The 53,366-nt window shown below is 44.5% G+C and overlaps 3 protein-coding genes across 3 annotated transcripts; 2 read left to right on the top strand and 1 right to left on the bottom strand.

Moving 5' to 3' along the window:
• The first annotated feature begins 5,931 nt into the window (after positions 1–5,931).
• Positions 5,932–6,879, top strand: LOC125622616 (olfactory receptor 5AP2-like). The gene has a single exon (XM_048820740.1). It carries the CDS (start codon positions 5,932–5,934, stop codon positions 6,877–6,879), a length of 948 nt encoding a protein of 315 aa, XP_048676697.1.
• Positions 6,880–21,059: 14,180 nt separating this feature from the next.
• On the top strand, positions 21,060–26,628 carry LOC142068833 (uncharacterized). Its single transcript, XM_075118886.1, has 2 exons — positions 21,060–24,827; positions 26,211–26,628. The coding sequence occupies exons 1-2, from the start codon at positions 21,518–21,520 to the stop codon at positions 26,246–26,248; spliced, it is 3,348 nt and encodes a 1,115-aa protein (XP_074974987.1). The 5' UTR covers positions 21,060–21,517; the 3' UTR covers positions 26,249–26,628.
• An 8,344-nt stretch (positions 26,629–34,972) lies between these two features.
• On the bottom strand, positions 34,973–35,917 carry LOC125622499 (olfactory receptor 10A7-like). Its single transcript, XM_048820593.1, has one exon. The coding sequence runs from the start codon at positions 35,915–35,917 to the stop codon at positions 34,973–34,975; it is 945 nt and encodes a 314-aa protein (XP_048676550.1).
• Between the last annotated feature and the right edge of the window lie 17,449 nt (positions 35,918–53,366).

The raw sequence follows: 53,366 nt of genomic DNA, 5'->3' as shown, positions 1-53,366 counted from the left end.
TTGCTATCTGGTCACCCTACACCACTGTCACACAGAAATTTACATTGTGCAGAATGATAATATTACAGCTGCCTGGCACACAAATGTGTCTGCAAGATTTCTCTGTGGGTTCTCCTAGTTTAGAAGAGGAATGGAAGTAAGAAAGGAATTTTGTGCCAAGCTGTGATCCATGATCTATCCACCTAGGGAGGTGGTAGAATCTCCTTCCTTAGAGGTTTTTAAGGTCAGGCTTGACAAAGCCCTGGCTGGGATGATTTAACTGGGAATTGGTCCTGCTTCGAGGAGGGGGTTGGACTAGATGACATTCTGGGGTCCCTTCCAACCCTGATATTCTATGATTCTATGATTCTATGAAACAGTCTCATTAACACCCCTGGTAAATGTGGAGTAACTTTACTAAAGCTGATGATGTTACTCTCCATTTACATGGAGGCTAGAATCTGGCCTGTTATTTATAACGGTGCATTTTTTATTGCTTGTTAATTTCCAAATCATTTTTTCTTTCGCTGTGTGTGACAATAACATTTTACAACACTCTTTCCTTCTGTGTGATGAATATTAAATAAATAAACGATAATGTCCCATCATTTTTCACCTTGTCTGCCTCAGTGCTAGAAATAGCCCGGCTTTCTTCCACCACCGGCTGATTGTTCCACAGTAAGTGAGTGCGCAAGGGACTAAAGTCACAAAGGGACGCAGGATATGTCCGCACTTAAAATGCTACGGCGGCACAGCTGTAATGCTTCAGTGAGGACACGCACTGCAGTGATGGGTGGGGTTCTGTAGGTAATTTATCCCCTCCCCAACTCACACACAGAGGCAGTAGCTAGGTCGCTGGAGAAATGCTTCTGTCAAGCTGGCTAGATTGTCGGGCTCAACGGGTAGTGATCAATGGCTCCGTGTCTAGTTGGCAGCCGGTATCAAGTGGAGTGCCCCAAGGGTCGGTCCTGGGGCCGGTTTTGTTCAATATCTTCATAAATGATCTGGAGGATGGTGTGGATTGCACTCTCAGCAAATTTGCGGATGATACTAAACTGGGAGGAGTGGTAGATACGCTGGAGGGGAGGGATAGGATACAGAAGGACCTAGACAAATTGGAGGATTGGGCCAAAAGAAATCTGATGAGGTTCAATAAGGATAAGTGCAGGGTCCTGCACTTAGGATGGAAGAATCCAATGCACCGCTACAGACTAGGGACCGAATGGCTAGGCAGCAGTTCTGCGGAAAAGGACCTAGGGGTGACAGTGGACGAGAAGCTGGATATGAGTCAGCAGTGTGCCCTTGTTGCCAAGAAGGCCAATGGCATTTTGGGATGTATAAGTAGGGGCATAGCGAGCAGATCGAGGGACGTGATCGTTCCCCTCTATTCGACATTGGTGAGGCCTCATCTGGAGTACTGTGTCCAGTTTTGGGCCCCACACTTCAAGAAGGATGTGGATAAATTGGAGAGAGTCCAGCGAAGGGCAACAAAAATGATTAGGGGTCTGGAACACATGAGTTATGAGGAGAGGCTGAGGGAGCTGGGATTGTTTAGCCTGCAGAAGAGAAGAGTGAGGGGGGATTTGATAGCTGCTTTCAACTACCTGAAAGGGAGTTCCAAAGAGGATGGTTCTAGACTGTTCTCAATGGTATCAGATGACAGAACGAGGAGTAATGGTCTCAAGCTGCAGTGGGGGAGGTTTAGATTGGATATTAGGAAAAACTTTTTCACTAAGAGGGTGGTGAAACACTGGAATGCGTTACCTACGGAGGTGGTAGAATCTCCTTCCTTAGAGGTTTTTAAGGTCAGGCTTGACAAAGCCCTGGCTGGGATGATTTAACTGGGAATTGGTCCTGCTTCGAGCAGGGGGTTGGACTAGATGACCTTCTGGGGTCCCTTCCAACCCTTATATTCTATGATTCTATGATTCTATGAACCTAGTGCTGTCTGCACCAGGGGTTAGCTCGGCCTGGCTACATCTGAGAGTCGTAGCGCTGCCGATGTCAGTTTTCAGTGCAGCCCACCCCTTCGGCGCTGAGCGTCACCACTCCTAACTCTTAGGTGCTTAGAAAATCACTGGGATCCACAAAGCCTGCGTGAGGTGCCCAGGTCTCTGTGCAATGAATGAGGAGGGACAGACACCTAAGAATGGGATCCATAAAAGCCAGCCCTTGCCGGGAGGTGACCAAGCTAGCCCACGGGAGATGCCAAGGAGAGGGCTGTGTGCTAAGCCCTGCCCCTCTTGCCTCTTTGTGAGAAAAAAATTACTTGCCTGAGTAAGGGCTAGATTCAGATTCTCTTGCTCACACTGAGTTGTACTTTACACCGTAAGTCATTCCAATGGCACTATTCGTGGAGCACCATGCTACTCAATGACAGCAAGGGGATCAGAAGTCTGCTGGAACTGTAACAAAGAAACAAGTATCCAGCGCTCGCGCGGCTGTGGAAAGAGATGGACACGAGAGAAAACAGGGCTCAGCTGTGGTTAATAATTATATCCTAGGTTAGTCACCTGCTACGCAGGGTTTAACCCCGCCACAAAGACTATGGTTCTTGTGGGCTGCAGTGATCACCACACAGAGGATTTTCCAAGAATGCAAGAGTAGGCTAGTGCCCAGAATAGAGCCGTGATATTTACACCTGTCTGAGTTAATAGCCACAGAAAGAATAACCTATTGCCATAGAAAGCAATGACATGCATTTGAAGAAATTTGGGCCTCCAGACATATTTAGTTAAAAACATTGAGATGGCTCAAAGAATGCCAGACCTCCCTTCCACCTACCCCCTCCTCTTTTTCCCTTCCCCCGTCCCAGGTCAACTCCTTTCCTCCTTTCTCTATTCATGTGTGTCTTCTCCTCTTTTATTACTGTCCCTCTGCCCTCCAGGTATGCTATGTCTATGTAGCATTGTCTGCCTTTGTATTGTCTCACCTGGCTGCTTTGAAAAGTTGTAAAATTGTGTCATCCCATAGTTCTACTGGAGTAGAGCCCTGTGCCTGACCCAGTCCTAATGGGACGCAACTACAGGCACTGGGTTCGGGATGCGGTGGGTACAGGACCCAATGACAAGTGTCAGGTTTGGGTCGGAGATGAACAGTCACACCCATGAGACAGGGCAGCCCAGACCCTGCACCTCCTCCAGTCCTGCTCAATGATGGGGAGAGGAGGTGCCTGGAGGTGGGGTCTGGAGCGGGGTTGGGTGGCGAAAAGGTGGCCGGGCAAAGCCATGTCATTTTGGGCACGGTTAAGAGGGCTGTTTCTCCTCCAGGGAAAGAGGTGTTACTGGTTGTGTAAAAGCAGCTGCAGACCCAGGCGTCAGGGAGCCAGGCAGGCAGCTGTTTTGGGTGAGCAGGGTGGGGGTGCAGCTTCCCTGACCACACTGCTCCTTCAGCCTATCATGTGTCTCTGAGGCTAAGGTGGGGGGTCTTCCCCCTCACCTCCTCCACATCCACTGCCCGAGCCCCTCTGCTCCCTAGACTCCTCGGCGCACACCCACAGCCCCAAACCTCAGTGCGCCATTCAAGGCAACCTGAACCCAGCAGTGTCTGACAACAAATACTGGGCTTGGGTCAGGTCAGGTCTGAAAACAACTTGACACTCATGGACTGAGGTCCGGTTTGGATTGACTGTGCTCTGACCAAGTTCTAGCAGGGCTTTAGAAATAGGTTTGAGCAAGCTTCTGTATTGGAGACCCCATGTAACATGCAGAATTTGGAAATATATACAATTTGTAAATCATATTTACCCTTTTGTACTTTCATTGACTGTTTCTTTATGGAAAGAAAAAAAGAAAGACTGGAATCTCTCTTGAGCCTTTTCATCATTAAAGCTTTACCAGATTAATAACTCGCTTGAGATTCACATGTTAATGTTGCTTACGCAACAGATATTTCAAAATGGTAGCTGAGGGAGTTGTTATGCCCTTTCACTTAGGGAGTCAAAGCAATGCACAAAAGGGTCAGGAAGAAAATAATAGCAATGATGTAATCTTTACTGAATGGGAAAAAGGCATATAATTAGATAGCAACACCAGCTAAAAGGTGTTGTAAGTCAACAACCAGGTCCCAGCTCCTCAACATTTGGTTGACTGTGAGGGACATGGGAGAAGCCTGTACTATCTTATGAATACTATATGCTCGATATGTTTATTGTGTGGCTTGCTTTAGGGTTGCTAGGAAGTTAATTTCAGCAGGCACAGAAAGCAGGTAGGCTGGAAAGCAGACAGTAATATCTGGTACTATAAGGACAGTACTGGTGTCAGTGCCTTTTAAGTTTTACCACCACCAGGCTGGTGACTGCGGATGGGAGGGCCGACAGGTGGGAAACTGAAACAAAGAGCTTTGGGAGTGATTAGAAATCCAAGATGCTGGACTCAAAGGCTGCAGGGATAGAGCCTGTTCCCCCCAAAGCCAGAAGTGGGATCTCTGGATAAGTTAAACCTACCACAACTTCAGGTAAGGCAGCTGAATATTGGCTGTTTATTTTGGGAACAAAACCCTATTGTTGTGTTATGCTTTGATTCCTGCTGTTGAGATTAAACGATACTTGGTTTCAAAAAGGCTGGTTTTGGGACACTATGTTCACCCCGGTCACAGATCCCCATGGGAAATTTTGCAAGAACAGTTGAACCTGGTTGATCCTGCTGGTAAACAGGGATACAACCTGGGGACTGGTCTAAGGACGGGGAGAAGTTACCTAAATAAAGGGAGTTGCAGTGCCTCCTGGGAGGTGTAGTTTGTGCCAAGTGTCCCCATTCTCATCTACAGGCTGGGCTTCCTCATCCATCCCTCAAAATGCATCATGGTCTCCCATCTTAGTGAGGGGTAGCTGTGCAATATGGAGTCCTTGTTCCTGCTGCGTTATGGACGATGTAGTCCAGATGGGGGAATCCAAGCTTCTTGATAATGGAGACACGAGGTGCAAACTACATATCCCAGAAGGCACTGCAAATTCAATTTTTGGCCAAAATCTCTCTTTTCAAGTTTTTTGGCTAAAAACTTAAAAATTTCCATGGAAAAAATGTTTTGGACCAGTTCCAATAAGACCTCAGTATGCCAATACAATGGGAGTGGAGTGAGAATATTACCCATATGTGCTATGTATGTTGCTGAAGAAATTATAGATAGTCACTATGGGCTTGGCTGACTCACGCTTCTCTTATTATTTTTTTTTTTTACAGAGGTAACAAAAAGTGCCCTTCTGTGAAGTTCTGTGGTCATTTTAGCAGATATACTGTAGTGTTGTAACAACTGTCATATTTCATCAGGTCAGGTGAAAAAGCATTATACACTAAGGGCCAGATTTTCAAAGGTATTTAGGTGCCTAAAGATGCAGAGAAGTTCCTAGCTGGATTTACTAATGCTCTTAAACAGGTTATGAGCCAGAAGTTTGAAGGTATTTAGAGCCTAGTGGGACTTTCAAAAGCATCTTGTCACATAATATCTGTTGAAATCAATGAATTTTAGGTACTGAGGTGTTGTAAAATCCCACTAGGTGCCTAACTAAGGCTATGTCTATGCCGCACACCTTACAACGGAACGGTAGTGCAGCGGCAGTCACACCATTGTAAGGTAAGCTGTGTAGCCGCTCTTTGTTACCGAGAAAGCTCTGTCTTGGTGACAAACTAACCCCCCACCCTCCACCAGGGGCAGTAGTGTCATTGACAAGAGAGTGGCTCCCACTGACAAAGCACTGTCCACACCGGTGCTTTTCATCATTAAAACTTTTGTCGTTCAGGGGGCTATTTTTTCCACACCCCTGTGCGACAAAAGTTTTAACGACGAAAGTGCAGTGTAGAGAAAGCCTCAACCTTTTGAAAATCTGTTCTTAAATAAATACTGAATAAAGTTAAAAGGTATGGTAGGACATATCTGAAGATCTGGGGAGAGAAGATCTTTCTTTCTTTCTTTCTTTCTTTCTTTTTCTTTCTTTCTTTCCTTTCCAGAGAACACATGGGACACATGCAATGGAAAAATCAAACATCCATCACCAAGTTCATCCTGCTGGGATTCAGGAACTTGAATGAAGTTCAGATTCTGCTTTTTGTGCTGTTTCTAGTGATCTACATTGTGACCCTGGCTGGGAACCTTCTCATGGTTATGCTAGTTGTGGCTGATCGGCAGCTTCACACCCCCATGTACTTCTTCCTGGGGAACTTGTCTTTCCTGGACACCTGCTACACCTCAGTCATTGCCCCCAGGTTGCTGTCTGGATTCTTGGCAGAGGACAGGACAATGTCCTTCGGGGACTGCATCACACAGTTGTTCTTCTTCAGTGCTTTGGCTTGCATTGAGTGTTTCCTACTTGCAGTCATGGCTTATGACCGTTATCTAGCCGTATGCAAACCATTCAGCTATAATGTTATAATGAACCTCAGGTTCTGCCTTCAGTTGGTATCTGCCTCCTGGATAACTGGTTTCTCAGTCAGTGCATTAGCAGTGGGGATGGTTCCCCAGCTAAGCTTCTGCGGTCCTAATGAAATTAATAATTTCTTCTGTGACATGGAGGAGCTACTCAAATTGTCCTGCAAAAAAAACCCCTTGGCGGAAATGATCATTCTGGTCTCCTGCTCCCTGGTGTCCCTGGTCCCTTTCCTCTTCATCGTTATGTCTTACATTCTTATCCTCTCGGCCACCCTGCAAATTGCCTCCTCTGCTGGGAGGCAGAAGGCCTTTTCCACCTGTGCCTCTCACCTGCTAGTGGTGAGTCTGTATTATGGGACCATCGTTATCATGTATGTGTCACCATCTGCTGAGCAGTCCCCAGCCTTCCATAAAGCCTTGTCTATCATGTACACAGTCGTCACCCCGATGTTCAACCCCATCATTTACAGTCTGAGGAACAAAGAGGTGAAGAGGGCCTTCAGGAAAGTCATGCTGCAGAACTTAGGTATGATTTAGCCTGTCATTTTCAGAATGGCCTATGGAAGTTTGGCACCCAACTCCCATTGGCAGATTACTGCTTAATTCCTTTAGGCTACTTTGAATAACCTAGCACAGATCTCAACAGAACTTGGTTATGCAAGTCACTTAGATACTGTGATACAAACCCACACTATCCAGGAAGAGGATAATGAGCTGCTGTGGGCTCAGTCACCTCTGTCCCGCTCCATTGTGACTATTTAAATCCATGGTATGCCCACACCTTGAATACTGTGTGCAATTCTATTCATTTCAATTCAAAAAAGATATATTAAAATTGGAAAAGGTACAGAGAAGGGCAGCAAAAACAATTAGGGGCCTGGAACAGCTTCCATGTGAGGAGAGATAACAAAGACTGGGTCGTTCATCTTGGAACAGAGGTGATTAAAAGAAGATATGATAGAGGTCTATAAAAGCATGACTGGTGTGGAGAAAGTGAAAAAGGAATTGTTACTTACCCCTTCACATAACACAAGAATTAGGGGTCACATGATGAAATTAATAGGCAGGAGGTTTAAAACAAAGAAACAAAAGCATCTCTTCACACAATACACAGTCTACCTGTGGACCTCATTGCCAGGGATGTTGTGAAGGCCAAAAGTATAACTTGACTAAAAAAAATAGATCAGTTGGGGGATGATAATGGAAAACAAGTGTTACTGCTTTTTGAAACCTTTACCACCATTAACTGTTGTCATTAATATAAAGGGAAGGGTAACCACCTTTCTGTATAAAATGCTATAAAATTCCTCCTGGCCAGAGGCAAAACCCTTCCACCTGTAAAGGGTTAAGAAGCTAAGATAACCTCGCTGGCACCTCACCAAAATGACCAATGAGGAGACAAGATACTGTCAAATCTGGAGGGGGGAACAAAGGGTCTGTGTCTGTCTGTGTGATGCTTCTGCCGGGAACAGATCAGGAAAGCAGCTCAGAACTCCTGTAAAAAGTTAGTAAGTAATCTAGCTAGAAATGCGTTAGATTTCCTTTTGTTTAATGGCTGGTAAAATAGGCTGTGCTGAATGGAATGTATATTCCTGCTTTTGTGTCTTTTTGTAACTTAAGGTTTTGCCTAGAGGGATTCTCTATGTTTTGAATCTGATTACCTTGTAAGGTATTTACCATCCTGATTTTACAGAGGTGATTCTTTTACCTTTTCTTTAATTAAAATTCTTCTTTTAAGAACCTGATTGTTTTTTCATTGTTCTTAAGATCCAAGGGTTTGGGTCTGTGTTCACCTGTAAAAATTGGTGAGGATTTTTATCAAGCCTTCCCCAGGAAAGGGGGTGTAGGGGTTGGGGGGATATTTTGGGGGAAGACGTCTCCAAGTGGGCTCTTTCCCTGTTCTTTGTTTAACATGCTTGGTGGTGGCAGCATAGGGTTCAAGGACAAGGCAAAGTTTGAACCTTGAGGAAGCTTTTAACCTAAGCTGGTAAGAATAAACTTAGGGGGTCTTTCATGCAGGTCCCCATATCATACCCTAGAGTTCAGGGTGGGGAAGGAACCTTGACAACTGTAAGTGTGCAAGTCACGTAGACAGCCAGTTGGGGCAAAACAATTAACAAATTTGTAGAAAAATAGCAAAAATAAGTAAAGCAGGAGGTCATGACATGGAATTCAGCCGCAAGTGGTAACCACAATGTTGGCACATATCCAAAATCTTAACTATAAAGATAAACAAGAGCCAGGAAAACAAAGCGAGAGAGAGAAGACACTGATTGAAAACTTCTAGCAAGAGCCGGGGTCACAAACCATTCTCCCCTGATGACCTGCAGATGACTGGCCATCGGAAGCGGGAAGCTGCCCATTCAGCATCACCTCTGATTGTACGTCACCACGGTTCGAGGTGCTTCTAGCTTACTGCGATAGGGATTTTTGTGTTAATAAAAGGCTTTGTGTGTTTGAACTGCTTGTGTCAGTCACTTATTGGACAAAGGTGTCGTGTCCTCAGGGAATTCCTGAGACCACCCCAGTACAGTGAAACCCTTGGAAGGGTAACAGAGGATGGGGTCCATCAATGGCTATTAGCCAGGATGGTCAGGGAGGCAACCCCAAGCTCCAGGTGTCCCTAGACCTCTGACTGCCAGAAGACTGGATGACAGGGGATGGATCACTCAGTGATTGCCTGTTCTGTTCATTCCCTCTGAAGCACCAGACAATGGACGCTGTTGGAAGACAGGATACTGGGCTAGGTGGACCATCAGTCTGACCCAGTATGGTCATTCTTATGCTCCTATGCCCCATTACTGGAGGGAGGGGCTAACAGGGAAAAGGCCAGCTCATTTGGGGTCTGGTAGGGAGCGGGGACTGATCTCCAGCTCTGACTCTATGAGATAGGACAGGCTGGGAGCAGGAACCGACCAGAGATGGGTGCTGGCCAGTCCCTCCTTGAGGGAAGGTGGATGTGATATGGGACTATTGTTTTAATTTGCTCCCGCAGTAGAAAGAGAAAACCTGAGACATAAGGCCTGGTATAAGGGGCCTGGTATGAGGACTAAGGCCTGAACTAAAGTAATCAGGCCCTGCTGATATAAAGCAAAGTTAGCAAGAGTTAGGCTATAGGCCCTGATACAAAACATGCCTGCTTGCAAGTTCACAGAACTTGGCAAGAACAGGGCTGGTATTGCAAAACCAGACACATTGCTGAGAAGTGCTAGGTACAGGACACGCAGGCAAACACATTCCAGAACACCCCAATACCAAAGATGGTAGGAACACACTCTCCAAAGATAAAAGGGACACATTGACCCCCCTTAAATGTAAGCGGGGGAATAGTCCCACTCTTGTGGGGAACTTTCCTGACTTCTGCACTATCCCGGTGAAGTGGGCTAGCAAAAGGATCTGAGTCCTCACTCCCACTTCCTTTACCCAGTGGCCTCCCTGCCCTTGAGGACTCCCCTTCCACTCCCCTGTCTGGCAGAGTCCTCGTACGCCCAACAAGGCTGGGCCCAGGATTCCCGGGGGGCTCGACCCCCAACCCTGCTGTGGTCACCTAGGACAGGGGATAGGGTGTCCCCACTCCGGGGTACTCTCTCTGCACTGGGCACTTCTCTGACCCACTGACCATTACATACAGTTTAAAGCAAATGCAAGTTATTTAATCAACAATTAATTTTAAAAAAGAATAAGGGAAAATGGGAAAGGTTAAAGGAAACACATCAGCCCGCTCTGTGGCAGGGAACATCAAAAACAGTGTCTCTGGAACATCAGGGCAGTTCACAGTCTGTTCCTTGTAAGTCCCAGGCCTTCTTCTCAGGCCCTGGTTATGCTGCAGGGATGCTGTGGGTTGGACACTTGCTCTGGTGGTGGCCACACGCTCTTGGGCTCTAAGGGTTAGGACCCTTCTTCCTATTGTCGCCCGCGCCCTGTCGGGGTTACAATCTAAGCCTGGCCTGCAGAGCCTCTTGGCTGAGGCGACTCCCTGTGCTGGGCCCGCTGCCCAGGGTCCCCCTCGCTCTCCCCAGCTGCTCACCGCACCCAGCTCCGGACTGCTCCAGCCCCAGCTGCACCACTCGGTCTCTGCACTGCTGCTCTGCCTCCAGCTCCTGGGCTGCTTCTTTGGCCCCTCTGCCTCTGGGTGCTGCAGCTCTGCTCCCAGGACAGGTCTGCTCTGCAGGCTGCTTCTGTGACTCTGCTCCCAGCACTGACCTGCTTTGTGGGCTGATTTTCTGGTCTCTCTGGCTCTGGTTGCTGAAGCTCTGCTCCCAGGGCAAGTCTGCTCTCTCTGGGCTGTGCCTCTGGCTTTGGGCTGCAGCTCTGCTCCCAGGACAGGGTCTGCTCTCTCTGGATCTGGCCCAGCTCTGCTCCCCAGCTCAGCTTGCACCCCTGCTTTCCTTTAGCTCAGCCCCACTCTGTCTGACCCAGGCAATTCCAGCTCACAGGGAGGATGGGACCTCCCTGGCCTCCTGACTCCCTGATTAGCCTGTCCGCCCTGACCTGGAGGCTGACCTGGAGCATTGGCCTCTCCCCATTGTTCCTGGGGACTATCAGTCTCAGGGTCCTGATTTCCCATAGACCCTTCCCCTTTTAGTACTGGGAGCTAGCCAACCAAAACACCCCCACTGAATGTTAGTAAGGGGGCAACCATCCCCTTACATAAAGATATGGTCAGTATGACAGTGTGATGATAGAGATGTTTTGATGGAACCAATAAGTACAAGGTAAAGGGTGGTAACTCACCACATCAGAGGGGCAATATGTAACTTGTTTGTATGAGTGCATCAAAAGGGGTCGCAGAAGGGTTGTCTTGGTCCAGCCGAGGGGGGGGGGGGGAGTAGAAAATCACACTTCTCACTGAGCTGAGTCCATTGTAACGAACATAGACGTGCTTATGTACCTGTGGCATGTATAGGGTGCTAGGGCCATGCTTCATTGACAATAAACCTGGCTGAGTGCCTTCACCACTGGCTGAGTGTGACATACTACCCTGGGGTGTAATGTGGAACTGGGGTACAGCTGAGCCTTCTGTCTCACCAGCCGGGATTCCCTGACTTACTGTGACGCTGTGAAAAGTTGCAGACCTCTCCCGGTCCTGCACTCACACAAGCATTTACACAGGCAGGGACATACCCAGCTGCAGCTACATGAATGCAGTTGCCAGTCACTCAACAATATAGAAGCTTCAGCCCCCTCCCTAGGAACCCTTGTACCGTCTTGCCCTTGTCAAAACCCTGACCAGGGTATGTTTATTATCCAGTCCACCCCCCCTCAATGTAGAGAGGACAATGCACCAGCCCCTGTTCCTGAGCAGATTTCCCTTTGCACTTCAATCAAGACACTGTTTTAGGTAAAAAATATAAAACAGATTTATTAACTACAGAAAGAGAGATTATAAGTAATAGCATACAGATCAAAATAGATCACCTAAGAAATAAAACAAAATTGCAATTTAAGTTCTATAAACTAGACAGGATTTGCATTGAGCAGTGTCTCACCCTGATGGTACAAACAGTCCACCAATCTTCCACACACAGGCTAGAAATCCCTTCAGCCTGGCCCACATTCCCAGTTCAGTCTTTTTTTCCCCAAGGTGTTTCTGGGTGTTGAGTTGTAGGGGGAGTGAGGCCCAGTGATGATGTCACTTCCCCCTTTTATAGCTTCTGCCATGTGGAGAGAACTTCTTTGTTCCAAGCAAAGTTCCTGGCACAGTTTGTGGAAAAGTACATGCACAAGATGGAGTCCAGAATCACATGATCTAGTCACATGCCCGTGCATGCTTTGATGAGTCATAGCATCCATTACATATATACTGGCTGAAGCATCTGCAGGAAAGCCCTTCAGGTAAGGATAAGCTTATCCCATGACCCATTGTTTTTGCCAATGGGCCATTACCTTGAATAGTCCACTCACAATGTGCTGGCTAGACTGAATGTAAACTAGCTTGTGGGTGTCACCTAGCAGTAAGCACATTTGAAATACAGATGCACAGTCAATATTCATAACTAGATATACAAAAATGATACATGCATACAAATAAGATAATCATATTCAGCAAACCACAACTTCCATTGACACCTCACATGACATTTTGTACAAGATGCATCATAATAATACCATAATCATATCACTCTGGTGAATATGGGGTACAGCGTGTCATACCGAGTCTGTGGTCTTCTTGAGCAGTTCGACTGAGGTCTGCTGAAATAGTGACCTGTGCAGAGCTGGTACGGCACACAGACAGAACACACAAACGCAGCCGACAATTGACGACAGCTCCCAGTGTCTTGCCTGTGGCTGCTGAGTGAAATGGCCAAAGGGGGCACCTCAACTGCAGCAGGCAATGCTAAATAAAACCCTTCTGTCGTTTGCACATGATCGAGGACCACTGAAGTAGCCCAGCCTTCGTTTATGGAGATTATTTACTGATGTACATTGTCATGGTTTATATTTTAAAAAATGTTATTTACTTAATTTCCATCACTAAATAACTATCGTCTCTGTGATACAACTTACAGAAAGATTTAAGTAATTTTAGTGATTGTTGTTGTTGCCTGAACGCCTTGCAGAGTAAGAAAAAAGCCTGTAAAAATAGTTTACAGGAATGTGAATTGTGAAGAAATAAGTCCCTGGGGAATAGCAATGTTTGACAAAACCCTCATGCAAAGCAGAACTTTACAATACTATATCAAAATGTAGAAAGACCGGTTAGAGCTTTCAAACTGATTAAAGGAGTTCTTTAAAAAAATAGTGTTACTTTGTTTTTTTTTTAAATTTTGCCTAAACAAATTGCCCAGAATACAAAAAGATAACCCAACAAAACTGCTCTGCCTGAAATTGGTAAGAAAGTTTAAAAATCCAGGGTACAATTACAAACCCCACAATTGAGGGTTTTTACAATAAAAACGTGTATTTTTTTCAAGAGACAAAAGCAACAGCTCAAGTGACACTCAAGTGACCTCAGACTAACACTGCTGTGAAGGGTATGTCTGCACTGCAATCATGGGGTGTGTCAAGGTTCCTCCCCCACTCTGAACTCTAGGGTACAGATGTGGGGACCTGCATGAAAAACCTCCTAAGCTTATCTTTACCAGCTTAGGTCAAAACTTCCCCAAGGTACAAAATATTCCACCCATTGTCCTTGGACTGGCCGCTACCACCACCAAACTAATACTGGTTACTGGGGAAGAGCTGTTTGGACGCGTCCTTCCCCCCAAAATACTTCCCAAAACCTTGCACCCCACTTCCTGAACAAGGTTTGGTAAAAAGCCTCACCAATTTGCCTAGGTGACTACAGACCCAGACCCTCGGATCTTAAGAACAATGAACAATCCTCCCAACACTTGCACCCCCCCTTTCCTGGGAAATGTTGGATAAAAAGCCTCACCAATTTGCATAGGTGACCACAGACCCAAACCCTTGGATCTGAGAACAATGAAAAAGCATTCAGTTTTTTACAAGAAGACTTTTAATAAAAATAGAAGTAAATAGAAATGAAGAAATCCCCCCTGTAAAATCAGGATGGTAGATATCTTACAGGGTAATTAGATTCAAAAACATAGAGAACCCCTCTAGGCAAAACCTTAAGTTACAAAAAAGATACACAGACAGAAATAGTTATTCTATTCAGCACATTTAAAGAAATCATAATCTAACACATACCTAGCTAGATTACTTACTAAAAGTTCTAAGACTCCATTCCTGGTCTATCCCCGACAAAGACCAGCATATAGATAGACACACAGACCCTTTGTTTCTCTCCCTCCTCCCAGCTTTTGAAAGTATCTTGTCTCCTCATTGGTCATTTTGGTCAGGTGCTAGCGAGGTTACCTTTAGCTTCTTAACCCTTTACAGGTGAGAGGAGCTTTCCCCTGGCCAGGAGGGATTTCAAAGGGGTTTACCCTTCCCTTTATATTTATGACAGGGTGTGACTGCAGCATGTGTAGACACACCTGAGTCAGCTTTAATCTAGCTCGCTCAGGTACCGGACCAATGGCGCTGCAGCACTGTCTGCTTCAGCCTAGGCTGGAGGAGCCCACCCGGAGCCCTACGACCTTCCTTGCACGGCAAGTCTGTGCTGAAGCGTGCACTACCGTGGCTTTAATGCTCCAGCACTTGGTAGTTAGAGTAAAGTGCGCTAGGGACTGTCCGCACCAGCTGCAATCACACCCCGTGTTCGCAGGGGAAACTGGCCCAAAGGCAAGCCCATAAATTCAACCCCATGTATGGAAACTTAATGAGACAGGTCTGAAAAAAAGGATGAGAGTGGCTTAAAAATGATGAGATATAAACAAAACAAAACAAAAGATACACTGTTGGGTGGAGGGTTATTCATCTTCTGGCTCCTGAGCATGCAGGGGTCACCTTTCCAAGTTTCCTCTCCAACCACGAGGGCTAGAATGCTACTTCAGCTCCCCAGCTGGATTAAATCATTGTCTTCTTTGGAGTCAATTGGCCAAATCCCCCATCTGGTGTAAATCAGTCTCACTCCAGTGGAGGCCAATGGATGATCCAATGTGGAGTGTAGATGGCATGAGAATGACTATCTCGCCTGGTGGTTAGAGCACTTCGCCAATATCCCGCCCCCCTTGACCTTTTGTTATTCAGCCCCCGTGGAACAGCTTCAGTAGGAGCAACTGAGGATGCTCCATGTCTGAATACGTCACAGCCCAGTGGTTCTGGCAGCCACCTGCGAGATGGCCGATCCCTGCTCAAATACCTTCTGCCTCGCAGGCAGAGGGGAGCTGGTCCTTTGTTTTCTCGCTGAGCCCAGAACCTGGCCTCTTATTTGTAATGGGGTCCTCTTATTTTGCTAGTTAATTTCTGTATCACTAGCCCTGGGAGGTTTGTAATAACATAGCACAACCTTCTTTTGTGCTGCCAATTGAACAGTCAATAGATAAAGCCTACAATGCATTAGAAATCTCCTCGGTAGGTCTCATAGTTCACAGTAAATTTGAACAAAACGGGATGGATTTTCAACCCCCCACTCCACTCTCACTGACCACTGTAGACGCCTTATTGCAGTCGACCCCTAAGTTTTGGCAGTAAGAGTTCCCTAGGTGACCGTGGGCATGCGCACGGCTGCCCTGCTATAGGCATACAGATGTCTAAGCCCCACAGCAATGCACAAACTGGAGGAAGAAAGAGGTTCATCCGCATAGCTCACCTGTGGGGCCCACCACTGCAGGCTGTAAGCCTGGGGACTAGAGCCCGGATCTGTGAACTCAGAGCGGAGTGCTGCAGCCATCAACTTTGCTCTCTCTCTATCTGGCCAAATTTCTCTTTAATCAGCAGTGGAACAGCTTCAACATGGGGATTGAAGCTGCCATCCCCGCCCCCTCGCCCCTGCACCATGACACTATCCCACTGCCCAGTGATGAGGGCCCTCACCTCAGAGGTAGCAGATGTCTCTTCTAATCCCTTCTCCCGCTGAGGCAGTGAGGGGACTTGACCTGGAGTCTCCTCAGGTAAGTACACTGACAACTGGGCTAACAGTTCTGAGGGAAGCCATCTTCCTCCTTCTTGCACCACGGCTCAGGCCCCATAGGTGAGGTAGTCAGAGGAACACCTGTCTTTCCCGGGTTGAGAATCACTCTGGGGCTTAAGCTTCTGGACATCAAGATGGCGACTGCAGTGCACATGCCCCGAGGCTGAAACATAGACACCCAGGGAAACGTCACTGCAACAACTTAAATGCCAAGGGAGTTTAGGCACTACAGGGTTCTGCCACAGCTGAGCAAGAGTTTAGTGAATTCCAGGGGTGTGTAAATCTGTGACTCAGACACCTACAGGGGCAGATAGGTGCCTAAATCCCTGTGTGAATCTTATCCAGGAAAACTAACTCCTCCCTGCTGTACTTAGGTTCTACATGGTCACAGTGAAAAGCCTTGCTGGAAATGTGCAAGTCAGAGCCAGGCACAGATTTTCTGCCCTTCATGAGCATGAGCCAAACAGAGATGTAGTTTTAAAACTCCTTGGTGGAGGAGGACACAATCTGCTGGATCTCATTCAAAATCTTCTCCTTGTTGTTGGACACATTCATCTTTGCTCTTTTGAGGAGTTCTTTGACATCGTCCTCTGGGTAGGATGAAATACAGGTGGTAAACCTGTCTCTGAAGTGCTCTATTTCATCTAGAAAGAAAAAGGGTGGGTAAGTGCCAAATAGAGGGAAATAGTGGTTCTGCTTTCACAGTTTTACTGCTCACAGAACCACAGTACCTAGAGAGGCAGGGGAACAACATGGACAACTCCTGAGGTTTTCACAGAATCACAGAAATGTCAGGCTGAAAGGGACCTTGAGAGGTCAGCACCTCCAGCTTCCTGTGTTGAGGCAAGACCACGTGAACCTATACCATCCCTGACAGGTGTTTGTCCAAGCTGTTTCTAAAATCTTCAGATGGGGATTCCACTACATCCCTTGGAAGCCTATTCCAGAGTGTAACTACCCTTAGAGTTAGAAAGTTTTTCCTAGTTTTTTTCCCCACACAAAACAACATGTGACTGGACAACTAGTGACATCATCATAGACATTAAAGGGGAAGGAAAGCAGATCTTCATAAGTAAAGAACACATCATGGATTTCCTGACCAATTTGAATGAATTGAAATCAGCAGGGCTGGATGCTATTCCCTGAGGGTACTGAAGGAATTAGCTGAAGAAATCTCAGAACCACTGGCAATTATATTTTCAACTAACGGATGACAAGAGAGGTCCCGGAAGACTGGAGAAGGGCTAACATAGTGCTCATCTTTAAAAATAGGAAAAATGACAAGCTGGGAAACTATGGACCAATCAGGCTGATTTCAACATCTGGGAAACTTCTAAAGCAATGTATAAAAGATTTAATATGCAAATACCTGGAGAAAGAAGGGATAATCACTAGAAGCCAGTCTGGATTTACCTAGAACAAATCATGCCAAACCAGCTTGATTTCCTTCTTTGACAGGGCAACTGATTTGGTGGATAGGGGGAATTCAGTGGACATAGTATACCTGGACTTCAGCACGGGTTTTGACACTGTCCCATATGACATTCTGATAAGTAAGCTGGAGAAATGCAGGTTCAATAGAACTACCATTAAGTGTATCCATAATTGGTTAAACAACTGCAAAGAAAGAGTAGCTATAAATGGAGTGATGTTGGATTGGAAGGAGGTCTCGGGTGGGGTTCCTCAGGGATCTGTTCTGGGTCTGGTGTTGTTCAACAGCTTTATTAAAGACCTGCATGTATGGATAGAGAGCATCCTTATCAAATCTGAAGATGACACAAAGCTAGAGGACTTTGTAGGAGAGAGGTATGATTCAGAGGGAACTGGGCTATAGAGAACAAAATGAAATTCAACAAAGACAAATGTAAGGTGCTACACTTAGGGAATCAAAACCAAATGCACAAATACAGAATTGGGGAAAACTGGCTTGGCACCTGCACTGCTGAGAAGGACCTGGGCAAAAAAAGCAAATACAATTTTTGGTTGCATAAACAGAGGTATAGCATGCAAGCCAGAGGAGGTGATAGTACCGCTCTACTCAGCGCTGGTTAGGCCTCAGCTGGAGCACTGTGTCCAGGTTTGGTCACTAATGTACAGAAAGGATGGAGAGAAGCTGGAAAGGATCCAGAGGCCAGTGACAAAGATAATCAGAAGGATAAATTGCAGCCATATGAGCAAAGGCTGAAGGAACTGGGTATGTTTAGTTTGGAAAAGCGGAGGTTCAGGGGACACACAACAGCTGTCTTAAAAGGCTGCCGTAGAGAAGATGGAGAAAAGTTGTTCTCTCTTGTCACAGAGGGCAGGACAAGTGGCGATGGGTTCAAACTACAGCACAGCAGATTTAGATTAAATCTCAGGGAAAACTCCCTAATTGTAAGAACAGTTGGACAAGGGAACAGACGCCAAGGGAAGTTGTGGAAGCTTCTTCACTGGAGGTTTTCAAAAGGCGACTGGAGCCATCTGTCTGGGATGGTTTAGACACAACAAGTCCTGCATCTTGGCAGGGGGCTAGACTAGATGATCCTTGAGTCCCTTCTAATCCTATGATTTGAATAACTAACCTAAATCTTCCTTGCTGTAGATTAAGCCCTTTACTTCTCCTATCTTCAATGGACACCGAGAACAGTTGATCCTATTCTCTTTATAACAGCCCTTAACATATTTGAAGACTCTTATCAGGTCCCCCTTCAGTTTGTTTGTGAGTCTCACAATATTTCTTTTTCTTTTTCTTGAAGCTCCAGATCCTGCAGACAGAGGATTAGGTGAGGATCGTAGCTGTTATTTATATTTTCAAAAGTAAGTTTCCAGTCCTTAGGTTTCAGAGAATAACCTGAAAATGTGACACTAATGTACTGTAAAGGTGCAGAAACCAGCAAACAAACACAAATAAGAGGCACTTATTGTTTTGTTAACAATGTCATGCTTTTAAGCCCATCTCATGCTTTTAAGGGAGCTTATCTATCTATCTGTCTACTACCTACCTACACTGGTGGTATCTGAGTGCTTGTATCTGAGTGTTTGTTGTGAGGACAGTTTGACCGTGTGCTTGATTGGTTGTTTGAAAAGGGCGGGAACTGGGAGTGCTTTGTTCCAGGTGAGCCTTAAGTGGGCCTGACTGTATAAAAAGCCAGTCAGCTGCGAACGAGCTGAGCAGTGAACAGAAGGAGTTTGCCTGTGAGTTCATCCGGGGAGAGCCCACTGAGGCTTACATCTTGCCGGATTCTCTGTGTAATTACTACAACTCCTGAGGAAGCTCGTAGAAGGAAGGTAATATGGATGGGGGGTGTTCAGCTGTTATGACCTGCACTGGATGTGCCATGTTTGTCTTTCTTCCAGAGGACAGAAGCGACTTTGTGTGTACAAAGTGCAAGCTGGTCTCCATATTGGAAGAGAAGGTTCAAGGTCTGGAGCAACAGGTATCGACCCTGCGTTGCATAAGAGAAACTGAAGATTTCCTGGACTTACGTCAGGATATGCTTCTACAGGCACAAGGTTCTGAAGATTCAGAGCAGGCTGCACATCGGGGACAGGAGGATGGTGAAGAAATTTGGCATCATGTGACCTCCAGAAGAAAAAAGGGGAACGTCCATGTACCAGCAACGCAGATACAGGTAAGTAACCGTTTTCATGTTCTCTCCACAGGTACTAATGCGGAGAGTGGACCAGATGATACGTCTGAGGGAAGGGAGCAGAAGGAGACTCTGCCGATTGGAAGGCATGAGATGCACTGTCCTAGGGTTGGGGGTTCCACGATCACCGCTCCCAAGAGAAGGAGGTGGGTGGTGGTGGTCGGGGACTCTCTCCTCAGGGGGGCTGAGTCATCTATCTGCTGCCCCGACCGGGAAAACCAAGAAGTCTGCTGCTTGCCAGGAGCTAAGGTTTGCGATGTGACGGAGAGACTGCCGAGACTCATCAAGCCCTCGGATCGCTACCCCTTCCTGCTTCTCCACGTGGGCACCAATGATACTGCCAAGAATGACCTTGAGCAGATCACTGCGGACTACGTGGCTCTGGGAAGAAGGATAAAGGAGTTTGAGGTGCAAGTGGTGTTCTTGTCTTCTCCCTGTGGAAGGAAAAGGCCTGGGTGGAGACCGTCGAATCATGGTGTGGGACAATTATGTTACCTGGCTGCACGTGGAGGGAGAACCAGACTTCTAAATACATTTCATAATACATAAGATAACTCCAACAATTAATTATACTTAGAAAACAAACAAACAAACTGTCATAAATATAAAGGGAAGGGTAAACCCCTTTGAAATCCCTCCTGGCCAGGGGAAAGCTCCTCTCACCTGTAAAGGGTTAAGAAGCTAAAGGTAACCTTGCTGGCACCTGACCAAAATGACCAATGAGGAGACAAGATACTTTCAAAAGCTGGGAGGAGGGAGACAAACAAAGGGTTTGTGTCTGTCGGTGTGCTGCTCTTGCCAGAGACAGAACAGGAATGGAGTCTTAGAACTTTTAGTAAGTAATCTAGCTAGGTATGTGTTAGATTATGATTTCTTTAAATGGCTGAGAAAAGAATTGTGCTGAATAGAATAACTATTTCTGTCTGTGTATCTTTTTTGTAACTTAAGGTTTTGCCTAGAGGGGTTCTCTATGTTTTTGAATCTAATTACCCTGTAAGATATCTACCATCCTGATTTTACAGGGGGGATTTCTTTATTTCTATTTACTTCTATTTTTTATTAAAAGTCTTCTTGTAAAAAACTGAATGCTTTTTCATTGTTCTCAGATCCAAGGGTTTGGGTCTGTGGTCACCTATGCAAATTGGTGAGGCTTTTTATCCAACATTTCCCAGGAAAGGGGGGGTGCAAGTGTTGGGAGGATTGTTCATTGTTCTTAAGATCCAAGGGTCTGGGTCTGTAGTCACCTAGGCAAATTGGTGAGGCTTTTTACCAAACCTTGTCCAGGAAGTGGGGTGCAAGGTTTTGGGAAGTATTTTGGGGGGAAAGACGCGTCCAAACAGCTCTTCCCCAGTAACCAGTATTAGTTTGGTGGTGGTAGCGGCCATTCCAAGGATAACGGGTGTAATATTTTGTACCTTGGGGAAGTTTTTGACCGAAGCTGGTAAAGATAAGCTTAGGAGGTTTTTCATGCAGGTCCCCACATCTGTACCCTAGAGTTCAGAGTGGGGGAGGAACCTTGACATGGTGGCACAGTGGTGGGATTAACCTGAAATCATTTGAGATCCAGTTGAGATATTTTGAACTAGAAATACAGATTTTAAAAAGGAAATTTTTTTTTCTTTGGAAAGAAAGTCCAGAAAGCAGCTTTGAAACTGAAAGCAGCTTGGTTTCTCTCTGCTTTGTGGCCAAGCAGAGACAAGGGGATTATCTTGTGAATTGCAGGTTTTTTTGCCTGGAGGCAGGGTACTTAACTCCTGCAGGGAAATTCACAGTCTTCCAACCCATTGTTTTTTTTTTTCTTTTCTTCCTAAAAGTAAATAGGGGGTGTGTGTTCTACCCATTTGCTTTTTCTTTGGGCTGGGTAAGCAGGTTTCCAAGCAGTTGGAGGTTTTTTGCTTTAATTTGGGCCCAGAGCAGAGACAAGGGAATTGTCTTTTTCTGTAGGCTGACAATCACTATCAGAGAATAGGTATTCTATTGCAGCACAGCAAAATTTTACAGCCAAGTTTTGTTTGTTTATTTCTAAACCTCAGGTGTAAAGTTAGTTAAAAACAGAGAGGTTAGAATGACCAAATCCTCAGCTCAACTACAGCTGGAATTAGCCAAATTTCAGGCTGAGGAAAGACAAAGGGAACATGAAAGACAGATAGAACTCATGCGGCTGGAGAAGGAGGTACAGGAGGCTGCCCACAAGAGGGAAATGGAGGCAAGGAAGCATGTGGAGGAGGAGAAGGAAAAAGAGAGGAAGCATGTGGAGGAGGAGAAGGAAAAAGAGAGGAAGCATGTGGAGGAGGTGGAGAGGATAAAGGCCCAGCAGAATATACCAACAAACCCTAGCAATCCTTCTCCAGGTACCACTTCCCATCCCAGAAAGTTCCCCACCTACAAGGCAGGTGATGATACTGAGGCCTTCTTAGAAAACTTTGAAAGGGCCTGCCTTGGGTACAACATCTCTACTGACCAATACATGGTAGAGCTGAGGCCGCAGCTCAGTGGACCCTTAGCTGAGGTGGCAGCTGAAATGCCTAAAGAACACATGAACAAGTATGAACTGTTTAAATCCAAGGCGAGAGTCAGAATGGGGATAACACCCGAGCAGTCTCGTCGGAGGTTCAGAGCCCTAAGGTGGAAACCAGACATGTCATTTACCCGACATGCCTACCACATTGTGAAACATTGGGATGCCTGGATATCAGGAGCAAGTGTTGAATCTCCAGTAAATTTGCCCTTCCTAATGCAAATGGAACAATTCTTAGAGGGTGTTCCTGAGGAAATAGAAAGATACATCCTAGACGGGAAGCCCAAAACTGTAATCGAGGCAGGAGAGATTGGAGCCAGATGGGTGGAGGTGGCAGAGAAGAAGAAAACTGGTCGCAGTTGGAGTGGAGACCAGAAGGGACCACCCCAGACCACACCCTATTACCGGGGGCCGCCCAAAGCCCCACCTACCTCCCAAAGAACCCTCCAGACCCCTTATCGTCCCACCACCCCGTTCTCCAGCAACCCTCCTCGCCCCAGTGACCCGTCAGCTGGACGATGTTTTAAGTGTAACGAGCTGGGGCATGTAAAGGCCAACTGCCCCAAGAACCCCAACAGATTACAGTTCATTGCACCGGAATCACACCAGAGGTCCACAGGCCCAGATACCTCCCAGATACCCTTGGAGCGGAGGGAAGCTGTGAGTGTGGGCGGGAAGAAGGTCACCGCGTGGAGGGACACCGGAGCACAAGTGTCAGCTATCCATGCTTCCTTAGTGGACCCCAATTTAATCAACCCAGAGATCCAAGTGACGATTCAACCCTTCAAGTCCAACTCTTTCAATTTGCCTACAGCCAAGTTGCCTGTCCAGTACAAGGGCTGGTCAGGAATGTGGACTTTTGCAGTCTATGATGATTATCCCATCCCCATGCTGTTGGGGGAAGACTTGGCCAATCATGTGAAGCAGGCCAAGAGGGTGGGAATGGTCACCCGCAGCCAGGCTAAACAAGCCGTGAGGCCTAGCTCTGTTCCGGAAACTTCTATCAGGACCCAGTCAGAGGTGATGGACCTGGACCCCAGGCCAATGTCTGCAACAGCAGTAGTGGATCCAGTCCCAGAGACCCAGACGGAACCAGTCCCAGAACCGGAACCAGCCGAACAACCAACACCAGACCCCGTGTCAGCACTGAATCCAGTACTTGCAACCTCAACACCAGAAGGCCCCACCGAACCTGAACTGGCAGCAGCCGATAACCCGACCCAAGAGGCTCAGCCGGAGCCTGAATCCCAACATAGTGCACCAGCGGAGAGCGGTTCACAGTCAACAGAAACAGCTCCATCCCCTATATCGCTTCCAGAGGGACCAAGCCTAGGTCCACAATCCCATGAGGAACTGATGTCTCCAGCATCAAGGAAACAGTTCCAGACCGAACAGGAAGCAGATGAAAGCCTCCAGAGAGCTTGGACGGCGGCACGGAGCAACCCACCGCCTCTCAGCTCTTCTAATCGATCCAGGTTTGTTGTAGAAAGAGGACTTTTATACAAGGAAACTCTTTCTGGTGGACACCAGGAAGACTGGCCTCCTCAGAGACAGTTGGTAGTTCCAACTAAATACCGGGCCAAGCTCTTGAGCTTAGCCCATGATCACCCTAGTGGCCATGCTGGGGTGAACAGGACCAAAGACCGTTTGGGGGGGTCATTCCACTGGGAGGGAATGGGCAAGGATGTTTCTACCTATGTCCAGTCTTGTGAGGTGTGCCAAAGAGTGGGAAAACCCCAAGACCAGGTCAAAGCCCCTCTACAACCCCTCCCCATCATTGAAGTTCCATTTCAGCGAGTAGCTGTGGATATTCTGGGTCCTTTTCCGAAAAAGACACCCAGAGGAAAGCAGTACATACTGACTTTCATGGATTTTGCCACCCGATGGCCGGAAGCAGTAGCTCTAAGCAACACCAGGGCTAAAAGTGTGTGTCAGGCACTAGCAGACATTTTTGCCAGGGTAGGTTGGCCCTCCGACATCCTCACAGATGCAGGGACTAATTTCCTGGCAGGAACTATGAAAAACCTTTGGGAAGCTCATGGGGTAAATCACTTGGTTGCCACTCCTTACCACCATCAAACAAATGGCATGGTGGAGAAGTTTAATGGAACTTTGGGGGCCATGATACGTAAATTTGTAAATGAGCACTCCAATGATTGGGACCTAGTGTTGCAGCAGTTGCTCTTTGCCTACAGAGCTGTACCACATCCCAGTTTAGGGTTTTCCCCATTTGAACTTGTATATGGCCGTGAGGTTAAGGGGCCATTGCAGTTGGTGAAGCAGCAATGGGAGGGATTTACACCTTCTCCAGGAACTAACATTCTGGACTTTGTAACCAACCTACAGAACACCCTCCGAACCTCTTTAGCCCTTGCTAGAGAAAACTTACAGGATGCTCAAAAAGAGCAAAAAGCCTGGTATGATAAACATGCCAGAGAGCGTTCCTTCAAAGTAGGAGACCAGGTCATGGTCTTAAAGGCGCTCCAGGCCCATAAAATGGAAGCATCGTGGGAAGGGCCATTCACGGTCCAGGAGCGCCTGGGAGCTGTTAATTATCTCATAGCATTCCCCACCTCCAACCGAAAGCCTAAAGTGTACCATATTAATTCTCTAAAGCCCTTTTATTCCAGAGAATTAAAGGTTTGTCAGTTTACAGCCCAGGGAGGAGACGACGCTGAGTGGCCTGAAGGTGTTTACTACGAAGGGAAATGTGCTGGTGGTGTGGAAGAGGTGAACCTCTCCATGACCCTTGGGCGTATGCAGCGACAGCAGATCCAGGAGCTGTGCACTAGCTACGCGCCAACGTTCTCAGCCACCCCAGGACTGACTGAACGGGCATACCACTCCATTGACACAGGTAATGCTCACCCAATTAGGGTCCAACCTTACCGGGTGTCTCCTCAAGCTAAAACTGCTATAGAACGGGAGATCCAGGATATGTTACAGATGGGGGTAATCCGCCCCTCTGAAAGTGCATGGGCATCTCCAGTGGTTCTAGTTCCCAAACCAGATGGGGAAATACGTTTTTGCGTGGACTACCGTAAGCTAAATGCTGTAACTCGCCCAGACAACTATCCAATGCCACGCACAGATGAACTATTAGAGAAACTGGGACGGGCCCAGTTCATCTCTACCTTGGACTTAACCAAGGGGTACTGGCAGGTACCGCTAGATGAATCTGCCAAGGAAAGGTCAGCCTTCATCACACATCTCGGGCTGTATGAATTTAATGTACTCCCTTTCGGGCTGCGAAATGCACCCGCCACTTTCCAAAGACTTGTAGATGGGCTCCTAGCGGGATTAGGAGAATATGCAGTCGCCTACCTTGACGATGTGGCCATATTTTCGGATTCCTGGGCAGACCACCTGGAACATCTACAAAAAGTCCTTGAGCGCATAAGGGAGGCAGGACTAACTGTTAAGGCTAAGAAGTGTCAAATAGGCCTAAACAGAGTGACTTACCTTGGACACCAGGTGGGTCAAGGAACTATCAGCCCCCTACAGGCCAAAGTGGATGCTATCCAAAAGTGGCCTGTCCCAAAGTCAAAGAAACAGGTTCAATCCTTCTTAGGCTTGGCCGGTTATTACAGACGCTTTGTACCGCACTACAGCCAAATCGCTGCCCCACTGACAGACCTAACCAAAAAGAAACAGCCAAATGCTGTTCAGTGGACCGGAAAGTTTCAGAAGGCCTTTAACAAGCTTAAAGCGACACTCATGTCTGACCCTGTACTAAGGGCCCCAGACTTTGACAAACCGTTCCTAGTAACCACAGATGCGTCCGAGCATGGTGTGGGAGCAGTTTTAATGCAGAAAGGACCTGATCAAGAATTCCACCCTGTAGTGTTTCTCAGCAAAAAACTGTCTGAGAGGGAAAGCAACTGGTCAGTCACTGAAAAAGAATGTTACGCCATTGTCTACGCTCTGGAAAAGCTACGCCCATATGTTTGGGGACGGCGTTTCAACCTGCAAACCGACCATGCTGCACTGAAGTGGCTTCACACCGTCAAAGAAACTAACAAAAAACTTCTTCGGTGGAGTTTAGCTCTCCAAGATTTTGATTTCGACATCCAACACATCTCAGGAGCTTCTAACAAAGTGGCTGATGCACTCTCCCGTGAAAGTTTCCCAGAGTCAACTGGTTAAAATCGTCCTTGAGATGTGGAAAATATTGTTAGTCTTTATGTACTTGGTAGTATATTTAGAGATGCATGTGTCTTATTAACTCTGTTTTTCCTAGAGCTCCAGGAAGAAATCCCAGCCAGTGTTTCACCCTAGCTGAGATTTGGGGGGCGTGTCATAAATATAAAGGGAAGGGTAAACCCCTTTGAAATCCCTCCTGGCCAGGGGAAAGCTCCTCTCACCTGTAAAGGGTTAAGAAGCTAAAGGTAACCTTGCTGGCACCTGACCAAAATGACCAATGAGGAGACAAGATACTTTCAAAAGCTGGGAGGAGGGAGACAAACAAAGGGTTTGTGTCTGTCGGTGTGCTGCTCTTGCCAGAGACAGAACAGGAATGGAGTCTTAGAACTTTTAGTAAGTAATCTAGCTAGGTATGTGTTAGATTATGATTTCTTTAAATGGCTGAGAAAAGAATTGTGCTGAATAGAATAACTATTTCTGTCTGTGTATCTTTTTTGTAACTTAAGGTTTTGCCTAGAGGGGTTCTCTATGTTTTTGAATCTAATTACCCTGTAAGATATCTACCATCCTGATTTTACAGGGGGGATTTCTTTATTTCTATTTACTTCTATTTTTTATTAAAAGTCTTCTTGTAAAAAACTGAATGCTTTTTCATTGTTCTCAGATCCAAGGGTTTGGGTCTGTGGTCACCTATGCAAATTGGTGAGGCTTTTTATCCAACATTTCCCGGGAAAGGGGGGGTGCAAGTGTTGGGAGGATTGTTCATTGTTCTTAAGATCCAAGGGTCTGGGTCTGTAGTCACCTAGGCAAATTGGTGAGGCTTTTTACCAAACCTTGTCCAGGAAGTGGGGTGCAAGGTTTTGGGAAGTATTTTGGGGGGAAAGACGCGTCCAAACAGCTCTTCCCCAGTAACCAGTATTAGTTTGGTGGTGGTAGCGGCCATTCCAAGGATAACGGGTGTAATATTTTGTACCTTGGGGAAGTTTTTGACCTAAGCTGGTAAAGATAAGCTTAGGAGGTTTTTCATGCAGGTCCCCACATCTGTACCCTAGAGTTCAGAGTGGGGGAGGAACCTTGACACAAACATTCTAACTCTCAGGGTAGAGACACTCTGGAACAGGCTTCCAAGGGAGGTTGAGGAATCCCACTCACTGGAGGCTTTTAAGAAGAGCTTGCACATTCATCCGTCAGGGATGGTCCAGATTTACTTGGTCCTGCCTCCGCACAGGTAGCTGGACAAGATGACCTCATGAGGTCCCTTCCAGCCCTACATTTCTATGATCCTGTAATAACAGTAAGCCCAGCAGGACTGTAAACATAACAAATAAATTTAACACACCCACTGACAAGACCACCACTGCCTCCTGAGGTTGCCCTGTCTCACCTAGTTCTCAACTCACTACTCAGCAGGAATGTTCCAAAAGTTATCAAACACTCTAGACAGGGACTGTCTTTCTGTCTTGTGTCTGTCCAGCACCTAGCACAATGGGGTCCTGCTTCATGGCTTGGTCATCTAGGCACTGTGATATTGCAAATACCAAAACTCATTATTATTGGTCAGAATTTGGTTTTACCATTCCGCAGGAAATTTGGACTTTAGTTTGTATTCCAAATCAGGATGAAAAGACAAAATTTCGACCTTTCCCACCAAATGATTTCCATTTTGGGTCGATCAAAATGTTCCATTTCTATAAAATCAAAATGTTGCCTTCCTATTTTTACTCTTTAAAGATTGTCTGCTATAGTTTCATTTACACTGTGTTATGGCTGAAACAATTTGAAAAAAATAATACAATTTTCTGCAGACAGTTTTTGCCAAAGAAAAAAAATGTGTTTTGCCAAAACCCAATTTTCCACTGAAAAACAGTTTTGAGGAAAACATTTCAAGCAGCCCTATATACAAGGCAGTTGTGAATCAGGCCTTGAATGCCAGTGGCATAGCTCTGTTTTTAATGTAGTGTCATTTGTGATGGTGTGTGTCTGTCTGTAGATCCTGCCCACAAAGAATTCTTGAGCGTGTGCCTATCAGCACCAATGGTAGGGGAACGGTGAAGCCAAGCTTAGATCTTTAGGAAGAAGGTTTCAGTCCAGATCCTATTTGGTAGCCTTCACTGAAATGTGCCTGCTCTATGGTAGGGCACTCTTGGAATGAATAAGGGGAAAGTATGTAGGCAAAAGATGATGGTGATGCAAGCTTTATACTGTGGTTTTGGTTTTTTTCCCTCCATGCGAAGAATTTTGCTATTCCTGTCAAATTTAGCCTATTGTGCATTGTTCAGATTTTATCTCAAATAGAGCTTAAAACATTCTCCAAAAATATAAAGTTCAGTCGAAAGACCTGATCTTTTCTAGACAGCCCTTTCCGAATACCCAAAAGGACACGTGGAATAAAATGATGTCAATGTATGAATATTTAACTCTGTGTTTTCCAAATTATACTTCAGAATTTGTTTGGTTTTCCCCTAAACAAAACCCATGACAGATGCAAAAGGGGGAAATCAAACATCTGTCACAGGATTCATCCTCCTGGGATTCAGGAATACCCTGGAGCTGCAGACCCCTTTCTTCCTGCTGTTTCTAGTGATCTGCATAACAAGCAGGGCTGGGAACAGCCTCATCCTGGTGCTAGTTGTGGCTCATAAGCACCTTCACAACACCATGTACTTCTTCCTGGGGAACTTGTCCTTCTTGGAGACCTGCTGCTCCTCCGCCATCCTGCCCAGGGTACTGGCCAGTCTCTGACTGGGGGAGAACCATTTCTTTCTATGCCTGCATCACACAATAGTATATCTTTGGCTGCTTAGCAGCTACAGAATGTTATCTCCTAGCAGTGATGTCTGATGGTCGTTATTTAGCAATGTGCAAACCCCTGCATTATACAATAATTATTCATGGCAGGTTCTGCCTCCAGCTAGCAGCTGGGTCTTGGGTAAGCGGGTTACTGGCTAGTTCCATAGTCATGGGAATGATGTTACAATTAACTTTCTGCGGCCCCAATGAAATTGACCTTTTGTGAGTGTGTGTGTGATTGCAACCCATTGCCGAACATTTCCTGCAGTGACACACACCTTGTGGAATTTTCAGCTTACACCCTGTCCTTTATATTCACCCTGCCCCCGTTTCTATGTATGCTGACATCCTAAGTATGTATTATGTTTGCCATCTTGTGAATCCCTTTCACTGCTGGAAGGCAAAAGGTCGTCTCCACTTGCTCCTCTCACCTCATCGTGGTGACAATTTTCTGTTGGACCATCACTATTGTGTACGTGTTACTGAGAGACCTGAACAAAATGTTCTCTCTCCTGTACATGGTGCTGACTCCCCTGGTCAATCCCCTCATCTACAGCCTGAGAAACAAAGAGAACCAGGAGGCCCTGAGGAAAGCTCTCAGTATATTTATGGCTTTCAAGAGAATTCAGACCATCCAAGCTAATTTGTGTACAATAAATCAAAATGGAGAGAATCTGGATCCAAGAGTAGCAGTCAGGATTGCCCTTCTCCATGGGCTATTAACTCATACCAGGGAAAAGGGAAGCCATTCCACAGAATTATTTAATCAATAAACGTAATGTCTTTGTGAATTCCACATGGGCGAATATTGGTCAGAAATGGAAAAAAAACAAAACCCCAGTTTACGGAAAAGTTTCCTTATTTTGAGGTCATTACCACTGAGTGGGGTTGAAAACAGGGCCACTTTTTCATATTTTCTAAATTCCAAGAGACTGCTCTAAGACAGAAATATACCCTGTGCAGAATCACAGTATTACAGCTGCCCGACAGACACGTGTGTCTGCAAGATTAATCTGTGGGGGTTTTTCTAGTGTGTAACAGGAAGGAAATAAGAAAGGAAATTTGTGCCCAGCTGCGAGCAAGAGATATCGGGCAATATTCCAATCTTATTTACACCAATGGTAAACACAGAGTAATGTTGCTGAAGCTGATGATGTTCCTCCAGATTTGCACAAGTTTAACTGACCTTAGAATCTGACCTATTATTCCTGATGGTGAGTTTCTATTGCCTGTTAATTTCCAAATCCGTTTTCTAGTGCTGTGTGAGATGATAACACTTGGCAACGATGCTTCCTTCTGCACACTGAATATTATATAAATGAGCTATAATGTTGCTCATCATTTTCACTTTCTGGCCTCAGAACTAGAATAGCCCCCAATATGTTCCACAGTAATCCGATCGTTCATCGTAAGTTAAAGCACAAAATGGTTAACAAAACTGCTGCAAACTTCATTTCAAGGTCAAAGAAGGCTAACATCTATAGAGATGGCCGAATAGTTTAGAGCAAGTGATGCACACAGTGACTTTTCCCAAATTTTCCATGAAGAACCACACACTGTTCCCCAATGTGCACTCATTATTCAAAATTACTCACCAAAAAATGTCAATAAATATTTGACCACAGATGTTCCCACGAGCAACCTGGGTTTATTACACTTTTATTCATTGTGTGTAATTTTTTCCTAAATTGCTTAAGTGGCTTAGGAGCTAACCTCGGAACACCAAGATCCAAGGGCAAGAAGCTCAAACACAACAAATTCAATTAAAAATTAGCCACATTTGTTAACAGCGATGATGATTAACTATCAGAACAAACTACCAAGGGAAGAGGTGGAGTCACTTTCTCTTTATGTCTTCAGATTCAGACTGGATGCCTTCCTGGAGGATAGGACATAGGCAAACGTATGTTATTAGACTCAAAACAGGGGCAAGTGGGTGAAATTTAATGGTCCCTGTTATACAGGAGGTCAGAATAGATGATCTAATGATCCCTTCTGGGCTTAAAAATCTATGAATCTAGGCCACATAGAAAATCAATGTGAGTTAAGCTTGCAAGTCATGTGGGCACTTTTGACGTCCATCTCTCTCTCTCTCTCTCTCTCTCTCTCTCTCTCTGACAGGTTTCAGAGTAGCAGCCGTGTTAGTCTGTATCCGCAAAAAGAAAAGGAGGACTTGTGGCACCTTAGAGACAAACAAATTTATTTGAGCATAAACTTTCATGAGCTACAGCTCACTTCATTGGACGATGTAGTGGAAAATACAATGGGGAGATTTTATATACACAGAGAATATGAAACAATGGGTATTACCATACATACTGTAACAAGAGTGATCAGGTAAGGTGAGCTGTCAAGGTTCCTTCCCCACTCTGAACTCTAGGGTACAGATGTGGGGACCTGCATGAAAACCTCCTAAGCTTACTTTTACCAGCTTAGGTTAAAACTTCTCCAAGGTACAAACTATTTTACCCTTTGCCCTTCCACTTCCACTGCCACCACCAAACATTTATCTGGGTTTAGTTATTAGGAAAGCATTGTTTGGAAATGTCTTTCCCCCCAAAATCCTCCCAACCCTTGCACCCCACTTCCTGGGGAAGGTTTGGTAAAAATCCTCACCAATTTGCATAGGTGACCACAGACCCAAACCCTTGGATCTTAAGAACAATGAAAAAGCATTCAGTTTCTGAAAAGAAGGATTTTAATGGAAGTAAAAAGTAAAAAAGAATCACCTCTGTAAAATCAGGATGGTAAATACCTTACAGGGTAATTAGATTCAAAACACAGAGAATCCCTCTAGGCAAAAGCTTAAGTTACAAAAAGACACATAGACAGGAATATCCATTCTATTCAGCACAGCTTAATTTATCAGCCATTTAAAGAAATCATAATCTAACACATATCTAGCTAGATTACTTACTAAATTCTAAGACCCCATTCTTGTTCTGTCCCCGGCAAAAGCATCACACAGACAGACCCTTTGTTTTTCCCTCCCCCCAGCTTTTGAAAGTATCTTGTCTCCTCATTGGTCATTTTGGTCAGGTGCCAGCGAGGTTATCCTAGCTTCTTAACCCTTTACAGGTGAGAGGATTTTTCCTCTGGCCAGGAGGGATTTTAAAGGTGTTTACCCTTCCCTTTATATTTATGACATGAGCTATTACCAGCAGGAGAACGGGGGGGGGGGAGGGGGGGGGCAGGGGGATGGACCTTTTGTAGTGGTAATCAAGGTGGGCCATTTCCAGCAGTTGAGAAGAATGTGTGAGGAACAGTGGGGCGGGGGGGAATAAAGATGGGGAAATAGTTTTACTTTGTGTAATGACACATCCACTCCCAATCTTTATTCAAGCCTAAGTTAATTGTATCCAGTTTGCAAATTAATTCCAATTCAGCAGTCTCTCGTTGGAATCTGTTTCTGAAGTTTTTTTGTTGAAGAATTGCCACTTTTAGGTCTGTAATGGAGGGACCAAAGAGATTGAAGTGTTCTCCGACTGGTTTTTGACACTAATAGTGTGTTAATAAGCAATGGTCACATAAACACCACCCTATACCGGAAACTTACTGACCGCTATGCTTACCTACATGCCTCCAGCTTTCATCCAGATCACACCACACAATCCATTGTATACAGCCAAGCTCTACAATACAACCGCATTTGCTCCAACCCCTCAGACAGAGACAAACACCTACAAGATCTCTATCAAGCATTCTTACAACTACAATACCCACCTGCTGAAGTGAAGAAACAGATTGACAGAGCCAGAAGACTACCCAGAAGTTACCTTCTACAGGACAGGCCCAACAAAGAAAGTAACAGAACGTCACTAGCCATCACCTTCAGCCCCCAACTAAAACCTCTCCAACGCATCATCAAGGATCTCCAGCCTATCCTGAAGGATGACCCATCACTCTCACAGATCTTGGGAAACAGGCCAGTCCTTGCTTACAGACAGCCCCCCCAACCTGAAGCAAATACTCACCAGCAACCACAAACCACACAACAGAACCACTCACCCAGGAACCTATCCTTGCAACAAATCCCGTTGCCAACTGTGTCCACAGATCTATTCAGGGGACACCATCATAGGGTCTAATCACATCAGCCACACTATCAGAGGCTCGTTCACCTGCACATCTACCAATGTGATATATGCCATCATGTGCCAGCAATGCCCCTCTGCCATGTACATTGGCCAGACTGGACAGTCTCTACTTAAAAGAATAAATGGACACAAATCAGACATAAGAATTATAACATTCAAAAACCAGTCAGAGAACACTCCAATCTCTTTGGTCACTCGATTACAGACCTAAAAGTGGCAATTCTTCAACAAAAAAACTTCAAAACCCGACTCCAATGAGAGACTGCTGAATTGGAATTAATTTTCAAACTGGATACAGTTAACTTAGGCTTGAATAGAGACTGGAAGTGGATGTGTCATTACACAAAGTAAAACTATTTTCCCATGTTAACTCTCCCCCGCCCCCGTTCGTCAGACATTCTTGTCAACTGCTGGAAATGGCCCACCTTGATTATCACTGCAAAAGGTTCTCCCCACCCCCCCACCCCCGTTCTTCTGCTGGTAATAGCACACCTTACCTGATCACTCTTGTTACAGTGTGTATGGTAACACCCATTGTTTCATGTTCTCTGTGTATATAAAATCTCCCCACTTTATTTTCCACTGAATGCATCCAATGAAGTGAGCTGTAGCTCACGAAAGCTTATGCTCAAATAAATTTGTTAGTCTCTAAGGTGCCACAAGTCCTCCTTTTCTCTCTCCATGGTTATCTATCTATCTATCTATCTATCTATCTATCTATCTATGTGTAGGATTCAGGAAAGACTTACCCATTGACTTCTCATTACTAAATTTAAACACATGCATACTTCTTCATGGGTGCTACAATTATTATTCTGATTATTTTCCCTCAATGTTAAATGCTGGGGGTGTTTGTTTGTTTGTTTATAAATAGCCTTCATAATATAAAAGATCTTTAAGAATAAATAAGGGAAAGCTACTGTCTGCAACGTACCCCCAAAAGTCACCAATAAGTCCAGACCATAGGTTTGGATAGTCAGGAGTTCTTGCATTTTAGATGCTGAAATGCAGTCATTCTCCGCTGAGTTTCCTTATAATTCTCAAGTGCCTCGAAGTGCTGTCTGCCGGAGGTCATGGATCATGATGTCTTGCACTCCTAGTGTGTTCCTCAGCTGCTCATTCACACTGACAGGGATTAATAATAATAATAATTATTATTATTATTAAAAAGCCCTGTGAGGTCAGGAAGTGTTTTTTATCCTCATCCTCTCTGGGTCAGTCCCCATTGCACTAAAGGGGACTGACACACACACAGCCAGATTTTTGTAGGAATTTAGGCATCTAATAATCTAGATTGGCACCTAGTAAGAATTTCTAAAGTGCCTATCTCCAGCGGAAATCAAAGAGAGTTAGAGGTCAGGTTTTAAAGGGCATTCATGTGCCTAAAGATGTAGACTGGTGCCTAAAGCCCACTGATTTAAAAGGATGTTAAATTCCCTGGTGCTTTTAAAAATCCCACTAGGTGCCTAATCATCTTTAAAAATCTGGCCATGGTTGCTTAATCTGCTTCAGCACTTGTGAAAAGCTTACTAGGAAACGATCTGCATCTGAAGAAGTGGGTTTTTTACCCATGAAAGCTTATGCCCAAATAAATCTGTTAGTCTTCAAAGTGCCACTGGACTCCCTGTTGTTTTTGTCTGCATCTTTAGATACCTAAATGCCTTTGAAAATCTGGCCCTACATGACTTTATTAAAAAGGATTTATACTCCTAAATTAGTTGGATGCATCTGAAATTCTTGTCATAAGTGACTCACCCTGGAAGTTTTAAGTGGAGCAAGGAGATTAATCTCTTTTTTTTTTAATCTCAGGATTGGGTGAGAACCATTGCATTATAGTTCCTCCAAACCACCAGATTATCCTTCCTCTCTGTCTTAGACTGGGCATGTGAAATGCAGTTGCTCTCAAGGGGAACACTGTGATTGACTTAGGTGGCTTCAGGATTGGGTCCTAAATCAGCCTGAGGCAAAACCCTTATTGTAATGGGGACAACCTCTTCCCAGCCACCCTCCTCCACAGTGCCCCCTTCACCTCCTCGTTCCTCAGGCTGTAGATGACGGGGTTCAGCATGGGGGTGACAACGGTATAGAAGAGGGACAGCAGCTTGTCATTCTCCGGCTCATGGCTAGATCTGGGACGCAGATACATGACCATGCCGGAGCCATAAAAGAGCATCACCACCACCAGGTGCGAGGAACAGGTGGAGAAGGCTTTGTGCCTGCTCCCCGGGGAGGACATTTTCAGGACGGTGGCAATGATGCAGGTGTAGGAGGTTAGGATGAGGGTGAAAGGGGTGGCAAGGAAGACCACAGTGACCATGATGTTGGACATCTCGTTGCGTGATGTGTCGGCGCAGACCAGCCGCAGCACGGGTGCCACATCACAGAAGAAATGGTCGATTTTGTTGGGGCCACAGAACGGGGAGGTGAAAACCAAGGTGGTTTGGATGAAGGAGACAGGAATCCCACTCAGCCAGGAGCCGGCCACAAGCCAGGCGCAAGACCTCCTCTCCATGATGGCCACATAATGCAGAGGGTGGCATATGGCCACATAGCGGTCATAGGCCATGGCAGCCAGGAGATAGCACTCAGCAGAGCCCAGGAGAAGGAAAAAATACATCTGAGCTGCACAACCAATGAATGAGATGGTGTTATCTCCAGTGAGGGAGATGACCATCATCTTGGGCAGGGTGACTGAGCTGTAGCAGATCTCCAGGAAGGACAAGTTCCCCATGAAGAAATACATGGGGATGTGGAGGGCAGGGTCAGCTAGTGTGATGAGAACAATGAGACTGTTTCCCAGCAGGGTGAGAGTGTAGATAGCAGAATACATCAGGAAAAGCAGCACCTGCCCTAGCAGGCTACTGGAAAATCCCAAGATAATGAACTCATTCACCGCAGTGCTGTTTCCCTGTGCCATCTCCTCACAATGTGTGGTAGAGTTCATCTGTAAATTAACAAATACAGGATGGGATAAGTAACTTAGAAAAGGCACAGAACAGCAGAGAGAGATGGGGGTGTATGTAGATAGATAGATTAGATTAGATAATGTTAAAATCAAGGGTTAAAATGGGTAAGTCAACATACTAAGATCTAGAGAGATAAAGAGATGGATGTGCATGGAAACAGAAAAACAAGGGTTAAGATAGATTAGCGTAGTCAGATCTAAATATAGATAGATAGAGCATATGTCTGTGTTTATGTAAGTAATTTTTTCTCCCTTCCTTTCCAATTCATTGGCTTTTTAACTTTATTTATGTAACAAATTTAATTGCTGTGGGAAAGCTAATGCTATTATATGAAATTTGTAATTTGCCCCCAAGGCTGGAGGTAAAACTAGGAAATACAGAATCAGGAAGCCAAGAATGATGATCTATTGAAAATTTAACAAGAAAATTTAACAAGAGGGTATTTTTAAGATCATTGAGAAACCTCAGGCAAAAGAGTATCTAACATACCTTCCAAATCAAGAGCTCTCTTCTTACCATATTCCGGGGAGCTTTTCAATTCTATTCGATTCCATATAGTTTTGTAGACAGTGCTTATCACCGTGGTAGTACAAATCTATGAATGTGTATGTCTTTAAATGCTTCTGTTTTTAAGGCATCTTTGGCATCCTCATGGGATGTGCTTCCCCAGAGGTGTAACTCAGTTAATTAACGGATGAAAAGAACTAAACTGTAATACTGCTTTCAGAATCATTGAGCTCCATCAGAGAAATACATTTTCTCTTTAAATATTCTCTAGGCTAATGGTTTAGTACCTCTGCTGGAATTTCTCTCAGTAAATAAGCAATGCTTTAATTTCCATACCCAATTCTGTGTGTCTCCTTGTAGTTATATATCATAGTTGCGACAATGTCTCCATATGAAATTCTCTACCTGCCTTTGAAACAGGGCATACACAATGGATCATAAGCAAGTTGTCTTTGTCTACTAATCTAGCTCTCCTTACCTTATTGTCTGATCTAAAAATGACTTGTCACGTAAATGAGAATTTTCACAAATACATTTCATGCTGTGATGGGAGGTGGGGCTTACCAGTGGGGTCACCTAGTGGGTAGGTCAGTGACCACCTTGATTTCCACCTCATGGTCTCTGCTGCCTCCCATTGGCAACACCTCCAGTAAGTAGACAGCCCACCTTTCAGTGGATGGCTACTTGGCCCTCGGGCTGGGTCACCATTTTAGCTCAACCCCTCTTTCAGGACAGCAGTGCCCAATGAAGGTTAGAGGGACCTGCGTCCTTACAACAGAGAAGGATGATCAGTCAATCTCCTGGCTCCTGTAGGGGGCTCATCATGGTCATGAAGCTTTCAGCATCTCTATCTTCTCTTTACTCCAGGGAGGGGTGGAATGAGGTTTATGTCTCTATAAGCCAAGGGGGTTGGTAGGGGAGCTTGGGCTTTCACACTCCACCGGGATCTGACCCCGGGCCCTGTGTCAGGCACCAGTGTGTGCCTCAAGATGGCTTCCCTGGGCCATTTCCTACCACCCGTTTCCCTCCACAGTCTCACAGTCCAACTTGAGATAGCAAAGGGGGAAAAACAGGGAGCAACTGAACCTTCAGCCAAGCTGGGTTCAGCTCATAGTCCCTTCTTCCCCAGCGGAGGTTTCTGTGGAAGCTTTGGTCAGGAGCTCTCAGGGAAGAGCTGCCTTGTTCCCCCATCTGCCCCAGTGGAGTTGTCTGGCTCCTCTTGAGCCTGGTGGGATTGTCAACAGCAGCCTGTGCTGGTCTAATTCTGCTCCCACTAATTGGCAGTTTATTCATTGACTCTAGTGGGGCCAGGCACACATCCCCTGTGTTCCTTTTTGCTGGGTCATGTTCTAGGTCCCCTTCTTGCTCCCTTTGAACTCAGTGGAAAACACCCTTTGCAGGTAACAGGTCAGGACTCGGTCCTAAGGCCATGAAGGGTGATGGTAGGAAGAACAGAGAGAGAGAGAGGTGAAGGAGAGGACAAGAAGAGAGAAGGAGACAGGAAGTTCAAGAGAATAAAATGGATCAGTAGAGACATGTGGACCTGATTTAGCATCACCATGCACCCTGTGGAGTCCTTTCCAACTGTGCAAAATAAGCTCAAGATAGCTTGAATGATCATGTATTATTTACACTCTCCTTGCACAGGTGCCAAGTTACCAATGTGAAGGAAGAAATAGAATAGGACTAGACTAGATTAGACTAGATCCGTCTGTTCTTGTTTAGACTAGAATCAAAATGAATAGAATAGAATAGAATAGACCCATGTGTTCTCATTTAGACTAGAAGAGAACCTGTTTTAGAATAAAATAGAATAGAACAGACCGTTGTGTTCTAGAATGCAATAGACCCTTCTGCTCTAGTTAATAGAGTAGAATGTACCCACCTATTCTAATTAGAATAGAATAAATAGAATAGAGCAGACCAATCTGTGCTAGTTTAACATACAATAGAATAGACCCATCTGTAACAGTTAGTAGAATAGAATAGAATAGAATAGAATACTGTGCAAGGTGCAAGGCAATAGACTATCAACCTCAATGCTCCTATGAATCCTCTTCCTTGGATGTCCAGAGATTGAAGCTATGGCGTTATGCCTGGAAGGTGAAATTTACAGTCTAGTGCAGCGATTCCCACACATTTTTTCCCTGAGACACACTGGTGCAACTGCAATAGACACTGCGGCCAACTGTTAATACTTTTTGAGGAAAATTATTAATTTTAATTATAACATACATATAACTATAACACTGTAAGTGAACAATATACATGTTTCCTTTGCATTTTAATGTAAACAATTGAAATGATAGGAATTTGCACTAAAAAACCCAGTTTCCAGTGCTTTGAAACCAAACTCTTCTACGAAAATGACACATTAAAAAATGTTGAGAGCAAAACGTGCTGGTCAAACAGGGAGAACACAATTTTGTATAAAACTGAACAATAAGCAACACAACACTGTTCACAAAATTGTTAAAAAAAACACATTGTGTTATTATTTGTTGATTTTAAAACAAAATAGTTGTCCGAATTTGAACACTATATTGTGTTTTCAATTTTTTTTAGTGTAAAATCTGAATTTCTGTGCTATGTAAGTTAAGACCCAATCCTACTCGCTACTAATTAGAAAAGAATTAAATATTGTAAACACAAATATAAAATAACAGTTATATTAAACACACTGAGGCAATGGGTACTCATCCAATCTGGCAAAGGAGAATCCAAACTTCCAGTATGTGTCATCATATTTTCTTACCACTTTCTTTGTTTTTTTGGCTGGCTCATTTCGTGTAGCTGTAGATGGTCTGGGACTTTCATTATCTTCTCCACCAGTGCACCCTTCTCATTTTCAAAAAATAAATTGATCCATGTCAGATTGAAATACTGAAATACAGTTGTAAATGGCAGACTGTGTTTACATTGCTAAGGTTACCTTGCAGTGAATGCACCGTTGTACTCACAAGAATTAAACTTGACCTATTGCAGCTTGGTTTTTTTTCTATACTCTATCCAACATATGCAGCTCAAAACATTACATTTATATAGCTTTTACTTAAATTACATGAGTCATGTGGAGTTAAAAATTTCCCAAGAGCTTGACTGGAGAATGCAGTTTCACCGGCAGACCACCTTTGGGCAGCAGCCCATGTTCTGGGAACCCCTGGTCTATAGTATATATTGTAGAAGAACCTAGGGCAAAACTCTATCAACAATCCTGCATACTGTTGTGCCTTAGGGGAGGGAAAACTTCTCCATGATGAAATCTGAAGAGATCTCTGCAGCGTTCCAGCCTGGACATGAGAAAAGCATGGAAGACATTTGTAGTGAGAAAGTCAAAATTATCTGGGGATACAATTCTGAGAACGCAATTAATACAGGCATATATGGTGTGACAAAGTTCCTCGTCTACTTTGGTGGGTCCTGCACTTATTGGCGGATTTTGCTCACCTCAGAGATTCACAGTAACCCTCAGTTTGGCCACCTTCATGCCTCAAATCTGCCGTTCACTCAGATAACCTCATCACTGGCCAGCATGGGAAAAAAAGAGTAAGAACAATCCCCGCAGTTTCTGCTGATCCACCATATGGATTGGAGAACAGCTCAGAGACCTTCCCCTCTGGTGGAACCTCCTGTGTTGGGTCCGGAGTTGTGAGGTTTGGGGGGAACCCAGGCCTGCCCTCTACCCCAGGTTCCAGCCCAGGGCCCTGTGGACTGCAGCTGTCTAGAGTGCCTCCTGGAACAGCTCTGCGACAGCTACAACTCCCTGGGCTACTTCCCCATGGCCTCCTCCCAACACCTTCTTTGTCCTCACTACAGGACCTTCCTCCTGATGTCTGTTAACACTTGTACTCAGTCCTCCAGCAGCATGTCCGCTCACTCCCAGCTCCTTACACGCACACCTCACTAACTGGAGTGATAGCCTTTTTAAACCAGGTGTCCTGATTAGCCTAATTAATTCTAGCAGCTTCGCAATTGGCTACGTGTCCTAATTAGCCTGCCTGACTTAATTAGTTCGCGAAAGTTCCTGAGTGTTCTGGAATAGTCCCTGTTATCTTACTCAGGGAAAAGGGACCTGCTTAACCTAGAACTAATGTATCTACCTTAGACCACTCTCTTGTAGCCATCTGGCCTGACCCTGTCACAGTGGTCACACTTTGTCACACTCAGCAATGGCAAAAGCTGTAAAAAGTTTGAAATGGTCTTTGAGTTAACGTGCCCCTTTTGCTAATCAAAATTTTGTTCTGTGATGATTGCAACTTCATTAACTTCTATTGTGAGCTTTCCAAGAAAAAATGGGAAGCCAGCTCTGCGTGTAGACAGTTTGCTGTTTTAAAATCCTTTTTACCCTCAAGCTTTGTTCCAACTGCTAAATACAAGTAAGCTTTTGGTCACTATATCACTGGTCACAGAGTCCCAAAGGGAAGAAACATAGGTGCACCAAACCCCAAAGTGTGGGGTAGGGTTCCCAGGTTCTCGTGTAAGAATGGAAAAAGTGGGAAATGTCACCCCCAGACAGATAAGTCCAACAGACCCTATCACCTGTGGGGGGTGCTCTCAAAGAAACTAGAAAGTGGACAGCTCTGCAGTGAGCCATATAATCATGACTCTTAGTTTTATCTCAAAGTCCCAAGCACACTGTGGAGAAAAGCTGTTTGAGTTAAATATTCAAACAGTTTCAAATAAGGGGTGAGGAAGCTCCTAGTGCCCATCTCTGGATCCAGTAAGGGAGGCCTCCAGCAAAAAAAGAAAGATATGGCTTGACATCTTGACATCATCAAATTTCTAAAAGAGACATTACTAAAATAAAATAAAATAAAATAAAATAAAATAAAACTTAGGGAAAGCAACAACCATAAATCATTCCGGGCTTCTGTATATAACAAATCCCCATCTTTTCTGTCTTTCCCAACACACACACACACACACACACACACACACACACACACTATTCAAGATTTTGGGTAACCCTTAATACTAATACTTCATATGAGCTGTGCTTTGGACCCCATTCTGGGAGGAAAAAATGTGCATGAAATCAATTGTGTTCACAAGTGAAGCAAGTGGTAAACTTGCAATTGAACATTTTATTTTATTCTACTTCATTTTATTTTATTGCACACCCGTGGGTCCCCACCAAAGAAAGGACAAGCTTCCCAAAATTTAGACCGTAAAATACCTTTGAAAATATTGCATGAAGGAACACTGCATCAGGCAAAATCTTGAGCCATGGTTCTGTGGCACCAAGAATATGTACCCCCTTTCTGCATCCCCATTAAAAAAGTTCCACAACAACAGGCCAGCAGGCAACTTCAGATTGGGCCAGGGCCCAACGTTTACATGGGGGTGTTTCACTGAGTCAATCATTGTCCTTTGCCCAGGACCCAAGAGACGAAAAGGAAGAATAGCTCACCATGGGAACAATTTTCCAAGGGGTGTGGTGGATTCTCCAGCAGTTGGAGTCTTTAAGTCAAGACTGGACGTTTCTTCCTAGAAGATAGGGGCACAACTGGAAGTGATGCTCTTAATGCAGGAATCATGGGGTGAGAATCTCTGTCCTGTGTTGTGCACGGGGTTGGCAGAACTCATTTTTCTAAATAATTCTGATGGATGTTATCAATGCTTTCTAAAGCATTTTTTAGATTTTTATTGATTTAAATTTTCACAGTTGTGTGAAATTGGTGGGGGGGAAGGGGAGTATTTAGTGACAGTAGACATCGAGGCTCAAAAAGCTAAAGCTTTATTAACCATTAAAACACAATTTGTTAACATCCCATATCAAAATGTACAATAAATATCCTTCAATCAACAAATCATACCTGTTTTTACTATTCATTCGCTTGTAACAAGCCAAAAGTCTTAATCACTGGATTTTGACACTAAAAATTTTAAGCACCATTTTTTGCCTTTGCATATCCATACATTTCAGTTATTATCGATGGACATATTTTGTCTCAGTTTATGTATGTGCAGCGAAATTGATGTTTACAGTTCTGTCTTCTGAATATAGCACTGGATGGTGCATCATCACTAGACCTGGTTGAAATGTCCAGCTTTCCATTTAAAAATGCTGATTTACTGCAACTGATGTGTTTTGAAGGGAGCTAATGTTTTAGTTCAAATTTTTGATGGAGAATTATTGAAATGTTTTGTTTTTGCTTTATTATATTATATTATATTATATTATATTATATTATATTATATTAAAACTTTTCTCATATAATATAAAATAATTAATAATTAATAGTCAAAACATGACCTGATTTCTCAATGACACTATTCCTAGGCCAGAACAAAAGGGATGCTGACATTATGGAGACAGTTTATGGCAGAGTCAAACATCTTGCTCTGCATAGACAGCAGTGCGGGAGAAGAGCGGCTAGTCCTATAGGAAAAGGGGAAGAGTCAATGGAGACTGCACCAAATCGGAGCCCGAGGAGGATACAGAATGGGTTGAAGAGGATTACAAGGGAGAATAGGAATGGAAAGAACTTGCAGCCAGAGGGAGCAGGGGATAGACCGGAGAATCGCATGGTCACCAGGAAAAGGCAGGTCTACGTGATCGGGGACTCCTTACTGAGGAGAATAGAAAGGCCTGTAACCAGAGCTGATCCAGAGAATAGAAGGGTGTGCTGTCTTCCAGGTGCTAAGATACAGGATATGGACCTGAGGTTGAAAAGGATCCTAAAGGGAGCAGGAAATAATCCACTGATTGCCCTTCATGTGGGAACAAATGATACCAGTAGATTCTCGCTGGACCGTATCAAGGGAGACTATGCCAGGCTGGGGAAGACGCTTAAGGAAATCGAGGCTCAGGTGAGCTTCAGTTGGATTCTGCCTGTTCCTAGAGAAGGGCAGCAAAGGTGTGACAAGATTATAACTATCAACAGACGGCTTAGGCAGTGGTGCTACAAGGAGGGCTTTGGGACGTATGGTCACTGGGAGGCATTCATTGACAGAGGACAGTTCTCTCAGGATGGACTTCATCTGAGTAGGGAAGGAAATAGACTTCTAGGATGGAGGCTGGCACAACTGATCAAGAGAACTTTAAACTAGGAATTTGGGAGAGATGGTTGGGAGATGTCCAGGTAATCTCCAGGTAATCTCCACACCTGATTTTAGCATTGAGAGGAAAGAAAACAAAGTAAGAAAGGATACAGCTGTGGGTAGGAGAATGGACATAAGGAGGAAAGGCAATGTGGATACCAGTCTAATAGGTCATACTGGCCGTAGAATATCCATGCATAATCGGGTAAACAATGTGAGCGAGGCCAAACAATGAAAATTAAGATGTTTGTACACCAATGTGAGGAGCCTAGGTAACAAAATGGAGGAACTAGAGTTACTGGTGCAGGAAGTGAAACCAGGTATTCTAGGGATAACAGAAACATGGTGAAATAGTACTCATGACTGGACTACCGCTATTGAAGGGTATGTGCTGTTCAGGAAAGACAGAAATAAAGGTAAAGGTGGTGGAGTAGCATTGTGTATCAATGAGGAGGCAGAATGTAAAGAAATAAGAAGTGATGGAATGGATAAGACAGAGGGGAAGAAAACTACTAGAGCCTCCCCTGTGATAGTACTTGGGGTGTGCTATAGACTGCCGGGATCTAATTTGGATATGGATAGAGCCTTCTTTAATGTTTTTAGTGAAGTAAATACTAATGGAAACTGTGTGATCATAGGAGACTTTAACTTGCCAGATATAGACTGGAGGACAAGTGCGAGTAATAATAATAGAGCTCAGATTTTCCTAGATGCGATAGCTGATGGATTCCTTCATCAAGTAGTTGCTGAACCGACTAGAGGGGATGCCATTTGATGAGTAGTGAGGACCTCATAGAAGAAATGGTTGTAGGGGATGACATTGGTTCAAGTGATCATGAGCTAATTCAGTTCAAACTGAACGAAAGGACAAAGAAAAATAAATCTGCGACTAGGCTTTTTGACTCCAAAAGGGCTGACTTTCAAAAATTAAGAAATTAGTTAGGGAAGTGGATTGGACTAAGGAATTTATGGATCTAAAGGTGGAGGAGGCCTGGGATTACTTCAAGTCAAAGCTGCAGAAGCTATCGGAAGCCTGCATCCCAAGAAAGGGGAAAAAATGCATAGGCAGGAGTTGTAGACCAAGCTGAATGAGCATGCATCTCAGAGAGATGATTAAGAAAAAGCAGAAAGCATACAGGGAGTGGAAGATGGGAGGGATCAGCAAGGAAAGCTACCTTATTGAGGTCAGAACACGTAGGGAAAAAGTGAGACAGGCTAAAAGTCAAGTAGAGTTGGACCTTGCAAAGGGAATTGAAACCAATAGTAAAAGGTTCTATAGCCATATAAATAGGAAGAAAACAAAGAAAGAAGAAGTGGGACTGCTAAACACTGAGGATGGAGTGGAGGTTAAGGATAATCTAGGCATGGCCCAATATCTAAACAAATACTTTGCCTCAGTCTTTAATAAGGCTAATGAGAATTTTAGGGATAATGGTAGCACGACAAATGGGAATGAGGATATGGAGGTAGATATTACCATATCTGAGGTAGAAACGAAACTCGAACAGCTTAATGGGACTAAATCGGGGGGCCCAGATAATCTTCATCTAAGAATACTAAAGGAATTGGCACATGAAATTGCAAGCCCATTAGGAAGAATTTTTAATGAATCTGTAAACGTAGGGGTTGTACCGTATGACTGGAGAATTGTTAACATAGTTCCTATTTTTAAGAAAGGAAAAGAAAGTGATCCACGTAACCACAGGCCTGTTAGTTTGACATCTGTAGTATGCAAGGTCTTGGAAAAAATTTTGAAGGAGAAAGTAGTTAAGGACATTGAGGTCAATGGTAAATGGGACAAAATACAACATGGTTTTACAAAAGATAGATTGTGCCAAACCAACCTGATCTTCTTCTTTGAGAAAGTAACAGATTTTTTAGACAAAGGAAACACAGTGGATCTAATTTACCTAGATTTCAGTAACGTGTTTGATATGGTGCCACATGGGGAATTATTAGTTAAATTGGAAAAGATGGGGATCAATATGAAAATTGAAAGGTGGATAAGGAATTGGTTAAAAGGGAGACTACAGCGGGTCATACTTAAAGGTGAACTGTCAGGTTGGAGGGAGGTTACCAGTGGAGTTCCTCAGGGATCGGTTTTGGGACCAACTTATTTAATCTTTTTATTACTGACCTCGGCACAAAAAGTGGGAGTGTGCTAATAAAGTTTACAGATGATACAAAGCTGGGAGGTATTGCCAATTTAGAGAAGGACCGGGATATCATACAGAAGGATCTGAATGAGCTTTTCAACTGGAGTAATAGTAATAGGATGAAATTTAATAGTGAAAAGAAGTGTAAAGTCATGCACTTAGGGATTAATAACAAGAATTTTAGTTATAAGCTGGGGACACATCAATTAGAAGTAACGGAGGAGGAGAAGGACCTTGAAGTATTGGTTGACCACAGGATGACTATGAGCTGCCAATGTGATATGGCCGTGAAAAAAGCTAATGCGGTCTTGGGATGCATCAGGCGAGGTATTTCCAGTAGAGGAAGACGTTAGTACCATTATACAAGGCACTGGTGAGACATCAACTGGAATACTGCATGCAGTTCTGGTCTCCCATGTTTAAGAAGGATGAATTCAAACTGGAACAGGTACAGAGAAGGGCTACTAGGATGATCCGAGGAATGGAAAACCTGTCTTATGAAAGGAGACTCAAAAAGCTTGGCTTGTTTAGCCTGACCAAAAGAAGGTTGAGGGGAGATATGATTGCTCTCTATAAATAAATCAGAGGGATAAATACCAGAGAGGGAGAAGAATTATTTAAGCTCAGTACCAATGTGGACACAAGAACAAATGGATATAAACTGGCCATCGGGAAGTTTAGACTTGAAATTAGACGAAGGTTTCTAACCATCAGAGGAGTGAAGTTCTGGAATAGCCTTCCAAGGGAAGCAGTGGGGGCAAAAGACCTATCTGGCATCAAGATTAAACTCGATAAGTTTATGGAGGAGATGGTATGATGGGATAACATGATTTTGGCAATTAATTGAGCTTTAACTATTCATGGTTAACCTAGAGGAGAGGAAAGTGATCAGGAACAGTCAGCATGGATTCACCAAGGGCAAGTCATGCCTGACTAATCTAATTGCCTTCTATGACAAGATAACTGGCTCTGTGGATGAGGGGAAAGCACTGGATGTGTTGTTCCTTGACTTTAGCAAAGGTTTTGACACGGTCTCCCACAGTATTCTTGCCAGCAAGTTAAAGAAGTATGGGCTGGATGAATGCACTATAAGGTGGATAGAAAGTTGGCTAGATTTTCGGACTCAATGGGTAGTGATCAATGGCTCCATGTCTAGTTGGCAGCCAGTATCAAATGGAGTGCCCCAAGGGTTGGTCCTTGGGACGGTTTTGTTCAATATCTTCATAAATAATCTGGAGGATGGTGTAGATTGCACCCTCAGCAAGTTTGCAGAAGACACTAAACTGGGAGGAGAGGTAGATACGCTGGAGGGTAAGGATAGGATACAGAGGCCCTAGACAAATTAGAGGATTGGGCCAAAAGAAATCTGATGAGGTTCAACAAGGACAAGTACAGAGTCCTGCACTTAGGACGGAAGAATCCAATGCACCACTACAGACTAGGGACCGAATGGCTAAGCAGCAGTTCTGTAGAAAAGGACCTAGGGGTTATAGTGGACAAAAAGCTGGATATGAGTCAACAGTGTGCCCTTGTTGCCAAGAAGGCCAATGGCATTTTGGGATGTATATGTAGGGGCATTGCCAGCAGATCGAGGGACGTGATCGTTCCCCTCTATTCGACATTAGTGAGGACTCATCTGGAGTACTTTGTCCAGTTTTGGGCCCCACACTACAAGAAGGATGTGGAAATATTGGAAAGAGTCCAGTGGACGGCAACAAAAATGAGTAGGGGACTGGAACACATGAGTTATGAGGAGAGGCTGAGGGAACTGGGATTGTTTAGTCTATGGAAGAGAAGAATGAGGGGGGATTTGATAGTTGCTTTCAACTACCTGAAAGGGGGTTTTAAAGAGGATGGCTCTAGACTGTTCTCAGTGGTAGCAGATGACAGAAAGAGGAATAATGGTCTCAAGTTGCAGTGGGGGAGGTTTAGGTTGGATATTAGGAAAAACTTTTTCACTAGGAGGGTGGTGAAACACTGGAGTGCGTTACCTAGGGAGGTGGTGGAATCTCCTTCCTTAGAAGTTTTTAAGGTCAGGCTTGACAAAGCCCTGGCTGGGATGATTTAGTTGGGGATTGGTCCTGCTTTGAGCAGGGGGTTGGACTAGATGACCTTCTCAGGTCCCTTCCAACCCTGATATTCTATGATTCTATGCTTCTATGGTAAATAGGCCCAATGGCCTGTGATGGGATGTTGGATGGGGTGGGATCTGAGTTACTGCAGAGAATTCTTTCCTGGGTATCTGGCTGATGAATCTTGCCCACATGCTCAGGGTTCAGCTGATTGCCATATTTGTGGTCAGGAAGGAATTTCCCTCCAGGGCAGATTAGAAGAGGCCCTGGGGGGCTTTTCACCTTCCTCTGTAGCATGGGGCATGGGTCATTTGCTGGAGTATTCTCTGCACCTGAAGTCTTTAAACCATAATTTGAGAACTTCAATAGCTGAGACATAGGTGAGAGGTTTATTGCAGGAGTGGGTCGGTAAGATTCTGTGGCCTGCATTGTGCAGGAGGTCAGACTAGATGATCATAATGGTCCCTTCTGACCTTAATATCTATGAGTCTATGAGTCTATGAGTCTCCTGGTTTATGTGTTATGTCCCTTACAGGTCATGTTTCAGGATTTCAGCTGGCTGCCTGCAAGGGTTAGGAAGGGATTTTTTTCTACCCTAATTTTTTTTAATCTCCTTCCCCTGAAGCATCAGGGATGGCCAGGACTGGAGATGGGACATTGGCGGAGAGACCTGGGGCTCTGAGGTGGCACCAAGCATTTTCTCTGTCTCTCAGATGCTGGGCTGGCTGATTCTTGCTCACGTGACCGGGGTCTAACCGATCGGAAGTGGGGGGTCGAGGACCCTTTTTCCCCTGCTCAGACTGGCAGTGATCTTGGTGTGTGTGTGGGGGGGTCACTTTCCTCTGCAGCGTGTGTGTGCGGGTCACTTGCCAGGATTATCTGGGTGTATCTCACTTAACCATTTCCCTGCCATTGCGGGGCCTCAGGCACTGGAGCACCTTGTTCCCTCCTGTTCATTGCCAGTGGCACATCACAGCTTCGTCTCAGCTGTGATACTTTGGTCTCCTTTGGGTTGTGGGGTTTGGCGTCAAGGTGCTGGTGGTGGTGGGTGGTGGCCTGTGCTGTACAGGGAGTTGGATGAGATGATCTGGCGCTCCCTTCTGGCCTGACACTCTATTGGTTCATCTGCACTTCAGTAAAAATCCCATGATGCCAAGTCTCAGAGGCTGGGTCAATTGACTGTGGCTCACAGGGGCTCGGGCTGAGGGGCTCAACATAGCCATGTAGAAGTCTGGGCCTGGGTTGCAGCTTAGGCTGAGACCCATCTCCACTGCAGGGTTTCAGAGCTCAGGCTGCAGCCCAAATGTCTACACTGCCATTTTCAGCCCTGTGGCCCAAATCCCCACAAGCCCAAGTCAGCTGACCTGGACCAGCCCTGGCCTTGCCATAGGTCTTTTGTTTCAATGTAGATGTGCCCCCTGACTACCCAAGTTTCACTGGCTGGCACGGCACTAGAAGTGATGCATTGCAATGCCTAGGTCCCCTTGGGGATCCAGCCCTGAGTCACTATTTTACATATGGACTTTGTTTCAGTCTATGTAATTCACCAAAATCTTATTAACCACCAACCTTCAACAAAGAAAATACAGCTCAATTTTAGTCTGAACACAGAGATCCTGGTTCTAATGGAATTTACAGTTTCAAATCTTTGCACATTCTCAACTGTTATGAGCTCACAACACCAAAGACCTAGTGTCATAAATATAAAGGGAAGGGTAAACACCTTTAAAATCCCCCCTGGCCAGAGGAAAAATCCTTTCACCTGTAAAGGGATAAGAAGCTAGGATAACGTCACTGGCACCTGACCAAAATGACCAATGAGGAGACAAGATACTTTCAAAAGCTGGGAGAAGGAGAAAAACAAAGGGTCTGTCTCTGTCTGTGTGATGCTTTTGCCGGGGACACAACAGGAATGGAGTCTTAGAACTTAGTAAGTAATCTAGCTAGATATGCGCTAGATTCTGTTTGTTTAAATGGCTGAGAAAATAAGCTGTGGTGAATAGAATGGATATTCCTGTCTGTGTGTCTTTTTGTAACTTAAGGTTTTGCCTAGAGGGATTCTCTATGTTTTGAATCTAATTACCCTGTAAGGTATTTACAATCCTGATTTTACAGAGGTGATTCTTTTTTACTTTTTACTTCTATTAAAATCCTTCTTTTCAGAAACTGAATGCTTTTTCATTGTTCTTAAGATCCAAGGGTTTGGGTCTGTGGTCACCTACGCAAATTGGTGAGGATTTTTACCAAACCTTCCCCAGGAAGTGGGGTGCAAGGGTTGGGAGAAATTTTTGGGGGAAGATGTTTCCAAACAACGCTTTCCTAATAAAAATAAAACCAGATAAACGTTTGGTGGTGGCAGTGGAAGTGGAAGGGCAAAGGGTAAAATAGTTTGTACCTTGGGGAAGTTTTAACGTGATCTGGTAAAAGTAAGCTTAGGAGGTTTTCATGCAGGTCCCCACATCTGTACCCTAGAGTTCAGAGTGGGGAAGGAACCTTGACATGGTGGCAGAGCGGTGGGATTAACTTGAAATCATTTTGAGATCAATTTGAGATTTTTGGAACCAGAAAAACAGATTTTAAAAGGAAATTTTTAAAATCCTTTGGGCTGCTAGAAAGCAGGTCTCCAACTGGAAATAGTTGGATTTTTTTTTTTTTTTGCTTTGCTTTGCTTTGCTTTGCTAGAGCAGAGACAAAAGGGAATTGCAGTTTTCTCTACCTAAAGGCAGAGTAGTTAACCTCCTGCAGAGAAATTCACAAGTCTTCACAGACCTGAAGTTGTTTTTTTTTTTTTCCTAAGAGCAACTAGAGGGATTTTCTACCTATTTGCCTGGAGACAAAGGTGTTAGTTTTGGGGTTTTTAGGATTTTGATTTTTTTTTTTTAACACGGAGCACAGATTTGAAAACATTTTTTTTTCCTCTGGGCTGCTGGAAAGGAGGTTTCCAACTGGAAATAGTTGGAAGTTTTTTGCTTTGCTTTGGGGCCAGAGCAGAGACAAAAGGGAATTGTATTTTTTGTGAGCTGCAGTGATAACCTCCTGCAGGGAAATTCACAAGTCTTCACAGACTATGTCAAGGTTCCTTCCCCACTCTGAACTCTACGGTACAGATGTGGGGACCTGCACGAAAACCTCCTAAGCTTACTTTTACCAACTTAAGTTAAAACTTCCCCAAGGTACAAACTATTTTACCCTTTGCCCTTGGACTTTCGCTGCCACCACCAAACGTCTAACCGATTTTATTGTATTAGGAAAAAGCCCATTTGGAAACGTCTTTCCTGCCAAAATCCTCACCAAAACCTTGCACCCCCCTTCCTGGGGAAGGTTTGATAAAAATCCTCACCCATTTGCATAGGTGACCACAGACCCAAACCCTTGGATCTTAAGAACAATGAAAAAGCATTCAGTTTCTGAAAAGAAGAATTTTAATAGAAGAAAAAGTAAAAAGAATCACCTCTGTAAAATCAGGATGGTAAATACCTTACAGGGTAATTAGATTCAAAACATAGAGAATCCCTCTAGGCAAAATGTTAAGTTACAAAAAGACACAAAGACAGGAATATCCATTCCATTAAGCACATCTTATTTTCTCCGCCATTTAAACAAACAGAATCTAGCGCATATCTAGCTAGATTACTTACTAAGTTCTAAGACTCCATTCCTGTTGTGTCCCCGGCAAAAGAATCACACAGACAGACCCAGACCCTTTGTTTCTCCCCCCCCCCTCCAGCTTTGAAAGTATCTTGTCTCCTCATTGGTCATTTTGGTCAGGTGCCAGTGAGGTTATCCTAGCTTCTTATCCCTTTACAGGTGAAAGGATTTTTCCTCTGGCCAGGGGGGATTTTAAAGGTGTTTACCCTTCCCTTTATATTTATGACATAAGGGTAGGACCCTGGTAAGAGGCAAGGTTAGGGGAATGGTACTGCTTTCTCTCTCATGCCCAAGAATTGGCATGAGGGCCCCTATCCCTGCATTTGAATGGTAGCCAGGAATGGAATGCTGCTCTTTTACTCTGTTACCATCAACTGGAATGAAGCTACAGGGGGCCCTCAATTGTGACTGCTGGAGACACTGAGGAAGCTATTTGCAGTGCATGCCCAGCAATGCGCTGAGACCCGAACAAAGAGTGCTAGGTATTCTATGCTATCCTGACCCTGCTGATCAACCGTCTCAGATATATCCTGAGAAACAAGGAAGTCAACGCAGTGAGAAAAGCCCTCAGTGAGTTTGTAGCTTTGTCAAGAGTTCACACATCCTTTGCAAATTGTTTTAGGCTGTAAAGAAATGAGGATGATCTGAGATGATTTTCTGAGTCATAGACACAGCATCCATGCTGTGAAATCTTGGCGCACTTGATGTCAGTGGTAAACCTCACCTTGACTTCAACAGGGGCTGGATTTCACCTCATCTTCCCTTTTTCTGGCCAGTTGAAACAGTATGTGAGAAAGTGATGACCTACTGAGAACGTCTGACATCCTCTAACATTTTGGCAGAGCAGGTGGAAGTTTTGGTGCAATAAAAGTTCATGGAAAGCTCAGCTGTTTGTTGAAATTTGTGTAGAAAAAATATATATGTATTATTATGTTTTGATTTTATTTGGTGGAACCTCAAAATGAAAGGTTTTTTTTTTAATTTTTTAGGTTTTTATTCCCCTCCCCCCTTATTTTTCCATCCTTTTCTCCATTTTTCACCCCTTTCCTCCTGGTTTTTGTGGCAAAATGGAAAGAGGACATAAATGGGGACAAATAGAGTGGGGGGGAATAGAAGAAAAAGGGTAGAAAAACAAACAAAAGCCTCCTGTCCGAGACATCATGAATAAGGTACAAGGGGAGGTAACACACAGATGTCATAAAGCAGGTAAGGTGGAACTTAAGTTGCTTGTTTCACCCCATAAATATCCAGGTACCATCACTTCATTCTTTGTACTGGCTTAAGGGATGGCTTTCTGTTGAATGTGCTGGTGCCTTGTTATGAGCATACAGGCAGTGTACCCACCCAGTGTATGGAATACTGATAAAGTGCTTTGTAGCTAATAAACCTGGCCAAACAATCTTCAAGGCTCCATCTAGACCTGGTCAAAATTTATATGTATAAATAGGGGGGAAAAGCAAATTAAATATTATTTTTTTAGAAAAAAATACTGTATATTTTCAAGTTGGATGATAGAAAAATCCATTTTTGTTTGTTTTTGCATTTTGAGGATATTTCCTATGTAGCCCGGTAGGCCAGCTTACCTGATTATATTTATTGCTTTGTTATTTTGCTTTATTATATTTAGCAGTAATGCAAGAAACCTACAGGCTTTTATTCTGTAAGATTTGGCTTTAGTAAATAGTGTGAGGCTTAAGGCCTGTAACCTTTGGTATAGATAAACTTAAGCAACTTATAAGTTATAGGGAACTGAAAGTGCCATGCCAGAGGGGGAATTTTGTCCAGAACATAGCTGACACCAGCACAGAACATTGCTAACACCAGTATCCGGAAGGTTCTGGACAGAACCTCCAATCGAAAAGGTGCCATAACAGCAAATTAGCATGTATGCTAAAAGGGTAACATCATACATATACTAAACCGACAGAAAACTGACATCTTAAGGAGAGCAAATACAAATAAAAAACCTCTAT

This window comes from Caretta caretta, chromosome 13 (assembly GCF_965140235.1).
Source record: "Caretta caretta isolate rCarCar2 chromosome 13, rCarCar1.hap1, whole genome shotgun sequence".
Classification (NCBI taxonomy): Eukaryota; Metazoa; Chordata; order Testudines; family Cheloniidae; genus Caretta; species Caretta caretta.
The sequence above is the reverse complement of the archived record's forward strand: the minus strand, read 5'-3'. Positions and strand labels throughout refer to the sequence as shown.

Bases quoted from the DNA above. Each gene is read 5' to 3' on its own strand.
- LOC142068833 (XM_075118886.1), top strand. From the start codon at position 21,518: ATGACCAAATCCTCAGCTCAACTACAGCTGGAATTAGCCAAATTTCAG. The intron at 24,828-26,210 runs GTAATGCTCACC...TGTTTTTCCTAG, and splicing joins ATACCACTCCATTGACACAG to AGCTCCAGGAAGAAATCCCA.
- LOC125622499 (XM_048820593.1), bottom strand. From the start codon at position 35,917: ATGGCACAGGGAAACAGCACTGCGGTGAATGAGTTCATTATCTTGGGA.
- LOC125622616 (XM_048820740.1), top strand. From the start codon at position 5,932: ATGGGACACATGCAATGGAAAAATCAAACATCCATCACCAAGTTCATC.